Consider the following 72,089-nt stretch of genomic DNA (forward strand, 5'->3'; position numbering starts at 1 on the left):
GCAATCACTTTGGTGGGGTGAACGTTGGTGCTAACGGGTCTTCTTCTACTTCTTGATCTATGAGGGGTGAAGAATAATGTGTTAGATAGGTTAATGATCACGATGATGCTGTTGTTGTTGATGATGTTACTACCAGTTAATTAATTAGTGGTTTAATTTCCTTTTTTTAAATATTGTTGATGAGATGATGATGATCAAGCACCTTAATGGGAGAGAATGATATATCCAGAAGGGAATTTATTTTGCTTTCTAAGCTTTTAATGATTTTATTCTGAACTAGTTAGTGATGTATGTGTATGTTTATCTTTGGCGTGATCTTCGGGCTTTGTTTGGCTTTGTTTGTTTGAGTGGTGGTAGCACTGAACAGTGGACTTGACATGCAGAGTTCTGAGATTTTAGAAGATGGAAGCTAATTAAATTTTTGTGATTGCTCATTTTCTCCCCCGTAAGACATGGACAAAAAATGATAATAATGGTTTTTTCTCTGCATCTCGTGTTTGAGAGAAAGGGGCAGAAAGTGTTGCTGCCTACTGTGTTTATTAAATTATGGGAGGTGGTGAAATCCTTGAAATCCTGGTTCTGTTCTATTCCTATGGCGCTGTGCAGCTTTGTGCTGCTTTATTCACAAAACAATCATCTGATAGGTAACAGGCAAAAGAAAAAAAAAACATATTCTATTTGAGGGTTCATTAAAAGTTAAAACTGCTGTAAGCTTTTGATAATAATCGACGTATGTTTGGATAAGGGTATAGATTAATAGATCATGGGAAAATTCTCTATATTTAATAGTTGAAAAGAAACCTTAATTATGCTTGTAAGTACTTTATCTAAAACATGCAATCCTCGTGCAACACAACACAACGATGCTAGTTTCTTATCTTAAGATAATCTGGTGTGAAAGGGTGATTTAATTACTGTCTGTAGTGTTGTTTCTTATCTTAAGATAATCTGGTGTGAAAGGGTGTGAAAGGGTGATTTAATTACTGTCTGTAGTGTTGTTTAACCAAAAGATTTTGTTGGGTGGAAAATATTTTCTTTTAAAGCAAGTAGATCTGTCAGATTAAAAAAATAATATTTACTAAAATACTGAAAAAAATAATATTAAAGAGCGAGGAACTGAGGTGAAGAAGAAGTATTTTGTGTGTTCATGGGATGTTTATTTTTCATCTCTGAAGTTATTAGATTATTTGTATGTGGACCCACACTGGTTTGTTTTGGTTTTTGGTTAGTGATGAAATGAGTAATCTTGTTTTGGTGGGGTGGGATCCTTGAGGGGCTGCCCTTGGTTCTGCTAACCAGCGAGTCATGGGCTGGTTCTGGACCCCTTAATTGCCCCTTAAAAACAGGGGTGCCTGGTGCAAAGTATTAGGAGTTTTGTCAATTTTTTCAACTAAACACAATAGTTCTACACTGTAGCTTATTAGTTTCAGGTCCTTCGATCCTCACTCCTTCAACACGCCACGTTCTAATTCTCCTTCAACTCAATCTCTCTTTTTTCTTTTCGTAATTTCTGAGAATGTGTTCTAGTTTTGTGAAATATAAACCACGGAATCATATTTTATTTATGGAGGGAAGAGACAGAGGTGTACCTTACAGTTCATAAACAATGACACGAACCTGACTTAAATGGATTTCTTTAAGAGCACTCCACGACACAATATTTGTTTCAAGTCCTTTGGACAAAGGAATTTCTTCGGAAAAATGTAAACATTTTATTGACTTTTTAAAGGTGAAGTTTCCAAGTTTTTATTAAAGTTTACAATAAGAGTATCTTCCTCGCACCTTTTGTCGATTGAAGTTGAACGAAACTTAAGTAATATCTTCTTGTGAAAATGTAAGTGTGTTCTGGACATAATTTTTCTTTAACAAAATCACACTTCCTTAATTGTTAATGTAGTACAAACAAATGTCAAGAAGACTAATTAACTTGAAGATTTCTTGGTCTTAACTATCTTATTTGAGGACAATGTATTTTATTGCGTGTTGATTGTGATATCAATTTGTATGACTATTAGGACTTTCATCAGGAATATCTTTCTTCATTCAACACAACCACATTTGAGGAGTTATTTATTTTAGATCATTCACCAATCTTTCAGAAGATAAAAGAAATAGTAAATAATGTCTCGATATTCAGCTAAAGTGATGTATTCAAAATGTACATAATTACTAATTCCATTTTTCAAAAAAAGAAAAAAATGAAAGACATTGAAGTAGATTTGTTTCTTTGTACATGACAGTGTCCACAATCGAAATATTTTGTCCGTATTTCATACTTGCATGCAGCCTGCAAACATATTTACAAAGGTTTGTGAAAACGATATTCTGACTTTCTCTCTTGCAAGTTGGACATTTTGATCCTCCTCATCATCTTCCAATTTGAAAGAGCATCAGTACTGAGAATTGAAATGTGATTTTTTCTAATTCACAAATCTCGATTCTAAGCATAAAATTATTTTGTTACTACTGTGATTACACTTTTTTTAATTGTGTATAACTTATAATATTATTTGGTTAGTTTCTTTGGAGGTTGTATTAGATCACAATTGTTAACATTAAAATATTATTTTGAAGGAGGGAGACATCCCGTGACTGTGAGAAAAGAACAAAGGTGAAGAAGAGGAGAGAAGAGAGCCTGTGTGACAGGAAAAAATAAATAGAAATGGTCCCACAAAATTGATGATAAGAACTTATAATTAATTTTATCATGATTTGAGTTGTAAGCAATTATTAATGCGAAATTCGATACAAATAATTAATTAAATAAAAAAACATTTTGGAATATTTATATAAAAAGTAAATGTAAATTGTGAATGATCGTATAAGATTGAGTGTATGAATAAAAGTCCAAGAATCCTTATGCTCCTTGTCTTCATCCCTTGATTTAGAAACATTGGCACTTCCACCAAAGTCAATAAAACTATTAACATTCCCTTTGAACCAAACTTAAAAGCTGTCATTTGGTAGCACATTTTTTCTCTACAACAACAGTGGACTTCAATTTGTACATCTTGTCCAATATCAGCGTATTGAGACATCGTTGTCATAGGATAATTGTTTGATTTTGGTTTTGGTTGAGGATTAATTAAGAAGATAATATATGTTATAATAATGACACCTATGTGGTGCAATGCAGTTATCTGAATAATAACAATAATGCAGTGTTACTTAAGATGGGAGTTAACTTGTTTTGTGGTGAATAAAAAATAAATAAAAATAAAGGTGAGGTTATTAGGTTAACATAACACCCTGCACAGTGAGTTGATGGGGAACTTTCTGTCCCTACCTAAAACATTACACTGTGCCAACATGATGTGACCTTCTAGTTCCTCAAAAACATGATTAGATAGATGAACTTAGTTTTTTCTCTTCTTCTTCTTCTAACTTCTAAACTTTATCATTATATTAATTCTACTAAGCTACTTCTGTTACTACACTTTTATTCACTTATTCACCTTGCACGTGTTCCTACAGTAATTTCAAATTTGAAACATCTACATTAATGAGCCAATTAGGCTTAGTTAGGCACGAACCTGTCATCAATTGTGATTGGAGTAATTTAATTCACACATTAAAATATTGTCTCAGATACGTGCTATGTTTGCAGAGATGTGACGTTTGTTATACAGCCACCAATGACGACAAACAACTATACAGTAAAAGTCAAGCACAAATTCATGTCCAGTATTTAGAAAATGAAGATGTTCTTTTATTTTTATACTTCAAACTAAAATTATTTTACGTTATTAATTCCAAAATTATGTATATATTTGTAAGAGAAATCACTAAACACTAATAGTATCAGTTATGACATTCATTAACTGAGTTTTTCCATCACTATGAATAGTTTTTATTTGATTTTTTTTTATAAAAGTCGCTATTCTGTGTTTTTATTAACATTAAAATTTAAGGAATTTTTCAAAATTATTCTTGTTATGTGTCTTGATTAAATATTTTATTTTAACGTCATCGCTTGTTCTTTTTCTCTCTTTTTTTTTCTCCTACTGCGACAGTATTTCTATCGGACGCGACGTGGGTAAGTAACTCCGTACAGCTGCAATTCAACCATCAGTCTAATGTCGTGTCATATTTTTAATATCAAATTCCATATAATATTTAATTTTTAACTTCAATATGTACTCATTCATCTATTATTGTTGAATTACTTAAGCATGTTTAATTACAATGCCGCTGCAAAATTTATGACATTTTAAATAATATAATTTAAATTAAATTAAAAGACATTTTGTAAGAAAATTGGTTAATTAATTTTTTTAATTGAATAAATTAAATTAATTATTATTTTTATATATTAAACCACTTATTATAATAATTGATAATTAACTTATTGTGTAAATTTTAATAACTTAAGTTACGATAAAAGTATATACTTATATTCTTCAATAATTTATGTGGTTGTAATATATACCTGGGAGGCTAAAATTTAATCTTCAAAATAAAGCAAGGATTAAGGTGTAGAGAGTTTATTCGAGTGGATGTTACTATCTTGAGTTTAGCACATAAGCCTTTAATCTATTCATCATTTTGACATTAGATAAAGATGTTTCCTTTACTAATCTTAATTCCACTGATGAAGCAATCGTTTGAAACACTTCCGCGTTGAAGTTGTACCTAATGTTCCTTTTGGTTGATGAGAAAAGACAGCGCAAAATAAAAGATGAAAGCAGCAGCAATGCCCAATTTATTCATCACGAATCCAAAGTCTTTTAGTCAAATTCCCAATGACTTCGAAACCAACTTGTCACCATGGGGATTCGCTGAAATAACGTTTTTAGTGATTAGCTTGTTCATTAATTTCCCTAAACTTCAATTACCTTCGGATTTTTTTAGAATTTTAACTTCAAATGGGAAAACACCAAATCTTTGTGTTTAACTCATTTTTCATTAATCTATCTTAAACATATAATAGGCTATATTTATTTGTGACATTTAATCCTTATTTACAAAAGTTTGTTAAATAAGTTTTAGTACGTACAAAATATTGTGAAATTTTATTTGTGTCACCATTATTTTTTACTCAATATAATTTGATATTTTGTAAGCAAATTCATAAATATATAAAATAGAAAATAAATGAAGTGAACAAAAACATCATTTGAGCCGCAAGTGCAACAAGAAAGACTTTAACAATGCGGTGAAGAGAGCAGAAAAGAAAAAAATGATGAGAGCGATAACATTGCATAAATGTGACAATGAGAAGAATGAGGACTACAAATAGAAAAAAGAGGAGCGACAACAAATGAAGACCACAAGAGGAAGAAGCGAATGTAAGCAGTGTGAAAACAAATATAGGGAGGATACTGAGGATACTTCATCGTGAGCGATAATGTGGCAAAAAAGAGAGAAGAAGTGTAAAGAAGGAAATGAATGAAAGTGAAGTGAAGCATGAGAAGGAAAAATGAAGATTAAGATATTATATCACTTACAGTGACGGACCGATATAGAATTTCTTATATTTTATTATAAAAGTGTTACTATTTCATTCTCTATCCCAAATTTACATATAACACATAAAAAGTTTTATATTTTGTTACAAAATTTTTACCATATAAATTTTCTATATCGATTATAAATATAACTGATATAAAAATTCTTATTATATTTAAGAATTGTCATTACATCACTCATTATGAAAAAATAGATTATAATCGATTTGATAATTCGTTATAAAAGACTATTTTTGCACTGATGTTAACAAATTTTGACTGACTTTTGCTACTTACACCATTCTAACAACATGTGATTTAAGAAAAAATGTTAACATTAATTATTAAATATAATTGTAAATAATCAACAACAAAAAAACCATTTGGGAAGTAATTTCAACCTTTTTAATAATCCTGGAAGTGTTAATTTTTCTAGAGAACATACACGACTTATTATTTGTATGCTTTATGCATTTTTCTTCTTTTACTTTGAGATAATAAAAACCATATTCCCTAATATATATAATATGAAACTAACCAATCTCATTATCAAAGCATTCAATATTTTAATTACGTAAATAGAAACATTTATATAAACATCTTTTTACATCATAAATCACACATGATTTGTCCAGATAAAGTAACAGTATTAATGAGTATATATACAGTAAAAATGAAGAATCTCTCTGTTGTAATTTATTTATTTATTTAAAATGAAGATGTAAAGCAAGAAATAGGAGCAGTTATTGCAAACCAAATAATGGACCACACAATTATTTGCAGCATAAAGATTATGTAAGAAAGTTATTATGGTGGTCCATTATATTTTTGAAGCCTTATCTCTAACAATCCCCATCTTTAATATTCTTTCATATCATCACTTTTTACTTCCTAAACCTTTCTTACCACTTAACTAACATCCATGCAAATGTTTAGGATAACGATTACACACACTCTTCTTATTTCATTTTTCATACCTTCATCTTCATTATTGCACTTGTTAATGGAATAAAGCGCGATCAAAACAAAACAAAACAAAACCCTTGATGACAAAACCAATAAAAAGCTTTGGCCCAGGTTTAATGGTCATTATCAATATTTTCATTTTTCAAGAACATCGATTTAACCGACCACATCTTAAAGCAAAAGAGGCTGTTGCTAAGGAATTGTGACCTATGTTCGAAGCATTGATGTTATAGTGAAAGAATCTGTAAATAATTATTTTTTATTAAATCTGTAATGAAAAATGTTTCACACTTTTAGTTTGTATGTATAAACATCGTTTGTGACTTTCTAATCACAATGCTAAGAATATAATATTCAAATATGATGTTTTTGTAGATGATTCTTTTTAAAGGGAGAAGTCAAATAGTATAAGAACTAACAAGTTCGGGCACACTTTTCAAGCATATACTACCTTGATTGGTTGGTAAATTTAGTAGAGCTTTAAATTTAGTTTTTATAAAAAATTCTTTTGAAATTTTTTTCCTTTCAAAATTAAAACTACTCTTTTATTATAATATGAGTAAAATTTAATGTTAATTCTATACAATTTTAAGTTTTATCTCTTCAAAATTTGAAATAGTCACTTTGGAATTTAATGTTTCTTTTAAAATAGCATAATAATATTTATTGTAAACTTTAACAAAATAGAAGTGCCATGTGCTAATACTATATTTTAAACACTAGAACGTGTAGTACAACGACACTTGAACTTTTTCATTGACCAGGCAATTGAGTACTGTAGCATAATATTAAAATTTTAAAAATAATTATTCCTAATAGAAAAGAACCATTTTTTTTAAATATCGAAATTATAATTTACATAATTTATGAAATCAACAACACTTTTAAGTCTAAACAAATTATCAAAAATAAAAAATTAAACAGTTAATTAATTGGAATAAAAATATTATACTGGTAATTGAAATATAAAATAATGGTTTTTAAAATATTACAAATAATGTTGATAGAAAAATATTATTCTCGATAAACGAATAAAAAGGTCTATCTAGAATGAAAAACCTATATACTTACAACTTAGAACTTTAATATACAGGTAGGCATAGTTTTTGAAAAAAAGAATCATCTTTGATTTGGTTCAAAATATATATATATATATATATATATATATATATATATATATGGAGGACAAAAGTTTTCACATATATATTTTTTTGAATTTGTTATAATTTTGTTGATAAGTTCTCGTATTAATTGAGTACGAATATGCATATTTGTAGATACAATAATTAACTTTTTATATTGGATTTAAGAGTAAAATAACTATGAAGGTATTCATTCATCTTTATCTTCGTACCCATCTCATTTTCTATCATTTTTGGAATAAGTGTCCATTTTAAAGTACCAATGTACCTTTAATTTTTTAAGTAATATAAAATAATTGTATTATTTTTTCTTTGACCATTAGTTTCTTAACTTATTTTTGGGGTGTATATTTGATAATTCCTTATTCCTTTTTATAATTAGTTTATTTGCATCAAATTGTTATTTGATAATATTATTTGATATTTATGCAATTAAAATATCTTTCTCCATATTGAACATTGGAGAAAAAAATGTGTATTCTTTTCGTATTAAATATTTAGTAATATTTTTTAATGATTTTTATTTATTATAAACAATTTATTTAATTGATATTTGGAATACTAGAGAAACAGGTATAGAAGCATGTATACTTATTTTTAAAGGGAGATAAGAATAAAATAAAATTTTTATACCTGTTGAATATGAATTTAAATATTGAAATTTTACTTTAGAGATGAAAATGAAATATTTAAACTATATCTCTCTATTCCATTCTCATCTCTAACTATTTATAGTTTAGAAATACTAGAGTGGTAAGCTAAAAATCATTTTCTTAAGAAAAATATAATGTAAAATTCAATTAATTTAGATTAGGAGATATAATTTTAAAATAACTAGAGAATGAAAATATTATTTAAGAAATATCTTTTAGTAGACTACAATGTTTTTTTTTTTTCATTTATTCCAATTATTTTAATTTTTAAATATTTGTTTTAAAATTTCTTAGTTGATGAATCATATTAGTAAGGAGGGAGGAGTTAGGAAATTAAAATAGATGAGTCGAAATTTCGATTTGAGTAAACTCTTATTATTTTTTTTACATTTTATTTTATCGTTTTTCTTCCTTTCATATGAGTTTGTGATGGTTGTATACTCAATCTAATCAACTAACAAATACGAAAGTTTTAGTAATTTGAATAAGTAGAGATATTGGTCGTACATGTTGACGTTATAAAAGTTCTATCAAACTATTTAGGAGACCTTGAACATTGGAGTGACTTTTTTGCAAGTCAACTTATTCCCATATAAGATAAATTAATATTCCACATGTTAGGAATCCAAGTGTGAGTCTAAGTTCCACATTGACCAGAATTGAGAAAGTAGAGCACCATATAAGGATCAAGGCCCATAAACCCATTGCCTTAAGGTTTTGGGTTGAGAATGGTGTCAATGTCTTATGTGGTTGGGCTCAAGTAGAGCACCATATAAGGATCAAGGCCCATAAACCCATTGCCTTATACCTTAGTAGAGCACCATATAAGGATCAAGGCCCATAAACCCATTGCCTTAAGGTTTTGGGTTGAGAGTGGTGTCAATGTCTTATGTGGTTGGACTCAGGTCTCATTGGTGTTGTTCTCCCCGGTGAAACCTCATCTGTAAAACCTGACACCACATTTATTCAATTATGTTTAGTTTATATGTGTTGAATTGTGATAAATGTTATGGATTGAAGTTACCATTCATTTTGTATTAGAAATACATGGATTTGTGATTTATATGACGTTAGCTATCTTAACTTTAGTTGGGATTTATAATTAGTCAATTTTAACTTTAGTTAGTTTATTAGAATATTTGATAACTTTATATTCATTACTTAATATTCGATAACTTAGTTAGTAGCCATTTAATATTCATAGCTTAAGTTATAGTTTAAAATTTGAGTAAAAGAAATATAAAAAATATAGTTATCTTAAAACATTTATTTAAGTGCACAAATCCATTAAAAATAGATGTTTCCATAGTACGATGAATACTTTAAATTATATAAATTAAAGTATCTTTTTAGGCAAAAATGTGAGATTGAATCTTATATCAAATAAAATAGAAAATTTCAACCTTATATAAGAGACCAATGTCCTATTTGTCCTATTTATTCTAAATCAATACACTGTTTATCCTAAAACTTTAAGGTTATTAGATTTTTGAGTTTTTTCTTAAAAAATACACTATAATATTTTATTGTGTTTATTTTTTTAAATTAATAGTAATAAATATTGTCATGTATATACATAAGAAAAAAAAATGAAATAGTGATCGAAAATTCAATCACCAAATGACTAAAATCGATAATTAATGGAAATAATGACCAATTTAGTGACTAAAAAAATCGGTCACTAATATATTCGTCAATGACATAATAATCGAATTTGTGACTTAATTTGTGACTTAAGTAATTGAATTTGTGATCAAAATCAATAACCGAAGTTTTAACCGAAATCTATGATCGAATCTATAATCGAAATCAATGATTGTTTAATGACTAATTTTAAAATCGTGTTCCAGTCAATGATAGTTGTTGTTTTTTTCAATTTTCAATTCTTATTTTCCCTTTTGTATCGAACTTGATAATGTAGACAATTAAATAATATGTAGACAACCACTAAATAAAAATAGAAACATAATTATAGATAAACATATGAAAACAAATCCCATCATTTTTAAAAATTATAAGGCCAATAACTATATCCAAGTTTGTATCAAAGATCGAAGCACTACTTAAAAAAATCTTAAGCAAACTAACAATCAGTGTAGGTAGATGTTGTTCTTGAATGTCTTGTGGTTTATCGTTGTCCTCATGTTGATTTTGTTGCACAAGTAGGAACCTGGTTGCGAATGGAGATGTCGGGGATGTTCTTGTGCATAAAGTAGGAACCTGGATTCAATGCACTTATCATTACATATGTAAAACTAGAAAGAAAAAGTTCCTAATACTTAACTAATACTCATTACTTTTCAAATTATAGTTTTATTAGCTTATGAATTAATTCCTACCCACTTAGGAAAAACATAAACAAAATCCACAGGCTTGAAATTTGAAAACTATAAGTACCTCGTTACATAGCTTTTGGAGTTCTTTGGTGGATAAAACACATAATGACATATCTATGTTGGATAAAGCAAAGGGGTAAGAGCAGGTGGAAGAAGATGGAAGTGCAATGGGAGAAGATGTTTATTGAACGAGAAAAGCTAAAATCTGGATTTGAACATGCAAGCAGGTCATTATGCAAACCATTGCTAGCGACGAATGTTGGTATTATTGTTGAAGTCATTGTGCTTTGGAGACTCACGACAATGGAAGTTCTAGTGGCAGCCACACACGATGAACTTGAAGAAGCGAAGATCAGTGGGGTTGCTAGAGAGGGAATGCATGAACCGGCGAGCTCGGAAACCATGAATGGTAGCTTTCTACGTCTCTCTCTCCCTTACATTAACCGTTCCAGTTGATAATGTTCTGCATTGTTTAACTTTTCTTGTTATTACTATAAAAGTGTTCTAAGTCAGGAATTATAAATTTTAACTTCTTTCGTTGTCTAATAAATGAATTCAGGTGATGGAAGACGCTATTTCTTTTGTTTTCTAAGTGTTCATAAGAGTTTGGTTTTATTTTCTTTAGAATAACAAAAGAGGATAAGAAAATGATTGGATTGTATTTTTTTTTTTTTTTAACTTATCACATATCTATTTTTAAACTCGTAAAATAAGACAAACTAATGTGAAAATGACATAAGCATCACTCTGTATCCAAAAGGGATTAATGTCACACTTAAATTGGCTTTGAATTATGTTTAACAAAGAATGTATAGGAAAATAATAAAAGTATTCTTGCAGATAATTTAAACATATATTTTTATCATTTGTTTATCTACAACTATCTTCTACTATTTTAAAAGTATTTGAATGCCTCGCCTAAATGTAAGCAAATTATGCGAAATTTTTCAGAAATTTTATTCACGATTTGTTTTACATATTATGAATTAGTTAAATATTTTCGTGCCTTTTCAAGTTTTATAGACTGGTTTTTTTTTTTTTTAAATGTCACTGTAATCACTTTTTTTTGTTAGATTTATTTGTCAACTATTTTTAGTAAATATATAAAAATCCAGAAAAATAGGTGAATGTTAACAAAATTCATAAGTATTTGGTTATTGAAAAGTATAAATTTTAATCTTACTAAATTGCTCGACTGCATGTGTTTAACGAAAAATGAAAGGAAAAACTTCTGCGGAAGCCCAAACTCTCATTGGGCTTATTCGTCCTGTTCAAGTATGTGGGCCTTGTATAGTTTACCCATTTGGATCGACTCTCGTTAGATTCGTCCAACATAACAGTACCAGGCAGAACAGTAATAAATAAAAGAACAACATCGTTTATGCTTTAGTTAATCAATTATATTATTCTGAAAAGGTTTTTAAGATTTGACTTGATAAATTCCACCGTCTCACAATAAATATATTATTTAATTATTTGTCCTGACTATTATTTTCATCTAAATTAAAGAGTTATTTTATTTAAAAATTAATGTATTTCTTTCTATTCTTAATGTACAAACAAAGAAAAAGATAAGCTAATATACAAAAAGATTTAATCATTAAAGAATATAATCACTTAAATCATAATAATTAATCATCCTATTTCATACAAAGACCTAAAAATATGATTCAATTATCTGAATATATTCATTGATATTGGACCCTGGATAAGCTATGCACTTGTGGTGGCATTCAATACTCCATAGAACCATAGATAAAGAGTTTTACTCTACCACACACAAAGTTAGTCCATTAACGCCTTTTGCCAAGGTAAATCCACTAGACTGGGACCTCATACTCCTCTCACCACATACCCTATCATTATTTATTTGAGAATTAGATAGTTATTAGAGTGTCAAGATAATTTCCAATTGAATCCCTACATCAATGAATACACTATAACAAATCATTATTAATCCTCTTTGAATTAGCGCCAACCAATCTTAACTCAACCTATAAACAATTTCAATTACATCTCTTATATCAATAATTTACTAGGCAATAATCCACATTTACCACACAACACCAAAGTTTTAGCATTGAAAATTACTACTAGATTCTCATGTATTCGCTCATCAAAATCATCCATTCACTAGACGAAAAGTACACAAGTGTCCAATCGCGCAGTGATCAAATGGCTCGCTTAGCAAATAAATCACCAAAACTCACAGAGATAAATTCTACTAAAATTTGCTCAGCGACTACAATGTTGGCAAAAGTAGAAGACAAGTTTAATGTTAAAGCAAGATTTTGATGATGTCAAAGAAACTCAAAAGCTATTTTGAAAGACAATCCGAAGACAAGTGTTTTATGTTTAACGTAATCTTGTAATTGTTATAACGTGTTTAAAATAGCTTAGAATCAACAACAAGTTCATAATTTCTTTGATCCTTTTATTTTTGTGAAAACTATTGTGATAATCGATTATCACATAGGATAATCGATTATCTTAAGTTGAGTTCATTTTTTCAAAAACCCACTAGAATAATCGATTATCTCCCTGAATAATCGATTATCATTGTTAGGTTTGCAAAGAGGGGGTATCACTGGGGAGATACAATACCAATGAGATCTGAGCCTAACCAGATAAGACACTGACACCACTCTCAACCCAAAACCTTAAGGCAATGGGTTTATGGGTCTTGATTCTTATATAGTGCGCAATGGGTTTATGGGTCTTGATTCTTATATAGTGCTCTACTTTCTCATTTCTGGTCAATGTGGACACACTGGGGAGAACAAACACCAATGAGATCTGGGTCTAACCACATAAGACACTGACACCACTCTCAAGGGCGAGTCCCTTCAACCACATTGGTACACTCCCCCTCAAGCGAAAGCTGCCCAACCACGAGTACCATCGGCTCTGATACACTTGTTAGGTTTTACAGAAGGGGTTTCATTGGGGAGAACAACACCAATGAGATCTGAGCCTAACCACATAAGACACTGACACTACTCTCAACCCAAAACCTTAAGGCAATGGGTTTATGGGTCTTGATTCTTATATAGTGCTCTACTTTCTCATTTCTGGTCAATGTGGGACTTAGAATCACACTTGGATTCCTAACAATCATAAGTGATAATTGATTATCCCTAGTAGTTTGAACATGATTGTTCAATTTTTAACCTAATTTTTAAAAATCCTATTTAAAGAATTGCAGTGCCACTTCGAAACTTACCTCTTTGAGAGCTAGAGTCTTAGTGTTGTGTTTGTAAGAAGTTCTCTGAGTGTTCTTATAAGTGCTTTGAAAAGCCTAGTATGAGTGGAGCGATAACTTTTCCTAAAAGGGTTTCTAGGAGATTGAGTGTTGATGTTGTTGTTAGGAAAGTTAGGTCAAGTTCTTTATGTGATTCAAAAGAAATTTACTTTCATCTCTTGTGTATTCAAGAGAGGTGTTTTCTTTTCCCTATTCTTTTGTCATCTGATTGTAATATAATATTTTTAGTGCTTAAGTTACTCTCTTTGTTTAAAGAGATTAACAATTGGACATAAGATCTTTTGATCTGAACTAGTATAAACGTTTGTGTTAAATCTTCTTTCCTATTTCTTTATTTTATTTGTTGTTGCATTTAAAGGAACTAAGGTTTAAATTAAACGGTAAAATTTTGGAAAATTTTTTAAAGTATTAATTTTAATATTAAAATTAATTCACTCCCTCTTGGTTTTTGTCCAAACGCTAATTATTCTGCTGCAAATTTTTAACATACAAAGTCAGTAAGCTCCCTGACTTTATATTCGCTCAACGAGCATTCTCATTCTGCTACTACAAAGTCAATAAGCTCTATGAATTGGGATTCGCTCAACGAGCACATTCTCGCTCAATGAGTCTGCATAATTTTGCTGAATCTGATTCTGTATAATTATGGCATTTTCGTCTAGTATAAGCAGTCTAATAATCATTCTAATTGTCAAAAACATGCCAAAATCAAGTTCATCACAATCACATTAAAGTTGTTATTTCTAATTTATTTTTAGTAAATATAAAATTAATAAATAGTATTAGTTATAAATTAGAGATAAATAAAGTATTGTACTTTGGTTTTAATACTACTAAATGAAAATTAATATATATATATATATATATATATATATATATATATATATAATACATACATAAAATTTAATCTAGACTTAAATGTTTTGTAGTTATCAATCATTATTGGAATATGTTTTTTCAATATACTTTTAACTTTTTCGTCTTTGGTAAACTTTTTGTTTGTTGGTTTTTGCCGAAAGCTTTAAATAACGAGTCAAACAATTAAATAAGGCGTTTTAGATAAAAGTATCAAGACTAAAAATAAAGTAAAAAATTTATTAGAGACCGAGGATTATAATAAATGGGACAAAAATGCATTTAATTCATTAATAAATATATACTATAATATCAAAGTTCTTTTTTCACTTTTTTTCTCCTTTTATCTTTATTCACTTTCCTTTACCTTTATAATTTAAAATAAAATCATAAGTTTTCATAAGAAAAATTGCTTTGAAAAGATAAAATGCGAGAACACAAATATAATGAGTATATTTTTTTATCTTATAATTGTGTTACAGGACAGAAATCGTGATTTCAATTCTCTTACAAATCTCAATATTTTTCCATTTTGTGAATAAGGACTGAGATATTTTTAATGTCTTATTCTTCAAGTTTGTTATCAGTTATTGTTTATAAAAAAAAAATGTGTAATCGAAGAACACAAATTTAGGTGTGTGATTTTATGATGGGATTGATGAAATAGGTTAATTAAAGTGCCTTATTATCACTCTCTTTGGTAACAACAATTTTGGTTATAAACATAGAAAGGGGTGGAAAGGGAATATACCATAAAATCAGTGTATGGTATATATATACGACGAGAACAAAATTTTGTGATTCATCAACTTTGCACAATTCTCATAAATAAAAACATCTTATTAACTTTGTCTTGACAAACATTAGTCACGAAACCATAACTACATGAAGCTAAAATCGAAAAGCATAACAACTAAAGCGAAAACAAGCACACATCACAAAGGGGTTTACATATATAATATCTGAGATAGAACACACACACACACACACACACATATATATATATATATATATATATATATATATATATATATATATATATATATATATATATATATATATATAGTGTTGAAGCTATCCATTTTCAGAAGCGCAGTTACAAGTAACATGTATATGAATCTCCCTCCGATGGAAATTCTTGTGGCAACCACATGCACCACAAATGAGAGCCCCCGCAGTTCCTTCTGCTCCACTCGGAAAAAACTCCATGCAACCGTCCACGGCAAATCCTCCGGCATTGATTGCGTGATTCCTCTGACACTCTCCGTGTTGCACGTTCCTCACAATCGTCACCGTGGTATTGGCCGGACATCGTCGAGGGGGCTGTCTTCTCAGAATCACTCTCCTCATGTTTTGCGATCCTTCGAATTCTCTACCTTCAAACAATGAAAAGTTCATGTAAAATTTGTCAGTGATAGAGAAAGTGACAGAGAAGGAAAGAAAGAGGGAAAGGGAGCAATAAAGACAGAGAAAGAGAGAAAGAGTACAACTTTGTTCTCTGATGGATATGAAGAGTTTAGCCCTAAAAGCTATATTTATAATGGAAGACATGGTGTAGATGTGAGTCATCTATTAATTGCACGTAACTGATAAGAGTGTTTAATTTTGTTTTCGAGGTGACATCAAATAAATTGTGGAGAAAAATTAGAGAAAGTTTTTAGTGTTTATTACCTTTAAAAGCATCCAATATTCTTTTCAGTTACTTATTATATTCACTTCATTTTCAATGTGTACTTATAATGATTAACCACATTTTACTTATTTTTTTTTACGCTGAAACAATAAAATTTATTTTTTTTAACATTTTTTTCTTATATTTAGTTCAATTTGGAGATTGATTCATGAATATAAAAAAGTACAGTGAAATGAACAAAACCTTTGAAAGTGAACTCAATATTTGGAGGGATTAATTTTTAGTTTGGGTTGAAAGTATTCCTAATTCACCAAACAAATCTAGACTGATCTCCGCCTCGGTTATTTGTTTTTGAGATTGTTTCGTAGAATATAAGAAACGGATTTTTTTTTTTATAATAATTAACTCATGAATATATGCGATATTAATCTCTTACAATTTATTAAGACTAACGTAGATTTTTTTTCTATTCACAATCTTTCAGACATTAATATTGTTTTGTGAGACTAGTTTTATTACTATAGTCATTGATTGCTTGCTTTTGATTGCTTATTGTTTATATTTCATTATTCAATTTCTCTAATGGTGTGTTTGGATGAGGCAATTGAAGAGGATGATTCATTTATTTGGAGAATTTGAAATTCTTTGTAATAAAATGTTTTGTTTGGATAGAGAAATTAAAAAGCATTTAAAATGCATGCATTTTTTTGAAGTATTTCAATTACCTAAATTGGAAGGAATTCAAATATCCTAAAAAACGGTGGAATTTGAAATTCTTTTCACTCAACCTCACAATATGGACTCAAACCCAAACGGACCCGACAAACCCGATAACCATGACAGGCTGGGTTGGTCAGACACTCTAAACGGATCAGACCGACCTAACAACACAAACAGGTCAAGTAAGCCCGACGACCCACACGGGTTTGGCGAGCTAGATGACCTAGAGGTGTCGGACGAGCCTGATGACCCAGACATGTCGGGCAGGTCCAACGACCCAACTGACCCGTTGACCCGACAAGTCTGACCGACCCGATGACCTAGACGGACCCGACCGATCTGACCACCCGGACGATACCGACCGACCCGACAACCTTGCCAGGGTAGGTCAGCCCAATGACACAAAGTTGTCGAGTGTGCCCAATGACATAAACATGTCTGACAACTCAGATGGGTCAATAGGCCCGACAACCCATATGGGTCGGTCGCTCCCGATGATCTAGTGGGTCCAAGTCAGGCCAACGATTTAGACGGGTTGTGTTCGGCTGGGTTGACGAACTTGATGGGCATGACCTACTCGTATGGGCCATCAGGCTAATCAGGCTTGTCTAGATCGTCGAGCCGATCTAACCTAGCCTGTTTGGGTTTTAGGGCCCAATTGAGTCGTCGGGTCAGCCCGACCCATCTAGGTCGTCGAGCCCGTTTCCAAATTTATCATGAACTCAAAAAGTATAATTAAATCTAAAATAAATATTTTTAAAATGAAATTTTATCTCACAAGAAATTCAATTATTTTATCCAAACAAGAAATTGAAATGTAAAGTATTTTAATTTCTTTATCCAAACAAGTTATTTAGAAAATAAAGGAAATTTAATTGCAAGCAATTCAAATACAATGCATTTCAATTTTTCAGAATTGTTGAAATGTTTCATCCAAACACAAGGTAAATGTTTGAATTTTTTAAGAAGTTCGTATGGGTCATGTTCCTTTTCATAATGCTGAAATTGGAAGATATAAAAGAAGGAAAAAGATGGTTTTTGTATATCTCAACTATAAAATACGGTCAAGATAACATAAGAACAAGTACTAAAAAATACCTTATGAAAATAAAATATCCATTGGCAATTATATTAATTGAAGGAATTGATGAATTAAATGAAGTTGTAGGTACATATTTAAATAAGGTTGTTTATAGCATTGTTATAAAAATAGAAAGTAAAGATTTTCTTAGTCTATTATTTCCACTGCTCATCATAATTGTCCACAAAAAAATGCAAATAGTATAGATATTCAGATTTTCCAGCTTATACCATTGCGACCATCATTTGTTGCAACAAATCTATCTAAGCACAACATCCACTTCTGAGTTATGTTTCTTCCTTTCCCATTTTCAATGTTGTCGTCTTTATCATTTCCTTATTTTCTAGAGTCTGAAGTGAAGGTTCTTTCTATGGTTTCTATACGTAAGTGTACACTAGCTTTTTTTATTTCCCAAAATAGTATTTCTCTAGCTGTATATAAATAAAGTGCATAATGATGTTAAAGCCTGATGAATTAACTTTTTGTATGTGTTTGCAGAGGTTTAAACATTCCAAATATTTTTATCTTGTATACCTTTTTGTTGATAAAAAGATAGGGTTTTTTTTTTAAAATGCTGTATTCTTTTGTGTATATAGGATTCTTAGTGTGTTAAAGAGAATTACTCATACGATACTGTAAGGTAATGTCACTTAGGTTTTACAAGTAGGTTGATGAAGATTTAGCTTCGCGCATATCCAATGAGACATGTAATGCATATACAAATTCCAAAACATTTTATCATTTCTGTAAAGAGGAAATTTGATCAATGTTAAAAATTAATATGAATGTTACTATTGAATATTTTTGTTATTAGATAGCTCTTTAAAAACTCAAGCATCCAAGCACCTGTAATAACTAATATCATCTATGAGTTCGTTTGTCACAAAGTTATGAGTAACATCTTTTTGTCCCGAAAAATAATATGTGTTCTAACATTTTATTTCTCAATTATATTTGAGAATTTTAAACCAAGTTGGCATTATTTTATTTATATTTCGTTTAAATAGAATATATTCGTAGAGAAGGAAAAATAAGTAAAATTATTTTAAAAACTTTATTTTATTTAAATGATAACAAAATAAAAAAGTTCAAAATATATACTTTTAAGTTATTTCGATTAATAACAAATATAATGAGCATCTTTTCAATTTTATTAGATAACATTAATTAAATAAATTTAAGTGTAACTACAAAATATAAAGTATAATAAATTCTGCAGTATTCTTCAATAATTTTTTAGGATACTCAAATTATTAATTATTAATAACACATAATTTAATAGTTTCAAAATATATATATATATATATATATATATATATATATATATATATATATATATATATAAAAGGATAGAACGTAAAAAATTATATTTCAATTCTTTTTACTTAAAAATATAACAATCTAACTATTATAATTCAATTATGATGCAGTTTATTTGATCTCTACTACAACAGAACAATAAATACCATAACATGTCTATATACTAAAAAAATGAACAAAGTTAATTCATAAATTATTTAAAAACATATTACACTGTTCGAATAAATTATAGTTGATTTCAAATTTAATTTACAATCACATACTTTTGGATAAATTACAACCGACTTAAAAGTAATTTGATCAACCTCTGAACTATTTTTACAAAAAGATGTATAAATAAAAGAAAGTAATAAGAAAATACAAACAGGAAGGAACAGGTAACTTCTAAATTTGATTGGGTTAGAGCGTGTGACTTTTAAAAAAAAAAGTTTTGTGTTTGAAAAAAAAAATGATAGAGTAAAATATTTCCACTAAGAGACTGTAAAATAGTAAATTTTATTCATAGTTTGGTTCTAAAGTTGTGGTATGATTTTGATTGTCCAGTAAAACAAATGTGGTGGTCCAGCAGGTCTAAAGTAAAACAGTTTATTCTTTTGTCTGTATCTGAAGTTGTTGACAAAAACATGCATCAATGGTAATAAATTGTTGTGTTTGCCAAACCATAAATTTAGCGTTTATTTGTGAGTTGTTTTGTCACAGTTTTTAATGCATGTGACGTGATAACTGAGCTGACGTAACAAACGCGCAGGAACACATTTCCTGAAAACCGGGATTAGGAAGGGTGGGGTAAAATCGGAATGTAAAGACATATTCAAAAGATTAATTATCTAAGCTCCAAAATCTTTATTCTAAACTAATCACTAATTCTATTTGGTTCAGTTACACTCAACCTCATTAACCATTGTGAAAACGCGTCATGGGAAATTGTGAAACGCATGGTGGTTATCAGTTTTTCACTCAATTGAAACATTTGTCTCTCTGGTTTGGTTTTTTCTCAAGGAATTTCTTTTTTATAGTTATAATTAAATTTAATAAGAAAAATGAGTCTAATTTGAGATTTTAAGTTATTGTTAATCATTTTTACTTTTAAATAGTCTTAGAAATTTATATCAATGAATACCGTCAAATAGCTATACATGAATGAAGTAATTTCCATTTTAAGATATTTTTGTAAAATTAAATTAGATTTAAAAGTTATTTTTTAATATAATAATAAAATATTACAAAATTTATTTTAATGGAATAATTAAAATTATCATACAATTGTTACTAGATCTTCTTCATGTTTTTTTTAAGTCAGAAAGTATATTGAAAATTTTATGTCGGTTAGATATATAATATATAAATTAATGCAAATCTTATTTTATTAAGTTATATTTTTTGTGAAATTGACTTAAAATTAAAATTTATTTTTTAAAAGAAATAATTAGTAGGAAATTTTGGATCCGTTGTATAACCTCCTATTGAGTTCTCTTGCCATATGATGTCTTTAATGTGAGAAATGAATTGATAATTTTACATAAACCAGACACATGACGTAATAACAACAATAATTATTATTATTGTAATTAGTAATAACAATAATATACAAATTATTACTTACTTTTATTTAAACTAATCATTTATTTCAACTTAATTTTTATCGGATTAATTTTATTTTAAGGTTAAATATGTTTTTGATATCTTAATTTTAAGTGAAAATTAAAATTAATATATCTTTAAAATTTTTGTCTAATTTAATTGTTAATATTTAGAAATATATGGATTTAATTCTTTTAACAAAATTTTGTTAAGTTTATTTGACTTTTCAAACGTGTTTCATAATATTTGAGTTAACAATGAAGTAAAAATGTGTCAAACGATGTACACAATTCAAATACTATTATGAAATGCACTTAAAATGTCATATAAACTTAACAAAATTTAGTTAAAAGAACTTAATTCACGCATTTTTAAGGATGAAAAACTAAATTGATAAAAGATTTTGAAAATAGACTAATTTTAATTTTCACTGAAAATTAAGGGACAAAAAACATATTTAATATTTTAACCTAACTTCTTCAATCTTGACTTTTTTTATGTTAAATAATAATTCATATTTTGTTTTAATATAATTTACATTAATTACACTTTATCTTAAAGGCTTAAATATATTTTTAATCCATAAACTTTGACGCGAAATTGAAATTTATTTTTGTCCCAAATTTGATACAGTTTGGTTTCAAACTTTAAAAATGAATAGATATAATTCTCCTATATAAAAATGTTAATTTTTTACCTATGATATTTCAGACTAATGTATATGCTCTTTAAAACATTTGACATGTTCCAACTCAAATGAATGTGTTTAACACACAAAACAAAATTAACACAGCTCATTTAGAAGGATTTTATTCATTCATTTTTTAAAATTTGAGATCAAAATGTATGAAAGTTTGAGACAAAAACAAATTTCAATTTCGCGTCAATCATCCAATTTTATCAATCAAAACATTTTTTTAATCTATCAAACTGTTAGGTTTTTTAAGGGTGTTTCAGTGGAGAGATACAACATCAAAGAGACTTGAGCCCAACCTCATAAGACATTGACACTACTCTTAACCCAAAGCTTTAAGGCAATGGATCTTCGTCCTTATATTGTATTTCACTTTCTCATTTATACCCTACCTGGGACTTAGACTCATTTAATACAAACCAATCACATCACTCATTATCTTTAATAAACTTTTATTTCATTTTCATTCATTTTCCACCATCTTTTCCTTAATGACCAACACTAATTCAATCTATCATGTTTTAATTAATTATACATTGTTTAATGAATTAAGTAAATTTTATTATATAAATGAAAGAAAACAAAATACAAGTATAAAATTAAAAAAAAAATTGTTTATGAAATATAGACACTAATTTTTTATATATATATAATACGAATTTTTATGCCCGCGGAAAGCTGTGGTTCGCATATTCAGCTCTAGAAGTGAATGCCAATATTCACACCTGGTTACAAAAACTTTTGTGCAAATCGAGAGGGCTGCAATATTTGGGAGTAATTTTGAGAAATAAAAATCAAAAGAGGAGTGTCACAATAAGCAGGGGAGTGCAAATAGCAATGACCCTGATAGTCCAACTCGGAATTTGACGGGAAAATGTGGAAGACTTTTCTATTGAGAGATATATCTTTTTCATGTAGATACGTGTATAACATTGCAATCTGTTAGACAAAGAAATATACGAAATCACATGTTATACTAAATGCACAATGCTCGGTCGGCACATGATTCCTTCTTTACGAAGATAGCTAAGCCTGTCAACTTGCAAATAAGCACAAGATTTAGTTGTTCTTTTCTCTTTTTCTTTTTCTTTTTACAGTAGTAACATTAATGCAAATACAATGTTATGTCTGAAAACATCTTTGGTGATGGTGGAATATATAAATTGTACTTTGTAGTTTGTGTACGTATTTAACACAGTTCTCTATCCTACAAGGTACGTTCTTATAATTATGTAAGAAAAAGTTTGTTCATATACCTTCCTTATTTTTTCTTTAAGAAGTTTTAGTTGGCAACATTAGGCAAAGGGGCCCAATATGGAGGAAATTGAACAGCTTTAATTTTCTTTAATTTCTCCCCTTTTCTAAGATGATTGCGTGTGATTTTTGGGACTACGAGGATAAAGACTCTTATTAGTGTTAGACAATTGTAAGAAAAAACATAATAGGAAGGTCTTGACCATGAAATACAAATTAAGAGAACTTACAGATTTCTTTCAAAAATATTATAATAAATTTATATTTTTTATTATTTATACATTATTCAACTTTTTTGTTTTAATATAATGTTAAAATTCAAAAGGAAAAGAAGAACAATCCAAACCGCCGGCATTATGCACACGTTTCAAGCAACATGACCATTTCTCTGGTTTTTTTCTCCCTGACGGTGTAGCGGTTCTGTATGTTCGTTTCCCTTTTCTTGTATCTTAAATATACTATTTATTTTTTTTCTCTTTTTCTAACACAAAAGTAATATATATCTTCAATAAATCATTTTTTTCATCTATTGGACCGAAGAAAATAATATGTTTCAAAAATTCTTACATCACTTATCACTTAGGATAAGTCAAAAAAGGAGTATTGCTAATTATATAATGGATTTTAAGTTTATAATATTTTTTTGTCTTAATCAAAAATACTTTAAGTTTTTATTTAATTTTTCTTATACTTTTATAGTAGAACGTCGTAAAGTTTGAGTTAAATTCTTGTTTTAAAGAATATGTACTTGAGGTCGAAGGATATGAAAAAATAGTCTATATGTGATACAAATTTTCATATACATTATTTTCTATTTGTCATTAGACAACAAATGTAATTTTTCTCTAGTTTTAGGATTTCCACGTCCTTTTTGTTTTCTGATATGTATAAAACATAAGTTGGAAAAAAAAAGAAAACTTAATTTACAAGCAAGATTAGAAATTGGTTTACAAATGAATATTAAATTATACCCAAATATGGAAATGTATAAAACATCTTTTATTAGAGATGTTTTAATGAATTTAATAGTTTCATTTTTCTATCATAATGAACTTTAAGTTTAATTCAATCTTACAAAATTAGTTTGTAAAATGAAGTTTTTATCCACTTATATGTTGTAAACTCATAATGGATGACACAATAAGTCTAACAAACAATAAACAAAAATAAATTTTATTATGATAGACTCAAAATCAGTACTCTGATACTATGTTAAGAACTGAACAACCTACAAAAATTGACTTGTAAGATGAGACTTACACCTACTTATATACTATAAATTTGTCTTGTCTCTAATTAATGTGAGATCTTCAACACTTCTTTATATATAAAATTAAATTTGTATTTGAACTATAATAGTTGTGCCTTAATGTTGGAATCGATTAGATTAGAAATAATATCAATTCACAAACTATAAGTGCATACAAATATCACCTTACAAGTTAATTTTGTTGGATTAAGATGGACTTAAATTTCATCTCTTCACGTGATATGAGAGTTATTAAATCATCTTATCTTCAGCACCTAAAAATCTTTTTGTGATAAATTATTTAGGTATTATATATTCTTTAAGCAAATAAAAAGTAAATATTGTTTGTTTCCGTTAATCTTATTTTTCTAATTGTTACACACTAACAACAAACGTCATGTGATAGGTAAATTTCTCTTATGATTTAAATTTCAAGTTACTTTATGCTTTTGTCTAAATACCCAAACACTTGAAGTTTTTGCCTTATTGTATGTCAATGTCATAATGAATTGGAAATCTATCACGATTTATAAATATATCACGATAAAAAATTTGACAAATAAGAGAATAATGACTGGACAATTATAGATATTGAAGTTCTAGTCTTAGTCACATTTTACTTCGAAATAAAAAATTGACATAAAAGGCGTTCATGATTTCCAACCATTTATAAAGCGTCATAAAACAAAATACATAAAAATTACAGCGTAGTTACTACACAAAAACCAACATAACTTTTTTGAGCCCTTGACCTAGGTGAAAGAACTTGCATAACTATGATGCATGAAATTTGACAACAAATGTGAACACTAATAAAAAAAATAAAAAAAACTAAACTACAAAATCTGTTCTATAAATCATGAAGAGATGAATGGCTGCAGCTAAAATACAGAGAACAAGCTAGATATACCAGAAATTATATTCTGCTAATTAAGATCTAAATTTTATCCAATACATGTTTTGAGTAATTTATTTAAATAGGTTATCTCTGTATTAAAAACCATAAATTTAAATAAATTTCTTTCACACTCCTCTTCACTATCTTTTGAACCATTTCGATTGTAAAATGATCTAAATTTATGACTTTCAGAACACTACAACTGACCCCACTCTAGAAGTATCCCTACTACCATCGTTTTAATTTTACGCAAGCTTCTAAAATTCTAGTCATTTAATAAGGTAATTAGGATTCAGTCAAGAAATCAATTAAGCATAACATTTGAGTTGGAAATGATGAAATATAGGTCAAATATGATAAATTTGTAATATGTTTTAAATACAATCGTGTATTTGAAGGAGTTTTATATGAACTTAGGCGATACATTCATTATTTGATAATTGTTGTTTTGAAAGATAAAGATGGTTTTTAATATTTTGTATCTTTTAATAGGTATTTGGACGGTTAATAATTATATTGAGTTAAATATACGTTAACCTTCTTTTTCACACTTTTTTATGTTTGTGTATGAGTACAGACACACATCTGAGGAGAGAAAACAAGCACACCCTATCTTTTAAAAGTCCATAATTGTTAATTAAGAAATTAACTATAATTGTACAATGTAATGTTTAAATTTAATTATAAGGCAATACAAATAGTATACATAGATTTTACACAACTAATCAAGATTAAAGTAATTTTAGTATATTAACATTTGAAGTTGGTATTTTAGAACCACCCATTTATTTAACTTCCAAAATGATTGATTCAATAGTTTTGTGGTGCATACTTGTAGATATAATTACTCCTCTATACAATTCAAAAGGCTCACGTTTTCTTCATACATTAATTACAGTACGTAGTTTTTGTAAATGAAGAACTTTCCCAATAACATTTATTGATTTTTTAACACACTGATAAGTTTAAATTATTTAAACAAATTAGCATACAAGTTTACCCAATAATAACTACGTTTTCTAAAAATGGAGAGATAAACTGGACTTCCTACATTCCATTCGTTTCAATAACTGGAACTTTAATTACTAACATGATTACCTAAGAACCATTAATTCAAAAAGTAAGATCTCGTGGCAAGATCCACTTTACATAAGATAAATAAGTTTTTTTTTTTCAGTAAGGCATCTAATACAGTATAATAATAATAATAATAATAATAATAATAATAATAATAATGTCAATAATCAAATATACACTATTTTAGCACCAAAGGCTTGAAAACAATCTCTGTGGAGCCAAAGCGAGATCGATGCTGGTGTTAACATGTGAATTAAAAAAATCAAGTTTTGAATGTCACAGAATGAAGCAATTTAGAAAAACTTGGCATCACCATAACCAAGTTTCTCTTGGCAAGAAGCCTCATCAAGAAGCCATTTCTCGAGCAAAGAGAAGGGCATTATTTCTGCACCAATATCAGGCTTCCTTTCTTCTTGCAAAACAGTGGCCTCGGGAGAAAACGACTGAGACAACTGATCAGAGTTTGAGGATTCCAAAGACTGATGAAACTCAAACAGGGATTCAAAATTCTCAGACAATTCAACACTGTTCGGTCCCTTTGCTCCACTGGAAGCAGTATCAGCACCTGCTGCGACTAAGTTGTTGAAGGAGTTCTGAGTCACAGATGAGTTTGTTCTTGAGGACTTTGGTGGGCTTTTCATCCAACCCTTCAACATGCGAGCTATGTTCTCAGCACTCGAAGCATAGCACAAAGATTGAGATGGTTTGGTGGAAGAGAAGGAACTGCTACTATCCGAAGGGTTTGAGTTTGATCCAGATAAACAATATGGTTTCTCAGGGGAAAGAGCTTCACTCAGAGCTCTCTTCGCCATTTGGATATCTGTTTGGAGCCTTCTTTCCCATTGGCCCCTAGGAATTTGCCTTGAGCCTGAAAACGCATCTCCCATGCTACCTTCACAACCTGTTTGCAACTTTTTCAACTTCTTTCTTAAATGGGTGTTCCAATAGTTCTTTATGTCATTATCTGTTCTCTGTGGAAGGTATGAAGCTATTGCAGCCCATCTGTAACATAGTCAATGTCATCTAGTTAAGTTAAGATTGTAGATCCAAAGAACTTCCCAAGTCAAAATTTAAAAATAAACAAATCTTCAAAACTCAATGTAAATTTTAATGTTTTCTACAACCAGAAGACTTCTTGGAATCAATTACCTGTTCCCTAAAAGATCTTGAAGGTGGATTATCATCTTCTCCTCTTGTTCTGTGAAGTTACCACGTTTGATTCCTGGCCGCAGGTAATTTGTCCATCTAAGTCTACAACTCTTACTGCATCTTGACAACCCTGAACAAAATCCCAAAAGTAAAACCAATTCAGATCTGAGTTAAGTAATTACACAAAACAATGAAAAAGTTGTATTTCAATCTAAAACTTTTGTAAATGATGATCTAAGAACTCCAACAGTACAGAAAATCATGAAACTGGGTGGAGGGGTAATTAACCTGTCTTGGTAGGAACTGTCCTCCAGTTGCCAGGACCATGGTCCTGTATATAAGACACCAAAATGATGTCTTCTTCAGGAGTCCAAGGCCCTTTCTTGACTCCTTCTTTGTCACAACAAGGTGGTCTTCCCATGTCTCCTTGCTGTCTCTCTCTTTTATTTCACAGCCTTTATACTTGTCTTTCTACTTTTCTATAGCCTCTTGAGCTCTAAAGGAAAATAGGTCGTTTTCCTTTGTTTCTCTATACTTGATAGGATCTAAAGCATGTGTCGAAGCCTAACCTTTGGGTGATGTACATTTATAGGTAAAATGAGAGAGGTTAAAGGTATGGTGAGGGTGTGTGAGAAGCTGACTTAAAACTAGTAAACGAGGAAGCCAAGTCAAAAGTTGACAGCAAGAGCATTAACTGAAGGAGTAAGGGGAAATTATTCAGTTCATAGCTGGGGCAATATCTCTATGTGGTGTAGCTCTCAAAACCGCGTGGCATTCAATGTAGCTGCACTGGGAAACCTCAATTATCTCAGCTTTAAAAGTCTATAAACCCCGGCACACATTAAATGTTAATATGAGATAAAGCTGACTTTTGCAAAACCTAATAAGCTATCACCATTTATGTCTTCTTCACTTCTTCCTCTCGTCTCAAAAACCACCCCTTTCTTCTTTTACTAACTTATCTCTAAACTTTTAAATTGCATTTATATTTCATATTTTCGACACTCACTGTAACCAACAAGAGATAATATATTATCCCTTTGCTTAAGTGGAAAAGTGAGTTGTACTTATGTTAGGGCAATGAACATTATACGCCGCTGGAGTACTTAATGGTGTTTCTAGATGATAAGTTGTACGTTTATTATCTTATTCCAGAAATTTAATGCATGTTTTGAAACATGTTCACAACCCACAAAATTATCTCAAAGGTGAAAATAATACAGCAACTAGGGTTAAAAGGTTAGATACAATAAAACCTTGTTTAAAACTTTAAATAGTTGGTATTTATTTAAAATAAATAAATAAAGCAAAATCTAGCTTGTTATTTATCATATACTTTTAAGTTCTATTACGTTCTTTAAATTATCACTTAATCTGTTAAATGTTGATTTCATTTTTACAAAGATTAGATAGATGTACGTTAACATATCTTTAAATATGATAATGGATAAATACTTGGATGAATAAAATTCTGTCTTTAATCAATTTTAAAATATGAAAATTAAATTCATTATTATCATATACATGAATGGGGAAGAAAATAACTCATTTAAAAAATATAGAAGTCAAGTATGACTTGTTTATATATGACTTTTATAATAATTTATTAAAAAATTTCTATTTTATAAAATGCACTGATTTTTTTTTTATTAAAAGGGCATATTTTTTTTTTCTATTTACAAGTTATACTTATTATAATAGTTCTTAATAATCAAAATCCAAATCCAGATAATTTTAATTAAAATAAATTTTCCTTCTTTTTAAAGTTAGACTTATATATCTGATTAAAAAAAAGTATGTATAACCCGACCTAATATATATAAGTTAAAGCATAAATCAATAAGAGATTATCCAAGTTATTCTACATCAAATAGTTTATTTCTCATGAAAACCCATATTAATTGTAAAATACGAAATGGTAAAACCACTATTACTTAATATTTGTAGAATCATTCACAATTAATATCGTGGTTTGAAAATGGGACCTCAAACAGGAAAGACACATGAGTTATTGAGAGGAGACAAATACGGATCTCTTCTTCAAAAGTCCAGATTCAAACATGTTGAGATTTTATCCACAGGGAAAATTCACTCAAAAGCCTGAAACTTCATTTATTACTGCTGTATATATTATATTATAATATATATATATATATTGATCAATCTGTTAGCTATAAGGTAACTTTTACAATACTGATAGAAACTAATTATAGTACAAACAGATGTATTAAGGTTGAAATTAAGAACACTGAAGTAGTCCTCATATATTAATGATGAATAAAGCCATCAGAAACTTGAAAGGGTCAAGATCTGTGTATTGTATATGCATGGATAGAGAATAGATTGACTTGATCATCATGATCTTGCATTCTGTAGTGGCATGATGCATGGATGAGGAGTGAAAAGAAGTATGGGTGATGATGAGTGATGGAAAGAAGCAAAGCCACCTCAAACTGTGTATACTTTGAAAAGATATTGATAATAAATTCCATAAATGAGAATTGAGAGACTTGGCACCCATACTAGGCCCACTTGCTTAGAATGTGCAACAGGTGCTCCTCATATGAGGCTACTGTGAGGGGTCAGAAAGCCTCCAAGTGTTTAACTTTCTAGAATCCTCCATTGCAACTTGGAACAAAACAAGCTGCAGCAGTTAGTTTTCATGGTTAACTTTTCAGCACGTATATATATTTTTTTTTCTGAGCTGATTTCAATACAATGAATGTCTAGAATAATAAAATCAGTGTTGATGACAGGGATAGAAGAATCAGTGCTGTTTAACTGTTGTTTTCAAGGTTAGTTAGGGCAACATTAATTGAAGGGTAAGACATGCATTAGCAGTAAGTGCTATTCAACCTGAGATCAATTATTAAAAGCTTCGACATTTCAACACAATATTACAATTACAGATAAGTTTAATATAAATAGTTAATGAGCATTAATATTTTATATTTAATAAGTGAGGGAGTATTATTTTGTGGTTCACCCAGATTAGACTTTTTGGAGTTGATCATCGCAGTACTGTGAGAAACATTAGTTCATGTTTCAATCCACTATAGAAAAAAATTCATAATTAGATAAAACAAATCTAAATAATTTTTTTATATGGAAAAAAATACTCCATGTTCAATGAGAAAAGTGGACCCTCTAATCTATTGTTATATTAAAAAAGTTATAGGAGATCGTGGGTAATAGTATTCATTAATTGGTTAGATTTGTTAGAATCTTTAGGTCACATATATAATATTATTTAAATTTGTTAGAATGATTTTTTTTTAATAGTTAAAGTAATATTATAATTTATATTTAGAATATCACATATTATTGTGCTTATATCATCATTCACATTATTTCCATAACAAACTCATGTACCTTTTTGGATTCTTTTTATCATTAATTAGATTATAAGTTAACTAAAGATTAATATATGATTGTGGTGTATATTTTGGATCCCCGTGGAAAGAAGTAAGTAATTAGCCACAATAATAATATATTATAAATTTTCTTCAAGATTGAGATTAAATTAAGTACTATAAAACATAATTAGGTTGAGTTTACCTACTACGACAAATTACACATTTAACATAGGGTAAAACATTTAGCATTAGTCAAGCCGATGCTAATATATATATATATATATATATATTTAATTTATTAAATCTGGCATTGATTTGTTTAACGACAATGAAAAAAAAAATCTTATTGTACAATAATATACCTCCATATTAAAAAATATGAATTTTAAAAAATTATAATGGATGAATAGATGAATGTGTATAAGGGAGATGAATGTGGATGAAAGAAATAACTATCAAGAACGAAGGCAAAGAGAAAAATGTGGATGAAGGAGAAGAGGAAAAGAATATGAATGAGGGAGATGAGGAAAAAAATATAGATAAATGTTTGTGGAAGAAGAACATTAGTGTAGATGAAAGAAATCAATGTGGAGAGAAGATATGAGTGTGAATGAAATATGAATGTCAAATGATTTATGAATGTGAATGAAGAGATGAGATTTATGTAGTAAGTGAGAGAAGAAAATTATAAATAAGGATATTTGTCATCTTTAAATCTTAGTCATTAGATTCGATATAATTTAAGGTTCATATTCAATATAAAAAATCCACACACATTGAAAATATATAACTTAACAATGATATGACCAACGCTAACTTAAATAAATATAAATATTAAAAACAAATAAGATTAATGTTTTATGGTAAATGGACGATAAATAAATAAAATATTAAAATTAAATAAGGTTAGTATCGATTAACTCGATTTATATTAATTTTATTTATTTGTTATATTTATTTTAATTGTTTTATAATTAATACTAACTTAAATAAATATAAATATTAAAAACAAGTTAAGTTAAGTTCGTAGCTAAATATTACTTATTTATTTTTAATATTTATTTTAACAAATATTATTAAATGATTAAATCGATGTTAGTCCAAATATTTATTTAAATAAAAAATTTAAAAAGGATTTTACGGTTTTTAGTTTTTTTAAATAATTATTTGTATCATATTAAAGTGTACTTAACAAACATTTATAGCGTTTCAATTTCATGAATAAAACCAATCCAATTTTTTATAAATTTATTAGGTTGGATTTAGTTCATTAAAAATTACTTCTTTCATCTCGGAATTGATGCAAGTTTAATTTTTTTTTAAGAAATAAATTGATTTAATATAAATTTAACTTTTGTAAGAAAAAAAAAATCAGACTACTTAGGTAAGTTTATACTATCGGCAAGCCAAATTTATTTCTAAAAACACTTCCCTTATAAGCAGGATGCAGGGAGGGAAACCATATAAACGTGATTTAAGGGTTAATTCCAACGTTAATTAGTATATTAACACATCTATTGCATTCCCTATAAATATATAAGATCGTAAAAGTTATTTTTCTAAGTTTAATTATGAACACATTTCCCTACGTCTCTAATTTTGTGATGCACCGATATTTTAATTTGGACCACATATTTGTGTTTGACACGTGTCCGTGTTCGATACTTTATAATACTTTATCGATATTTATAAGTGAGTAGTGAACTATCTAAATTATAAAGTTATAGTACGATACAAGAAAATCTTTGAATAATGACAAATTTTAGTGACAAAAAATAATTAGTCATTATATAATGACCAATTTAAGTACCACTTTAAAAACTAAAAATTATTTGCAACTAAAATGGTTAAAAAAAATTATAATTGGTCTCTAAATTGACAATTAAAATAATATTTATTATGAATTGGTTTTTAAATTAGTCACTAACATCAGCTACCAATATTTTGACTACTAAAATAATTGATCTCTACTCAGAAAATTTGTTTCTAACATATCTTTTGTTACTAGAATTGGTCATTGTTTGAAAGTTTTCTTATAGTGGTATTTTTACAATGACAATAATTTTTATTTTGTTATGTTGACAACTTTAGTATATAGTTTTAATTTGGATTCACACAATAACAATCATATATTTATTATGTTTTTAAGAATTATTGTACATTTTTCAATATTCATATATCGTGTATCTATCACGTATCGTATCCTATTATTTTTAAAACAAACGTATCGACGTGTCGGATACGTGTCGTATCCGATACATATATCGTATTCGTGCAGCATAGTTCTAATATCTTTAAATATATAATCTTTGGATTAAAAAAAACTTGATTACCAAAGTGGAGTCATTTTGTAATAAAAGGTTAATTAAGACAAAATGGATTTTATTCACACCCTAAGGTCTTTTCTTGGGAGGTTATAACTTATAAGTATATCAACGAGTAGATTCATGAATTTATAGAGAATTTATTACCAGCTATATCTAATGAAACTTATTTTCATAAAATAAATTTGAATCTATTCCTTTTGTCTGATGATATAATTCTATAGCAGCTTTAATATTTAGAAGACAAAATATGAGATAAGTTTGAACCAACCCCAACCAACACTCCAGTACAAATTAATTATTAAACTTGTTCATCACACCATGGATTTCTTGTACTCGCCATTGATTGAATATAAACTAAACCAGCAAGTAGGAACGCAGAGGAAGTTACAACAATACCATAAATGAAAAGAATTAAAGTACTTAAGAACTGTTTCATTATTTATTCCATTTTCATTATCAATAAAAGAAAAAAACAAAAGTAGGTTGTAATTCTCATGCTCAAATATTTCTAGAAACTGAATTTCTACGGATTTATAAAAAAAAAATAATTAACACAGGATGCAGGTCAAAATTCGGTTTCTTAAAAACTGGATTCTAACCTATTTTTAGAAGTATAGTATTTGTGTAAATATTATGCATATCTTGAGATAAAAATAAATAATGAATCTGTAGAAGAAAGAATTTTCCCTTTGTTAGTTTCATCCATATGAATGATGAAAGAAAATCCCAACACCGTAAAACAAATACATAATAAGAATGGTACAAGGAAATGAAAGAATTTCAATACTTAGAAACGAAAGTAGAGCCAGAACCTAAGGTTGAGTCCCAAAGGAATACAAATATGGTGAAACCTTGTGAAATGAGCATATGTTAGCATTGCAATTCGTTTTAATAGGAACAACTTACTACAATTAAGCATCCATATATCTAGTGCCTTCTAAAACCATTCATGTAAATAAGTTTGTTGACAATATAAAAAATATTCTGATCTTAAAGCGTATAGTTTATAAAATATCTGTAATCAAAATCAAATCAATTTTTTTTCTCTTTAAATTTTGGCTTAAATACTTTTTTGGTCCTCATTTTTGTAGTGTTTGTTGTGGATGGTCCTCATTTTGACAGAATATTTAAAATGATATTCATTTTTACCGAATGTTTAAAATGGTCCTCATTTTCGCAATTCATGTTTTATTTGGTCATTTTCTGTAACGTCGTTTAAATCATTAACGGAGCATTGTGTATAGGTGGCACGGTTTGTATTAGGGTGTGTTACGTGTACTGTACATATTGCTAATTAACGTTAGTTTTTCAATTTAGGAAAAATTTTGCAATTAGGAAAATTTCTTCATATTTAATTATTAACATCATTATTTCCCAAACTGCTGGGTGTGTGCTCCTAACAGCCTTCCACATGAGTATCTTTAAGCCTTTCACGTGAGTATCTTCAATTTTTGGTCAGATAATCTTTTTCTAAAATTTGCATACAGATGCCTCATGCAAAATATTAGCTGCAACTGCATTCCAATGATGAAATGACAAGTATTAGTTGTTCCATAATTGCAAAATTTCTCTTAAATTGAAAAATTAACGTTAATTAGTCATATGTACAGTACACGTAACACACCCTAATACAAACCGTGCCACATGTACAATGCTTCGTTAATGATTTAAACAGCGTTACAGAAAAGGACCAAATAAAACATGAATTGCGAAAATGAGGATCATTTTAAACATTCGGTCAAGATGAGGACCATTTAAAACATTCTGTCAAAATGAGGACCATCCGCAACAAACACTACGAAAATGATGACCAAAAAGGTATTTAAGACTTAAATTTTTTATCTACATTTTTTAACTAGTGAATCTAATTTGGATTTCATATTAAAAACAAATAACTAAAACAAAACTGAATTAAATTATTTATTATACTTTAGAGTTATTAAAAAACCGATATATATATATATATATATATATATATATATATATATATATATATATATATATATATATATATATATATATATATATATATATATTATAAATGTGTTGGTTAAAATTGTTTCAGTATTTGAGTATATTGTGCTTATGGTTTTCAAAGCACGACCTTGTAGATTTTAACCATAAATTATGTCATTTATTTATAAAGATTAGATAAAAGTCGAAATTATAAATTTAACAATAATTAAATAAATAACTACAACACGATTATTCATTTGACAATTTTATATTTTTTATAAAAATGCTTAACAATTTTATAACAACAAAACAAAATGCAAATACCAATAAAAATTGAATCACAATTATGCAATTGAACTATATTTAAATTCAACAAAATTGGTGTATAAGGTAAGATTTGCACTTCATTTATATATTATAAAATTGTCTTATCTCTATAGTTTGATTTAATTCAAATTTTATATTGAATTAAATTAAATCAAATTGAATTATATTTAATTTCTACAAAACTAATTTATAAGGTGAAATTTGTACTCCACTCATATATTTTTAGTTGATGTTAGACTTTCAATACGTACGATATAAATATAAATAATAGGAAAATCATGAAAATCTTGAGATGTTGAAATATGAAATGCAAAAATTGAATGTCACTGCAAGCTTCAAAAGGAAAAAAAGGGCGTTATTGTACAAAGTGTGGAGTTGTAAAAAAAAGTTACAAAATTACTAAAACCAGTGAGCTTTAAGATTTTTCTATTATATTTATTTTTATATTTACTGTTAATTAATGTTAAATGATATACTTTATAAAAAATTACTTAATTTAATTTTCATAAAATTTGATTATACATACACATAATTCAAAATTTTGAGGATCATTACACTCTAATCCTCAAGAAGTCTCGTACATAATAAAAATGTAATACAACTATCAATGTCAAATATATAACTCCATTATTAATGTGTGCGATGTTACTAAGAATTAAGATGGACATAGATTAAGTTATCCGTATATTTAGAATTTAACCAATTTTAAACTTAGATTAGGTCAGAATTTTTTTTAATCGAACCTAATTTCTTATAAGAAAATTATTTGATTAAAATAAGTTAAAATTAACTCACTCAAAAAGTATTTTAAGTTTAATATATATATATATATATATATATATATATATATATATATAATATAAGTAGTATTTTATCAGTATTATTATATTACGTAAAACTAATATTTTTATTTATAATTCTTAATTATTAAACATGTTGAAAAAATAATGATAAATTTATATTCTATTTAAAAAACCCTATTACAAAAATATATTTAAATAAAGAATTAATTATACTTACACACTTAATATATATATATATATATATATATATATATATATATATATATATATATATAAAACCTTTAGCACGAGTGATTTATTTTATCTTTATTTTCTTTTTACCTTTTAGCTTTCCTTCCTTTATTTCTTTTTATTTTTTCCTAATGTCTTCTTTAATTCTATTATCCGCGTATATTATTGTGCTTGATTGTCCGGCCTTCGCATCCTCTATGAAACTTTTCATCAATGCTCATCAAATTGACCATTTACTAAGTTGATCAAGTCGGTCATTTATTGATTAAGGAGGTCAGCCCGAACCTATCTATTTACTATCACGAGAGTTTTCTAATGGTTAATATTAAATATGATTAAGGAGGTCGGCCCGAACCTATCTATTTATTCAATCGACATTGGGCCTACCACTACAAAAGCCTCATAGTCTTAGCTTTTCAAAAGGTAAAACTATCATGATATATATCAATCTTGATCCAAGAGGCTTTAAGCTTATTGCCCAATTGACATTAGGCCTGACACCACACAACCCCTTATTCTTGGCATCATAGAAAGCAAGGCTAGATAATTTTAATTATTGACTCAAACAATATATCTCTTATTATAAACCCAAACAATGATGAGCCTAAAAAAAGGAACTACTAGGATGCATGACGACCTTATTATCACATTTTATAGTTTATATTGTTCGCAGCTCCAATAATATTAGACTATCACCAAAGTTCTTAAAAATTAATATTAAATTTGATAAAGAAGATAAATCCTAACTATATTTACCGACCCACTCAAGATTATGCCTATAGCCACAGTTATAATTATTAAGAGTTTACTTAGATAAATAATATTATAAAACTTTATTATAAACATATGTTTACACAAATGCACTTGTAGATCAAATTTGTATAAATTAAATCTATTTTTTAAAAATATTTACAAGAAAACAAATAAATATGTCAAATTCATGTTTTTTTAAGAAAAAGTCAAGGGGACATAAAATTACCAAAACTTAATTTGTGAGTATTTTACTCAACTTATAAATAAGCTTCATGTGAAGATATTTCATTCCATTGCTATGAAAAAAATTTAAAGATAACGAACATGAATGTTTTTCTGATAATGATGTCAACCATAAAATTCATGCTATTAAAGCAGGTGTCTAATCTCAACAATATATAACAGCAATAATGTTAACAAGTGGTGGCCTTTAACAGCAAGGTAGTCAATGTTTAACCATTATCAAGGTTTTTCTTAATTTTACTTATTAAAATAAGATTCTTCCGAAGGCAATGGTATTAATCACACGGCAGATCCAAACTTAAAAAAAAAAAAAAAACTACACAACATCAGAAGAGAGAAAAGCTTCAATTTTTTTTTTTTATCAAAATCTGATTATTGTGTGATAGTCTTTCAATTAAAAAACTTTGAAAAGCATTTTATTGTCATTGCGATTTTGAAAAATCCATGCAGCAGATTTGAAAACAACAAGAGAGTATGTTTATATTTTTTTATCAACAATCAAAAATTAAATAAATGTAATTAGATATTGGGTGTAGCCCTGGTACAAAATTTCAAATACAGGGTGTTATTTTGTTACATCTATATAACAGTCGAAAAAATTAAATTCAAAGTATCTAGTAGCATATTCCTTCATAAAGTTTACACTAATAATATAACATGCTCAAGATTCAAGATGTATATGTTTAATTACAATTTAGTAAAACATCGCATATTTATATTAAAGAGCTCTCATACATATATATATATATATATATATATATATATATATATATATATATATATATATATATATATATATATATATATATTAAATTAAATATATCTTCAATATCTTTGAAAATTAAATTTAATAAATTATCTTTGTAAATTAAATCTAGAATATAACCTTAATTAGTTTGTTTTTTATTAATCTGGTTTCTCAAATAGATGAATTTGATAGAGTAAAATAAGTACGGTAAACAATATAAAACAGTTGGCTTAATGAATGCTACAAATATGAGAGACTCATTATGGTATACATAGTAGCTCATGCAATATGCAAATTTCTATATTTGTGTTCTTACCTAAACCCTCATTTCTCAATTCATGTTGAGCAGTTCTTACCTAAACATGTCATTCATATTCAACCAATTCTTACTTTGTCTAGCATTTATATATTTGCATCCACCCGATTGCTGAACCCTAGCATTGATATACAATATATATTAATATATATTATGAATTAGATTTAATTTAGAATGTCTACTCCTTTATATATGCCCTTTATATATGGTTTAGTTATAGATAAAATATATATGGTTTAAATTATTGAAAAAAAAAACAATAATTTTTTATTCTTTATCTATCCATCACATACAGTTAGTTAGCAAGGTAATTTTGATAGAATGAACTCTTCACAATTAGCTAAATATAATTAGCTGCATCACGTGTCTACGAGTTTTTTTTATATTATATTCAAAAATATAAATTACAATTTTAACTTTGAAATTATTTATTTATAAGTTATCATCCTTTTAAACTGTTATTGTCTGAGTCGTTTTTTATCTATATATATTATATAAACATTAATATAATGTTCAAACCATATATATCGTCACTCGACCTACATATTGCTTAACTAGAGATAAAAAGATGGGGAAGACATGCTAACGTGAATTCTAACTAAAAAGATGACTTAGATAAAGATAAAAAAAAGATGGCTTACAGATAAAGAGATAAAAAGATTGTTTTCTTATTTATTTTATAATTTAGTAATTCAAAATTTAATTGTCTATTAATAATTGTTTTATGATTGAACTTTATCGTTAAATCTTATCTTATCATAAGGAGATGTAGATCGATTATGTTATGATGTTAATAACTACAATGATATTATTATGACAAATAGATGTGTATATGTAGTAGTTCGAAAATTAATTACAACAGTTGGTTGATGTTTGATGGAAATTTCAATAAGATAAGAGGTTTAAAAGCGTTTTTCTTCTTTTCATTATTTTCTTTTTTTATTATATTATTTTTTTCTTTGGTCATCAACATTGTTTTCTTTTTACATCCCAATATGCATTTGTATTTTCTAAACACAACTTCATTTTTGTGATATCAAATATGCTAAAAATTATCCAATCACATATTGTAAATAATCATTTGAAACAACTCATAAGTAACATCATAGCCTTTGTTCTCCTTCATCTTTTCTCTGAAATTTTACTATTGTACCTCCCTATGTAGTATGAAGCCAGCATTATTTTCTTAGTTTTTTATTTTCTCGCATGCATCGTTCCTTTGGCCATATATCAAAATAAGTCCCTTTTTTGGGCCGCCGGGCCCAGACCAGACAACATGTTGTTTTCAATTTTTAAAGCTTATGCACGAACAACGTTATTTTATTATTTTCTCTATTTGTAGCAAAATCTTATAGATGGAGAAAATAAGGGAAGGTAAAATATCTGATCTTAGATAAATTCGATAATTATTAGACATAATTCACTCGATGGAGCTATCTTGCTTCTTGGTTTTGAAAATCAAACTAAAATACTAGTTATAATTCTCCGTTGTATTATTATCGAATTTTCCATCTATGAATGATTTTAGTCATTTTTTACTCTGTATGTAAACGTTATCTTTGATTAGTTAAGTAGATTTTTTTTTAATTAGGAATAGAGATGCAGAATGATCGTTGTTTATCTCTAAAGAAAATATTATATATATAAATTTAGCCTTAACCACACTTTTTAAGATATTTTAGGATAAATTATCATGAGTCTTGTACGTAAATAACTTAATATTTGAATGAAGTGAATTTCAGCTATTCAATGTATAAAAAAGAGTCATAATTATATAATATTTCACCATTTAACTTAATCAGGAATTAGTTTTTAAACGTTATATCTTAAATACCAAATTAATAAAAATATATACAAATTCATTTTAAATATTCTAATTTATATAATAAAATACCTAACGTTCTTACACAAACAAACAAGGAAAATTAAAATAAAACATCAAAACACAAGGAGATAACTATATCTAAACATATATATAGACATTCTTAAAAGAAAAAGTTGAAATATGTTTTGTTGTTTCTTACTAAAAATTGAAATTGGTCGTTTTTTAAATTTTAAACCAATTTAGTTATTTATTTTTAAAAATGTGTTTCTTTTAACCAAATTTACAAATACTTAAATAGTATTTCTTCCATGGAAATAATTACATTCATATCAAACACATATCATGGCAACATCCCACAATAAATTATGACACATGTCCTAACTCTAGTCGACCTCACTCACATCAACGATAGATCATGGCTCATGCATTAACTCTACTTAACCACAAACTCTCATAAAATAGAAGATTATGACTAATATTATTATTTTACTTGGTCACACACCAACACATTTTTATTTCAAAATCTTAAAATCAATTAGTTCTACTTCTAAAAGCTTTAATTAGCACACAAGTTCACCTAATGAGACAAAGTTAGGAGTTTTACGAAAATAGATGAACATTCTTACTCTCAATGGATATATACTCACTCGATAAACACTTGACTCGTTCAATAAATACTTTCTTTCGAACTTTCTAAATTTTAAAATTTCAAATTTTGCTCATAAGAAATTCACTTGCTTAGAACTATATATCAGAAGCTCTCAACAAATTTCAACCCCGATATCATAATCCAGTCACCCCTTATACTTTGTAACTTGTTACTTATATTAATGGTGTAAATTTTGTTGTACTTGTGGTTTACTTTCATTATTTTTCTACTAATCATACTATTAGAATATGAGTGTATACAAAGTAATTAATTTCCTCTCAAACTTAGTTAATTTCATACTTAAAATAGCATTATCATAAATAGATCCTTAGATCATATGATTAATAAACCCCAGGTAAACTTCTCTTTTATTATTTAACATGCAAAAGGATTTAATTATATGTCTCTAACAACTCTCAAACTTTTTCTAGATATAGGTTATTAGGATAAAAATATTAAAACATTTAAAAAACAGAAAAATATTGCTTGTGAAAGATATTTTATAATTTTGTAGAGACTTTTTTTTTAATGTATATGATTTCAAAGTGTTTAAAACTTGAGTCAACAGAAATCATATTACGTGAATACACAAATTAGCCACTGATTATGAATTTTGGGATACTATATAAATTATATCCAGATATGATGTTTAATTTATACATAAGTTATTTTTGATCCTTATTAATTTAAACTTTGTGAAATTTTTTTATTCTGTAACATCCTTCTTAATTAAGTCCATAGTACCATAATACACCGTGTGTATATACACCAATTTGAAGTGTCTAACATCGTCACTCCTTTGTCAAGAGGTTAAATATATTTTTTGTTCTTCAAGTTTTAGTGAAAATTAGAATTAGTTTATTTTTAAACTTTTTTATTGATTTAGTTATTCATTTTTGAAATGTATGAATTTAGTTATTTTAACCAAATTTTATTAAGTTTATATGACATTTCAATCACATTTTATGACAATATTTGAGTTAACATTGAAGCGAAAATGTGTCGAATGATATAAATAATTCAAATACTACAATGAAATGCGTTTAAAACTTCGGATAAACTTAGCGAAATTTGGTTAGAATGACTAAATCTACGCATATCTAAAAATGAAAGACTAAATTAATTAAAAATTTTGAAGAAAAACTAATTCCAAATTTTACTAAAACTTAAGCAACCAAAAATATATTTAACCCTAATATTAATGTATATTGATAGTTCCCGTTTGTTTCTTTATTTATTTTTTCACTGTAATAGAATTTAAATTATGATTCTATATAATGTTATTTTTATTTTAAGAAGAAAGGGGGAAATTATAATGATTATATAAATAAATTATTTACTGTATAATTTTTATTACTTAACACGTCACATGTTAATAAAGAAGTTAATATATTTTAAATTTAAATTGAAATATAATATAAATATATTCAGATAGTTAGTAGATTACTAGAAAGTTCGGTGGAGTAAATAACATTAAATGACTTAGGTGTCTCAAAACCAACTTTGGTTTGTGTATAATTTAATAGTTTCTTATAATTTTTAAGAGTTTAAATATGTTTTTTTCTTTCAAATATGGTTATATTTTATTTTTTGGCTCTCTAATTTTTTAATTTTTTAATTTTGATCCTTATTAATTAGTATCTCTAAAATAATTAAATTTTATTATGTTTCCCTTATTAATAGTAGATTATGTCTATTTAGTGTCCGTCCAATAATTTTTTAAAGCACTAATTTAAAATGAAAAATGTTATAAGAAATTAAAAGTATTTTCATATAACATCTTAAAATAAATTTTCATATAAGAAAAAACAATTGTTATCCGTGCATATTTAACAAAATTAAATATAGAAGTTAATATGTTTTTAGTCCCAAATCTTTTTAAAATTATTAATTTGGTTTTTTTTATTCGTCTCAATTTGAACTCTATTTTTATAAATTTAATGTAGTTAGACCATATCCATTAGTACTGGCAACATTAAATAGGTGTCACGTGTTAGTTTGTGTTTTTTTTTAAATTTAAAAAATTAAAATATAGCTACTTGATAAATTGATATCGTGTCATATAGTGGCGGATCTTGAACAATAATTTTGGGGAAGCCAAAATTTATATATTTAATTATTGTCAATAACTCAATAGAAGTCGATACATATTTTAGTATAATTATAACTATAAAAGAAATCACACATATATAAAAAGATTGTCTTTGGTTCCTTCAAATTTTTTAGCTCATCAATAATTGAATCAAATCTAAAATTTTCAACTATTTCTTTTTTAATGTAAATATGAACATGTTCTAAATAATTAATATGAAACTTCACACCTGTAATTTCTTTAACCTTAAAAAAGGTTTACTCTAATTCGGGATACATAAAGAAGTTGAACTTGTCTAACGTTCATAGTCATATCTTTCTTTTTATCACTTTTAAAAATAAATATATTACTTTATTTTTCATCAATATACATATTTTTTTAAGTTTAAGATTAAAAAACAATTTATCATAATTTCATTACAAAATAAAAAATTAAGAGCTAGTAAAGGAAAAATCTATATTAATCAAGTTATAATTAAAATACAATTATAAAAAACATATAATACAATATTTTCTCTCCCATATTCATAAAGATTGAATATAAGGTCCATGAGATAAAAAATAATACTAACTATTAAACAAATATTTTAGTATCAAGTGAGACGAGAGAATTACATTTTTTTTCTTCATGAATAAAAGAGAACAAATGAGAAATAAAAAAAAAACAAATAATGAGTTTGTATCTAACTTTGTTTCATAGGACAAAAAGAAAATATGTGAGAGCATGAGATGAATATAATTTATGAAAAACTAAAAATATAATAAAAACAAATATATTAATAAATATTTGTATTTTTTATTACATTTAATTTTACTATTTATCAACATTGAATGTTATGCTTTATAAAACATATAACAAAATACTTAATTTAACTTCTACCAATTTTAATATATATTACATATAATTTCAAAATTAAAAAAATTACCCATATATATAATATAAAAAAAATTGAAATTTTTGGGGAGGCCATGGCCACCCCCAGCTCCCAATAAGCTCCGTCCCTGGTGTCACATGACAGTGACAGTGTGATGTGGTTGAGACAGTGTTATATGTCATTATCACGCTAGGTGTCAATATCTCAATCTGAATCTAATCATGTATTTTTATTTATCTCAATTTAGTCAAATATTGTAAAAATTTAGCAATTTTATCCCTCTCCAAATTAAAACTATATTTCATTATTATTTTTATGGTATACAAATATTTTTATTAAAATTAATATTTTTATTAAATATTTTTAACAATGTTAAATTTATTTTAATTTATATTTTACATTAGCTTTATTTTAAATTGTTTTAATTTGTTAATATAAAGTAATGTTAATAGAAAATAAAAATAAAAAGTAATTTCAACTAAAAAATATGTTAAATTTGTTTATCAATTTCATTTCATAAAATAATATAAATTTATCAATTTTTTCAACTCTTTTAAAATTTATATTTTACATTGAATTTTATTTGTATTGATGTTTTATATTTTATTTCATCATATTTTTTTATTTGATTTTATATTTTTTAAATGTGTAAAATTCAATAATTTATATTCAAATTATTTAGTTGGTTTAAAAATAAGAATTATATAAATTCAAATGTAAAATTTAAAATAATTTTAAGTAAGTTTATAAAGTTGTTAGTACCGTAATAATCAAATTGGTCTGATTGCATCAAATTTCAAAAAATAACGATCAAATTAAGATGCTTGAAAAAAAAAATTAAAGTGATATTTTCCAACAAAAAATAGAAAGAACGACATAATTTAACCATAAATATAAGATATCTAGACCTAAATATACATTTATCAACAAAGATCTACATAGATCCCTAGGACAAGTATTTTATCTCTATTAGATTTTGTGGTGCTGTCATTTGCTGAGCATTAAAGATACATTATGATAGTACTTTAAAAATCTTTTTAATATATTTTAAAATTTCAAAATTAGTAATCACCAAAATATTTTGAAAGCACGTAAAGAAAAATTACATGAAAGTCCAACAAATAAACAAAATTTAGATAAAACACCTAAAAAAACATAAATTAATTACCAAACAAAATATTTGATATCAATTCATTTTTCATTTTACAATCACAACATACTCGAAGTTTTATATAATTTTTAACAACAAATATTTCAATATTCTGATTATGTCTAGATGTTTAAACTGAGTACACGAGACTTACATTTGTTTCATCTATGTTTGACCATTTGGTTGCACCTCAATTCCAATTCCTAAAATGGCATCCTCGATCCATACAGAACATTTCTTGAAAATCCCTTCAAAACCTATGAATACTCTTACTCATAAATAAAAGAAAATACCCGATTTAATTTTTATCACAATGACCTTGAAATATTAAAATTATGTGTACAATAACCTTTATTTAAATTGTTGTTATTATAGTTGTGGTGCTGTTTGTTGTCAGAATGGTCTAAGTCAATCACGAAGACAAATTTAGGACTATGATATTATTGATCATCCATTTTTTAGGTTATTATTAGGGATATATATATATATATATATATATATATATATATATATATATATATATATATATATATATATATATATATATACGCAAAATCTCAAAATATTGAAATTGTGTGTACAATGAACTTTACTTAAATTGTTATTGTTATGAAGTGTAGTGTTGTTGTAAGAACGGTCTAAGCCCGTCATCAAGACAAATCTAGAACTTTAATATTATTGATACATCTCATTTTTAAAGTATTATTAACAAATATATATATATATTATACATAAATTCAACCATATAAAAAGTTGACACAAGTTTTAATCTAATATTTCAAAATATTAAATTTATGATTGTTTTTTCTTATATGATATTTAATTTTATAATTTCTATTTAATATGAGTCTTACAATCACTTAGATTATACTTACATTATATCAAATCAAAGACCCTCTTTGATAATTGTTATTTCATATTATGAGGTTAATCACTCTAATATCACAATTATCATAATCTACTTTAACATTCTACACCAATCATCTTTCATTTCAAACCACAGTTTTAAACCTTAAATATCATCAAAGACTATATATATATATATATATATATATATATATATATATATATATATATATATATATATATATATATAAAAGCTTATTAAATATCATAGCCATTTAATTCCAAGTTATGTCTCACAAGTGAGGTGTTTTTACTTGAGTATCATTCTTCCAAGTGGAGAGATAATTGTTTCAAACTTGGTAGTGTTGCTTAACTGAAAAAAGTTATTCATTTGAGCAACTTCTCCTCTCTACTGGTCTATCGTGGATTTATCACGAACTAAACAGTTTCCAACCACATAAAATTCTTCAAAAGAAAATCATCTACAAAGAAGAACGTGGATTCATCCTTCGGCAAAAAAATATTATTAATTTCTATGTATATACACTTTCTCTAAAACCCGTGATCATGTCTCCTCTGTCATCACCTTCTCTGTCTTTTCTTTTTCATGACACAAGGTTTCGACATTCCCAGGCTCCGTTTGAAGCTAAATTATCATTGGAACACACGTGAAATATATCCTTATTTTTTTTAATAAGAATAATATTTTATTTTAAGGAATTAAAATTTAATATTTATATAAATTTTAATTTTATGTATTTATTTGAGTATATATTATTTATATTTAATGTTTAGTTTATCATTCCAATTAAAATAATATTAAAGAATTAGTATAAATTTTAGATTTACACAGAAAATAATATAAATTTTAGTCGAATAGGTGTGAAAAGCTGACCAATTTACGTATTGATTATGATAAGAGTCGGAAAAGAAATTGGTACCTTGTTGAAGTTTGTGTGTAGCTAATTTGTATTGTTATTGGGTTTGAACCGACCAAAGTCGTCATTTCTTCGTAACAACGATTCTATGCGTGAAACCAAAGTCACGCACGAAACACGGTTTCAAGAGAAACAGTTTGTGCATCAATAATATTATTACGCAAGTATTTCATCAATGTTATAATCACTTCATTCAGAGAATAAAGAAAAACAAATATATCAATTTTCATGGCATGGTTAGAGAACTTGTGATAGTTTGGTTCAAATCTTGGTTTTGATTTGAGTTTTTTCTTTATAAAAGAAAATCTTTCACAGTATTTGTAGGACATTTAAAATCAAGCAATAGTGGTGAGTTTGTTTTGGATAAATCAACAATAGTGTGGTACATTGGATTTGAAGGTATGAATTATGTTTATGCTTTCCAATTCGTTATCTCTAATTAGGATTTTAATTGGTCAGATTTAATATTTTATCATTTTAAATTAAATATGGCCATAATTTTAACAACGTCATTGTTATGGAGTTTAAATTTTGACTTAAAAAAATAGATGTGGAATTAAATTGAATTGAATTTAGTCTGGAAGGATTTACCAATTATATATGAAAGGATTTAAATTAGACGAATAACAATTATTTATTTATTTAAAAATTTATTTCTCTAAATTTCTTTAAAGTTATAAATATATTCATCATTTACTAGATTTCATTTTACATTTAGAAAATAATCAAATTTAGGTTGATATTGACTTTTTTTTATCAGAAAAAGTTTTTTTTTTCCTCTAAAAGATACATCTTTATGTAATTTTGTAACATAAATTGGATTTGTGATTTCATGTGATTTAATAATATTAATGAGAAATGTAATGTTAATTGGGACAAAAATTTAGCTTACATCGATGGAAAAAGTTCCAAAATTAATTGTAAGCAATACTTGCACAAAAATAAATCATATTCATCTTACTCTAAATAATTGTAATTGAAGTTACCTTATAACACTTTCATTAAACACTAATTGAAAAAAAAAGCATTGTCAATATCAATTAATTTTTTATGAACTGTAATAAAAATAACATTAATTAAGTTTGACTAAAAAATTATTGATATTGATATTTTTAAATTATTAATAATTATTTTCTGTTTTAATATTTTTTAATTTGATAATAAATAATTTTTTTATCTAAATAAGAAATTTCAAGTTCAATAAATTTAAATTGTCTCACCTAAATAAAATATTTGAAAAACAATTTGAAATGAGATTAATCTAAATTCAATATATTTAAAGGTATGAAATTATATATAAATGTCTATAACTTCCAAAACATAATGTTCAATGAAGGTCTTTAATTCTAATTACACAAAAACAAGTGTTTTTCAACTAAAATAATTTATCCATAATTTCATATACATACATGTTAAAAGAAAAAAAAATCATAACAAAAATTTGATCTAGTCAAATTGTCCTATATTATACATCTTATAATATGTGTCCTATCATAAACAAAAAACTTCATAAATCGAACATAAAGATAGGAATTTTATAGTATAAATAAAGCATTATAAACGAAAAATAAATAAATTTATTTAATATTACATATAATATAACGTTAATAATTTTTAATTAATAAATATTTATTATTCATTTAACTTACAATGTATCTTTCAAACTTCTGAAATATGTCCCTGTATTAATAATCACCGAAAAAGATTTAAATATTTATTTTTAACTTTATACATAGAAATATAGTTAATTTAAATATTACTTAAAATAAATTTTAATACAATTATTTTATGAGAAAATTATAATATATTTCATAATACATAAAAAAAGATAACACGATGAAAATAAAGGAAAAGGTTAATTTTCACTATTATAATAACATACCTTTCTCTTTTTCACTTTCTATGTTTTCTTGCCAACTGCATTCATTTATGTGCCTCCCCCGATTGCATAAAGTTTTATATTACACAATCATTTTCAATATCATCTATCAGTTTCATATTTTAATATGAGAATGGGTTTAAGTTTAATCTAACCCACGTTTTGATTAAGCAGAAAAGCTCAAAAAAAATAATTTATCACAGTTTGGAATGAACAAATAATCAAATAATTAAATCACAGACACGATAAGAAGGATATAAATTCTACTAAGTGGTCCAATTTATATATTTTGTAATCAACACTCGAATACGAAACAGGTTTAATGAAAATAATAAAAAAACTGAAAATAATTGCAAAATTAGTCAAACCCTTATTTAATATATTAAAGAACAATAAAAACGGATTAATTACTTTCTAATTAATTAGCATTAATGGCTGCGATCCTCTCTCTATATATGATCTTTAAAGTTTGAGGCAAATAAATAATTTTTTTAATTATAACAAAAATATTATACATTGGTAATGGTAAGTCAGTAATTAGGTCTAATTTTGTGGGTAAATAAATAAGGAAGTGAGAATTGTGCAATTCTATAACCAACGTCGACCATAGGGTCGTATTTTCTTAGCCACATTTCTTTGACTTCTCTCCCATCAATTCAAGTTTACACGGACAATAATAAAAGTGGTTAGAATTATCATACCTTATAAATGTCAAAAACCATTTTGTATTCACAAACGTAACACTCAAGATATTAGAAGTAAAAAACACATTAAGTGACATTTAATATCAATTGAATTTAATTAAAATACCAACCCTATCCTTCAATTATATTTAGTATGTATTTAAAATAGATACATAAAATCTTTAAAATGTATATGACAAACACTCAAGTTATTTTTATTAAATATCTATACAAAAATTTCTATAATGCATATAAGTTAAAACGGTATAAAATAAATCCGTACATTCTCTTACCTATTAAATATATTTATCTAGATATAATTTTAATTTGGTACAGTAAAAATAATGAAATTATTATTTTATTATGACCTAACACCCGTTAATTGTTTGTTACTTAAAGAATGTTAGCTTATTATCTGTTAATATATAATATCTTTAAAAGATATTTTAACTTTAGGAATAAAAAATACTCATTTACCTTCAATAACATTAAGAATTAAGATATTGATTTTATTTGTTTTTAAAGATGGAAAAAAAAAGTTGTAGGTAAATAAGAGAAAATTTTCTCTTTTTCACGTAAACAAAATACTTTGAAATTTAAAAAAGATGAAAAAGAAAATATTACGGAAATCAAAATAAAAATTTATACTAAATATATACATTAGCATTATAGTACTGACAAGAACATATGTTAACATTGGAAACTACAGAGTAAGACCTCAAATGGTAGTATATATTGTTTGGTTTTTTCATTTCTGAAACTGCAGTGGAATGAGGCGTAAACTTTCAATTTAACCCAACCTTTGAATTCTCTTCTGATCCAAACCAAATCATAAAGAAGTAGAAACAGACCCAGAATCATGGTAACAACGGTAGCACAGAACCAGAATCCTTGGTTCTAAGCAACCCAACTAAAACACAAGTCGCTGACATGTTCTTTTCTCTCCACATCTTCTTCTTTTTTTCTCTTCCGAATAATTAGGTAACACTTCACCCTCTGCTGAATCGGATTCGCATGTGAAAAACATATTCCAGAGTTTGTACGTACATCTTTATCCCTGCGGGTGTAAAGTCTCATTCCTGTGCAAATTTTCAAAGTTAAAATCAGAGTTGCATGACTCTCCCCTGTTTTCATTTCCTCTGTTTTGCTTCAAAAGGAATGAACACGTTTGATGAATGAATTCACCTCTCAATGAGATTTGCGTGAAAAGCCCACTTCCACTTATGTGATTATGGATTCTATGAAAGGTTTTCTTCACCGGAAATGGATCCTTTTGCGGAGTATTTTCGGAAATTTCTCTCTAGGCTTTTGAATACTCTGTTTTGGGTCTTCACCAAAGTCTTCATGAGGTAATGAATTCTCAATTTTAGAATGTGAATTTTACCAACGGTTCAATAATTGATATACCAATTAGCCATTTCATTTAATCTCTCTCTCTCTCTCTCTCTCTCTCTCTCTCTCTTTTCTCTTTACTTTTTTTTTTTTTTTGGTTTCAGATACTATTGTTCTGATTCTTCTAGAGCAATGAAACCGGCTTATTCTTCTCAGTTTTCATGTGACAATGAGCAAGCTGAGTCAATTCATTCAGAGTCTGAAAATTTTGGGTCTCTGGCTGATGCTCTCTCACGTGAAAATGATCAAAATTATTCCGATGGTTGCCAGGGAGGAACAAAGTCCAGTGAAAAACGTTGTTCTGAAACTCTTCGTGACAGTGAGAATTTTGGGTCCGAAGAAGATGAAACGACAAAGTTGGTTTTCAAATTTGAATATCAAAAGTGGAATTGCAATTATGATGAAGAATTTAGAGGAGGGTATGATGAAAGTAGTGATTTTGTGAAGGGGGATGACGCTGTTTCTGCCAGCACCACCAATAAGTATGAGTTCATGTCAGGCAAGAGTTTCAGTCACTTGTTGGATGAACCTCAGGCCGCAAATTTCACTGTCAAAGAATGCTTTGTTCATTCAAACGAAGCCTTTAAATTGGAAAAGCAAGTTAGATATGATTTTGGATTGTTGTCAGGGAGGAATTTTATGCCAGAAAATTGTGAAGAAGGAGGGGTTAGAGAAGAAAATCTTGATAATTTCACAGAAAAGAAGCTCAAAGCTGAGGAGTCTATAGAGCATCCTGACGAGCCAATTGTTCGCAATTTTGTTTCGGAAGATGATTTTATTTGTTCAAGTCCCAATTCAGATTCTATTAACAGTTCTTTGGGGGAGGGGTTTTTGTCAGACACAGATTTTGGAAACACTTTGGAGTTTGAGACAGTGGAAAGCAATGCAGACGAAAATGCAGTTTTAACAGAAGAGGATTTGGACTTAGGGGATGAGAAACGCTATGAGAATTTGGATGTTGGATATGAGCCTGATGATTTCACTGAAGAGGATGAAGATATAATGGATGAGCTAGGAAAGTTGGAAGAAGAATGCAGGCTAGAGAAGTCTTCAGGAAAAAGTTTTGAAGATAAAAATATCAATTCCAAGCTTCAACAATCTATGAAACCTCATTCACAAACTTTAACAACTATTGATCTTGAGGATTCCAACCGGTTTGACACACTGTGGGAACATCAAGATTTGATTGAACAGTTGAAGATGGAACTGAAGAAGGTCAGGGCCACTGGTCTGCCAACCATCCTTGAGGATTCTGAGTCTCCAAGGATAATGGAAGACTTGAAGCCATGGAAAATTGATGAAAAATTACAGCATGGTAGCACCACAAACGACCTTCCAAAATTCTACAGGAGTTATAGAGAACGAATGCGAAAATTCGACATCTTGAATTACCAGAAGATGTATGCTATAGGTCAGTATTTTCTGCATCGGTTACCTGAACTTTGATTTTCTTTTCTTTTTTCTTAAATTGCTCTTTACTTTTTTGTTCAAAGTTAGTGTGCTTAGTGGATGAACAATTTCATTTAATTAAGATAGTCATCAAGACCTACCTCATCTAAATCATTAAAGTAGATGTAAGTACCCATTCAATCTGGTTAGCTGGGCACTAGAAAATCATGAATTACCCAAATATAGTTGAGTGAATAACTACACTAAGCTCTATTAAGTATTCAACAATTTCAGATTCGAATAAAGCTACCACCTCCTTTACATTTAACTAGATGATCACATCTACAAGATTCATAAACATTAAATATACAATTACTATTTTTCTGCCTAACAAATGGACATTTTCTTATTGTGGATAACTTTTTCCTAATTTCCAAAAGAAACCAGTCCCTACAATGATCTAGCACTGACAGTAATGCTCCACCCAATGTTTCTATGGCCTTTTGTTTCTTATCTCTTTCTGTAAACAATCCTTACTGTGCAAGACTAGTTAGGAAAGCATTCTCAGGGAAAGTTTAAAGTTATGTTATACTTTTATAATCTTCATTACCCTTTGCATCACGCTTAACATAGAAGATTCCAATCATGGTCACAGCACATTCCTTAAGTTTTCTTGGAAATTGTAGGTGTTTTGCAGTCAAAGGACCCACTCCAATCATTTTCAACCCGCAAAAACCCTTCACCAGCATTCACAAACATTCTTCCATTTCGCCTTTGTAGACGAAAACAAATAGAAGCTGACCCAATGAAGAACTTCGTAAGAGAATTATACAGTGACTTGGAAATGGTTTATGTAGGCCAGTTGTGTCTTTCTTGGGAATTCCTTCAGTGGGAATACGAGAAGGCCTTGAAGCTATGGGAATCTGACCAATACGGGTTACTGAGATTCAACGAAGTAGCAGGGGAGTTTCAACAATTCCAAGTGCTTCTCCAAAGGTTTATAGAGAATGAACCTTTCCTCCATGGTCCACGGGTTGAAAACTATGCCAGGAATCGTTGTGCAATGCGCAATCTTCTTCAAGTTCCAGTAATAAGAGGTGATTTTTCCTTTTTTTAAACTAGAATGTGAATTCCGTTAGTGTCTTTATTCAAAATGGAATGTGGTGGTTACCTTTTTCATATCCACTTTCTTATGTGGGGGACCATATAAAGCTTCATACATGAGACAAAAAAGTTCCTCATGGTTTTAGAATCTTATTTGGATGCAGAAGACAGCGCCAAGGATAAAAGGAAATTCGGTAAAAGAGAGGAAGAAAAAGATGCAATCAGTAGTGACATGCTAGTGGAGATTTTGGAAGAATCCATCAGAACAATTTGGCGTTTTATAAGAGCTGATAAAGATGCATCCAGCTTGACTCTTAAAGGTGTAAAAGAAAGTCAAGTACAGCTTCAAGACCCATCAAATTCAGAGCTTTTGGTGGAGATTAGAACAGATCTTCAAAAGGTAAACTAACTAAAGCTTCAACAGTCACTTTCTTAATGTGAAATTCAGTCAAGTTTGTTCTTTAAAAAGTGCTGTGTTTGCATTTTTGCAGAAGGAGAAGAGATTGAGAGAGGTTTTGAGGAGTGGAAGCTGCATATTGAAGAAGTTCCAAAAGCATGAAGAGGATGAAGCAGATCAAGTGCTTTACTTTTTCTCTCAAGTGGACATGAAATTGGTTGTGAGAGTGTTGAACATGTCAAGGATAACGACAGATCAACTAGCATGGTGTCGTAGTAAATTAAACAAGATCACTTTTATAAACCGAAGGATACGTGTAGAACCATCATTTTTACTTTTCCCTACTTAATACTTTATTTATTTCGCATTTAGAATGTTATTATTTTGAAGGAGTAATGAATTTTTGCATATAACTTCAAACTATCTCAACAATCGAATTCTTCATGTGATGGTTTTCTAATAATTAACATATTATGTTATATATAATCCCGCATTCAATTTTTATTTGGTTAAAATACTCCGTTGGTCCTCGTTTTTGTTGCAGAATCTCAATTTGGTCATCGTATTTTTATTAGTCTCAATTAGGTCCTCATTTTTGTAAATTAGTATCAATTAGGTTCTTTCCGTTAATAGAAAACTAACACCGTTAAGTAGGTGTCACGTGTCAACTCCTCTTTTTTTGAATTTTTTTATTTTTATTTTGATTTTTTTTTAATTTTGAATTTTTTTTAAAAAAAAAAATTTAAATTTTTTTTTAAAAATATTTATGCCACAGGTCACTTATGTAATGTGCCACGTGTCAATCTAATATGGTGACACGTGTCAAATTAATGTATGAATCTCAATTTGGTCCTTATATTTATTAAATTGATTTGATTTGAGTCCCAATTTTTTTTAAAAATTTTCAATTTCGGGCACTCCAAATTTGGACCAAATTTTACTTTTATATAATATTATGATTATTTTTATTAAATATTTTAATAATATTAATTATATTTAATATTAAAATTTTAAATATATTTATTTTAATTTTTTATAAAATTATTTTAAAATTTTAAATTTGAATTTATAAAATTGTTACTTTTAAGCCAACTCTAAAATATTGTTGATATTGAATATTATACAAATATTTCGAATATAAATTTATTAATTTATATATTTATAATTTTAAAATAAAATTTAAATAAAGTTTAATGTAAAATATAAATTTAAATAAATTAAATGTTGTTAAAAATATGTAATAGAAATATCACTTGTAATAAAAGTACCATCATTACATTTATAAAAAAAATAAATTTGTTCTAAATTTGGAGCATATGAAATTAAAATTATTTAAAAAAAAAATGAGACTAAAATCAAATCAAATTAACAAATATGAGGACCAAATTGAGTTTCATACATTAATTTGACACGTGTCACCATATTAGATTGACACGTGGCACATTACAAAAGTGACACGTGGCATAAATATTTTTTAAAAAAAATTCAAAAAAATTCAAAAAAAAAATTCAAAAAATTCAAAAAAACGAGAAGCTGACACGTGGCACTTACTTAACGGTGTTAGTTCTCTAGTAACGGAAAAGACCTAATTGAGACTAATAAAAATACGATGACCAAATTGAAATTTTGCTATAAAAACGAGGACCAACGAAGTATTTTAACCTTTTTATTTTATTAAACTTGGATAAAATTACTTTATCATAATCAAGAGGGAATAAAGGGCATGTTTTATAATTTTTTTCCTATTTAATCCTCATGCTGTCTTTACATAAAATATTTTTGCTTTGATAAGATTTTTTAATACAGATTTACAAAAATATAGTTTGAATACTCTTGATTCGTATAAATTTAGATTTTCTAATCAATAAATAGTATGTAGACATTTATTTTCAAAATAAATAATATAAAGATATTTATATTCAAATGGTACCAACTTACACTAAATTTGGTGCATATTCTTTAATAATTCTCAAATGTACTGGATAAATAGTTTCTTATAGAATGTCTCTAAAGAACACCTATCCTTTTAGCCACGGACTATCTATCATAAGATTTATTTTTGCCATTTTGATACTGAAGAGACCAGGGTGTATATAAACTGTTATTATTTATGAACGTATTTAAATCAATTTTTATTAAAATTATAAAATCTTAATGTGATTTTGATGAATATTTTAAAAGAGTAATTCATTTATTTGAAGTAAAAGGATTTTTTTATGAAGAAATTAAAAGAAGATTAAAATTCAAGAATTTTAAGAAAATATTTCAAATAAATAAAGTAATACAATTTGAAATTCACTTAAAAAATAAAGAAATTGAAATTTCATATGCTGTGAAACTTTTCATTGGTCAGAATGAAAAGAGTCCATAGGTTCAAAAAGTTGTCTCATATCGACTTTAACCTCGGGCCAAGTCGTCTCGACATCTAGCCTAGGCCAACTCCGTTATACCTTATGCTCGAGTTTACTTTGTTTGGCTTAAGGCTCAACCTTTAACTCGAGCTTACTAAGCATGATCTTTCAGTCTGCACCGATTCTTTTTGACCTTTGTCTCAGTCAGCATGGTCGACTCATCTTGATTTTTTGCCAAAGTCAACTTGTCTCGACTTTTTGTTAGGTTCGACTCTTTTTAACCTTTGACTCTCAACCTCTAGTTAAGGCCAATTAGTCTCGACTTTTAGCATAAGTCAACTCTGCTAAACCTTATCCTTGTGTTGACTTTGCTCGGCCTGAGGTTCAACCTTTAACTGTGGCTTACTCGACATGATCTTCGGTCGACACCGATTCTTTTTTACCTTTGTCCTAGTCAGCTTCATCTCGATGGTCGACTCATCTTGATTTTTGGTCAAGGTCAACTTGTCTCAACTTTTTGTTAGATCTGACTCTTCTTGACCTTTTAACTGATGTCGATTAGTTTCAACCTCTAGCTAGGGCTAACTAGTCCTCACCTTTGATGAGGATCGACTAGTCTCGACCTTTGGCTAGTACTGACTCGATTAGACATTATGCTCGAGTTTATTCGGCTCGAGCTTCCACCCTAGTCGATTTGGCTCGACTCTTTGACTTATACTGACTTCACTCAACCTTTGACACTGAATGTTTACTCAATTTCGTCCGAGACAAACGATGAGAAGAGTCAACCATGGTTGAGAGCTTACACAAGTTAGTTTGAATCAAATGTCGAGATGAGTTAACTCATACTGAAAGTCAATATATTACCCATAACTTCTCTAAATTACATCCTTATCTTTAATATAATCCATAGATAATTTAAATTTATCATTTTATTATGAAGTAAAATAAAATAAAATAAGAAATTTAGAACTATTATATTAATATTAAAGAAATATTATATTTATTGATTTCTACCAGAGAAATTACACATCTACCTTAGCAACACACATGAAATTAATTTGAAAAATCATATTTTCTTATTCTTACAAATATAATTTAATTTATATTTTAAAATTTGAATATCGAAGAAAGCTCTGAAGATGTTCTTAGAAATAATATTACGTGTTGGGCCAAACATTTTCTTCCAATCATATAAGTCCATTTATTTCAATCATTTTAAGCCCACTTATGGATGAAGAGGTCTGGGCTTAGGACAACAAGTAGGGTTTGGAGAGAAGCCTCTATTTATAAAACATCTCTGCAATGTTACCCTAGTTTGTGTCATCTAGGTTTAACACCCATTACCCACAAAAATGGTGCAGAGGCTCACTTATCGCAAGCGCCACAGCTATGCTACCAAATCAAATCAGCACCGGGTTGTTAAGACCCCTGGTATGTGCCCTCTATAATTATCTTCTCTTTGCGTTCTTTATCCATATATGTATTTTGTTTTTATCTCGATTGTGTGTTCCTTAATTTGTTGTCAAAATAATGTTTTGCTATTGATATTTAGTATTTTAACAAATGGGTATGCATCAGGTGGTAAATTGGTCTACCAGAGCACTAAGAAGAGGGCTAGTGGACCCAAGTGTCCTGTCACTGGGAAGAGGATCCAAGGGGTATGTAGTGTGTGCTATTTATGTTTTTTTCGTATGCTCTTTGAAGAGTAAGAAACTCTAATTCATTGCGAAGAACTTGCTTGGAAAATGATACATAGAGAGATCTCATGCTTTGTATGCTGTGTGTAAACATGTTGACGTTGTGTCCTGATACATAGGTTTAACGGAATTTTTTTTGGGTGTTTCTTTATTTTCTTTTATTCCATTTGGTGGGTGCCTAATTGTTTATAAAATTGTGCATTTTTGGTCCCGGTATGTGTCCACATGTGTATGAATTGGTTATCGGGTAATGAGGGATTGGTTGTGGGAATGAGATTGAGCTGTTTTTAATGATTTATATTAGTTATCTTATTGAAATTAGTTGTTTATTGGTGTCAAGAGAATGGGAGCTTTAATTTTCTTTTGCTTTTTGAGTTTTTTGGCGACATTAATTCTTTAATAACTAAATTCAGCTAATGAAAACATTGCCACACTAGTTTATTACTTCTAGGTGGCCTTAATTTCATTATTTCTTCTCAAATTTCATGTCCCTTTCCTTGATGTTCTTGTGTTCTAACCTACACTTTATACCCATCATGTGCCAATATGTTGTTTTCATGTTTATTTGTTATTATGTCGTAGTTCTTTCCCTCTTTCTTTTTGACTTTGGATTGTGTTTGAAAGAGCTTGTTTTGGCTTTCACAAATGGTTTACAACATTCCCAAGCTTTTAAATACGCTGTTTCTGGATTATTCTAGTAAGTTTCACAATCAATCTTTTGAATAAGGCCATTTAAATGATTTAATATGACCATGAATAGCTTAGTACATTTAATCTTATGGAGGGTTGATCTTCTGTTATATTCATAAACCTGTTTATAGTTTATTCCAATAAGCTTATAAGCAATTTGTACACAATTTTTTGGTAAAGAATTTTTTATAATGAGAGAAGATTGAGTTGAATTGTCTCGTATACATTGTAAGCTGTGTTCAGAAGTAATACCAGGAGCTTATCAGAATCAACTGAAAATACTGAAAACTGTGTTTGAACTTTTTGGTAAATTATACTTTTTTTTGTTAATGTCAAGTTCCAGTAAACTGTTACACTAACTTCGTTATTTGAGAAGTGCTTACTCAACCAGATTATCCTTATGCAATGAAAGTGTATAATTACGTTGTTTATATTGTCTCCTAATTTCATAATCCTGAATTATATGCAGATCCCCCACTTGAGACCTGCTGAATACAAGAGGTCTAGATTGTCTAGGAATCGCCGAACAGTTAACCGGGCCTATGGAGGTGTTTTATCTGGTGGAGCTGTTAGAGAAAGGTACATTGCTTAGAGGATTGTTGGATATATTTTTCATTCTTTTTTTGTTGAGTTAAATTTAACAGCTTTTTAAACTTGTTATAGGATTATTCGGGCTTTCCTTGTTGAAGAACAGAAAATTGTGAAAAAGGTATTGAAGATCCAGAAGGCAAAAGAAAAGCAGGCAGCTAAGAGTTAAGCTGATGAGTGATTACAAATCTTGTCGTTAAGAATTGTGCTAAAGAATTTTGACTTTGAATGGTGTTAATCGTGAACGTGGAACTTGATTTGAAATTGATTTTATGATTCTTGTTTTTTTTGGTAGCTTAAATCAATGATATGAAATCTGAGTTGGTACTTGACAGGTTATTGGGGATTCGATATATAATTTGACGGTAGGATTAGATGTAATGAAGAGAAAGATTGAGACCAATTTTTGGTGTAATTTAAGATTAACTTCAAATATTTTGAGCAGGGAATAATCATGTGTTCGAAAATTAAATTCGATGGAGTTTTTAAAAATTTTGATTGAATGATCTAATTCACTCTAGAATGTGTTGGATATTTTAATCCTTCCATGAACGTATAGGATAAAATTGAGTTTTACATATAAAAATTCAATTCTAATATATGTTTAGTGGGTAAAATAATGGATTTATCTAAATCTTCTTTAACTGGGTTTTTTAATATCTAGATGGGCAGAAGTAATAGTTTTTTAAAGAACATAATTTTAAAGAAAATTGCTCACATTTGGCTACACGTATTTAATGTTATAAGTTTCATGCAATATAAGTAATCATTAATAGTATTCATTTTTATGTTATTGTTTTGGTGTGGATTAAGTTTGATTTTAAATTATAAATTTAGTATTCAATTTAAATTATAAATTTAATATTCAAATCTATCATTTTTATTGTTTAATTTGATTTATACATAGGGAGATAAGAAATTCATATTAATTTGGTTTGAAGTGATATTACGCAAATTGATGATTATTTCCAATTAATATAATTATACATCGAAGTGTAATTTATTAGCCATTCATTGTAATTTAAAAAGGTTTGGGTATATTTTGACCCACACTTCAATCATATCTGGATGAAACTAGGTGCAGTCACAGTGATTATCACAATTTCAAAATAGTATACCGGATAAAAAAACAAAAACAATATTTAAAACAATAAATAAAAAAATGACGATGAAGGTAGTCGATATTTCATCTTACCTGATAACGGTGTCATCAGCATTATATAATACATTTATTTTTTCTAAAATAACTTTTTGTTCACTTTTATAATAGATAATATTTTTCCTTCTTTTTATCTTCGATAGAATTCTTATTTATACCGTGATTTTGTTTATTTATATGTGAAGTGATATTAGTCAGAATGATGCACGGATATGATACGTGTATCGGATATAACACGTATCCGATACGTCAATATATTTATTTTGAAAATTTTCATCATACAAGTACCACTGTAGATGTTAGCGATCAATTTATAAACCAATTATTTTGGTAGTCAAAATTTTGGTAACTAATGTTAGTGACCAATTTAGAAATCAATTTATAATAAAAATTATTTTAATTATCAATATAGAGACTAATTATAACTTTTTGAAACTACTTTAGTTATCAATAATTTTTAGTTTTTAAATTGATACTTAAATTGGTCACTATACATTGACTAATTATTTTTGTTACTAAAATTAATCATTATTAAAAGATTTTCTTGTATTGTACTACATATTTGTAAATTAGATATTTCACTGATAAGTATCGATAAAGTATCTTAAAGTATCAGATACGGATATGTGATCCAGATTGAAGTATCGGTGCATCATAGGTCACAAGTTTTGTAGGAGTGATACATGTTTTATTTTTCTTTTGCTATATAGAAAATTGACAAATTTTGCTTTTGTTTTTCATTTTGGTTCTCTATTAAAAAAATTATTTCTTTTTTGATCTCTATTATTTTACTCATTCAAGTGATTAATTATCCATTTCAGTGACTAATCAAAGACTATCATAAGAGTTCTGGCTTAAAGCATAAAAGTTCTATCCGAATAAATTTGTTATCAGACATCTTTTGTTCTTATTTTGAGTTTTTAAATACGTGTGATGTGTTTTTGTGGTTATAGTTACATATAGATTAAGAGAGTCTAAGATAATTTTTTATCTTTTTGTAGTTATTGGAACAGAATATTTGTGAGAGTTGAGTCTTTAAATGACATCAATAAATTTGTTTATACTAAAATAAAAATAAATATTTTATTGAAGATAAGACTATAAAATAAAGTAAATTAAGAACAAAAATAAAATATACAATTTTTTTAGACAACATTAAAAAAAACACATTACATTTGGTATGTAAAAAATGTTTCGTGTGAATATCGATAGTAGGGGTAATTAATTTCAATGATGGGAAAAAAATTACCAAAATACATAAAATTTAAAAAAAAAATTTGTCAAGAATGGGATTCGAACCCATGCCCTTTCGGACCAGTACCTGAAACTGGCGCCTTAGACCAACTCGGCCATCTTGACTTTATTGATAATAATTTTAATACAATTTTAATGTCACATATTTGGTTATTCAATTTTAGGTATAACACTTATTTACTTTTTTGTGTATGATAGACAAACATACATACTTAGATCTCAATTCTACATTTTATGATTGTTTGAACAAAAAAAAATATTTTTGACTTCATTTTCACAGAAAAAAAAAGAAGGAATGAGATTTAGAGATCATTATTGTAAAAAAATATAATGCAGGAACTCATCTCAAGTATAATCAGACAATATGCAAAATTATTTTTTGAGTGTATCGTTTAACATAAAAAATCTCAGTGCACAGTTAAAATTTTTTTTATTCATAACAAGTGGTTCTATTAATTACTTTTACGCTATAATACATTTTTTTTTTCGCTAAACATTACTTTTAGTTATTGCCGAAGAAACTAGTCAAAGTGTTTAATTTATTTGTATGTTCGTTGGGAATTCAGAGATCACTCGCATTGGGTGGCGGTAATTAAAATTTTGAACTTATTTGATATGAGCCTTGTTGAACTATGCATATTTTTTCTTGAAATTGGGCTTAAGGCCCAATTCATGTAACGATCACTTTTGTTCAAAGTGTAAAACCCATAGAGTATATGGATTAAGGTGAATACGTGTCACTTAGATACACAATTGCTAAAACACTAACAATTAATTATTTCTCAATCCGGTGCAAATTATTCTGCTAATTAGGATCAAGGTCGACTGTTAAATAGTTCTATAATCATATTTAAAAAAGATTGAGTATATTTTGCTCATATTTTAATGCCCCATTGCTTTTTATTAACAAAATGTTTTAAATAGAAACAATGGTGCGAGTGCATTAATACCAATAAACATTACATTTTCATGTAAAATTAATGAGTTATTTTATCTCTTAGCTACTTTCCAGCATATATTAGCATTCTATTTACATTGATAAATGAATTAATTAACTTTTATGTTAATACTATCACCTTTATTTTTTTCATCTGTTTACTTTAAGAGATAGCACAGACGGATTAAAAAACGTGAATATTTTTTATACAAAAAAACTTTCCTTAATGTGATTTATGTTAGTGTTTCTCTCTCATTTTTAACAAGTGTACAAGATATTAAAAAGTTACTTACAAAGAATGAAATAATAATAATAATAATAATAATAATAATAATAATAATAATAATAATACTATTAAATAACATTGTTAAGAGAATATAGTACGATTGATTAAACATAGTATATGTATTGTTATTTGTATATATGTTTAATTCGTACATATAAAAGATAACTTAAAAAGCACATGATGAAATGGAATAAAGTCTTCTCTTAAACCTGAGCTTATAAAAAAAAAAAAAACTTTGCTATCTTTGGTAATAAAAAATAGTATTTGATGTCCTTTGGTGATCAGTATTATTTGACCTAAAAAGTAAACTGCATGCAGAGCATGCAGGTTGCAGTTATGATCAAGTGTGTTGAGGATCTGAATCATAGCAACTTTAGAGTGAGTGGTGAACAATCTGAAACCAGGGTCAACCGAGACAATGATTTGTTATCCAAATGCACCCTTGGACATTCGAACCGAAAGTTTCAATCTCCTGAAGCATTGTTGAAGTTGTTGTTGTTGTTGTGGTATAGTAGTAGTAGGTGAGAGATACATGCATTAATTTGGCTTCAACAAAGTTTAGACAAATTTTAAGTAATTGTCGGAACCCCTTGCTCTTTTCTTAAAGAAGAAAAAAAGGACCTATAATTAGCACCCTGAATCATCAAAACTACTCTTTAGCGTGACAATATTCATTAATTACTATATCTCGTGGGTTTGAATTTGGATTAATATTGGAGAGTTTCTTCAACTTAAAGCAACCATGTTATTATGTCACGGAACTGCGCACGCATTGCTTTCAGAAATTGTGGTAAAACACTTTTAAATAAAGTACTTTAAAGATTTCCTATCTATCCTTCGGTCTTCGCTTGTTATCATGGATTTCAATTGGATCCTAACTTCCAACTTTTTGTCGGATTCAAACAGAATAGTAATTTGTCCTTTTTAACCGTAAACGGAGAGAAAGGAATCATGGGATTTCCTGACAGTTAAAGTTGGATATGCTACTTATATCATATACCTAGGTTTTCAAACCTTAACTATAGATGTTTTCTTTCGCATCAACTATAGATATGTAACTATGTTAAAAGATTCTTCTTTCACAAATAAAATAATACCACGTTTAGCGTATATGAACTTGGAGTATTGTTCACACGTACACATGTTGCTATTGTATGGATAAAAAACAAAAGTGTGACCTAATTATATCTCCCAAGCGTGATATATATATAGCAACAAAAGTTTAAGATTAAAAAAATCGAGCTAACATGGGGGAAACCAATCGATATTGTTGTTGTTTTAATAAAAATAAAAAAGAAAGATCAAGAAAATTTCTGGTATTTTTTTTATCAAAATTATTATTTAAAAAATATTTTTCAAATATTTTCAAAGTAAACTATTTACTAATTACCAACATTGGTTCACATAACTTGAATATCGGTGCTATCAAACTGAATATAAAATGAGAATATATACTCAGATTGTGTACACTCAGGGTTTCTGGACACTGTTAGTTATTGCTATCAATAATAAATAGTCTATATTCGAAAATCATGTTAAAGATATAAGTGAAATAATCTAAGACATCGATTTTTTTTTTTTTATCTTATTAGTTGGTATGGAGTGGCATCTCTTGTACATGTGTGATGCAACATGATGGTTTGCAATATCTATACTTATCACATGCATCCATTGAAATAGTTTTTATCTTGTTTTAAAATTAGCCTTTAATTATTACGTCAATAATAAAAAGACGCAAATTTATTGCATTAGGTCACACAATAAGTAAACATAAGGTTTAGAAAAATTAAATGTATAATTTGGTGGAATGGTAAGATGTATATAATTAACCTAAAAATGTTTAGCATAAGATAATTAATTAGGGTTTTATTAGGGAGCTAACCTGAAAGTTATTAAATAGTGTGACCTATCCTAGAGAGTTGTATCCTATGTTGTGTTCCCCAGATTTGTTGTTGTTGATAAAGTACCAGCGTCCCATCTTTCTTAATTCTTCCGACATCTGTGTCACCGTCACCACTACACTGCCTCAGTATAACAACCTAGCTCATCCACCATGATTGGGGCCTAGACGCTACTCCCTCATTAAATCAAGAATAGACATGTTCACAATTCCTCACCAAAAAAATAAACATGTTCATAACTTTTTATTTTAAATAACTTTTTTCTACTAAATAATCATGTCATCAAATTATTATAATTTTTTTCCTATTTAATGCTAAAAAGAAAATGAGGTATTTTTGTAGGTACAGAAAAATATGATCTGTCTATATAGGGAGAGAAATAATATTTTCTTTTTCATTTTCCATCCAATGAAACATATATGTTTTAGTATTTATACTATTACTGATGTTTTATAGTGTTAAATTTAGATGTGATCTTAGGTTGGATTAAGTGCACATTGTGATGTTCATATATGGGTGGATAAGATGTATTTGTTTGTGGAAAGAAGATAAGGGTATGGGAAAAAGAAACAAGGCTTAACTGAGAAAGTGATTCTAACAGAATGAAAATGACAAATGGTGGTGGTTTGGTTACAATACCAATAGCTGGACAAACAACCCAACATCCTAACCAATGACCGTTAGAGAATGCAGCTATATCCAACCTGTGATTATTTTGTTTCAAATATATAATTATTTTCTATTTTTGCATTATTCAGAATGTTTTCTTTTATATAATTACTTTTAATAGTACAAGAAAAAAATATAAGAACTATAATTTGAAATATCCAAGATGCTAAATTATAGCCAGTTCTGGATGAGGTGGGAGATGAGGAAAATGACTGAAAATATTTGAATGAAAAAAAGAGTAAAATTTTACCCATTGAATTATATATGTAATTTATCGGTTAAAAAAATAACAGGCTCGCATGTTGAGGGTTTGTTACGTTGTTTGTCCCTCCTTTAGAAAAAAAAAATAATAAAGAAAAAAATGTTTTTTTAATATAAGCCACAAAAAAGAAAAAAAGAAAAAAAATTATTGATTCATCATAGAAGCCACAAAATTTTATTATTTTAAAAGTTATATTTATTCTTGTAATTTCAAGAAGGAAGAGAAGGCATGGTGGGGGCAAGATAATTTCAATGAAGTATCAATTTCTCACTTTTTGATGTCTTTTCTCTTTTCTAATTGATTATTCATGAGCTTACTCCATCAAAAAAAATAAAATGATAGAAATATAGTTTTCTAATCCTTTCTAAACCTCAATAGTCTGCTATGAAGAGAGGGAAATTATTAATCGCTAATAAAGGATTAATCATTTTGTTATTTCTACTCTAGAAAACTTATAATAAACATTAAACAATTAAATAAAATTATTTAACATTTGTCTTATCCCTTCTTTATACGAAAGTGTGCTATTCAAACTTTTATGCTAAGCATGAACCCACAATAATTTTGTATTATAGTTTAAGTTAACGATAATTAGGGGAATGGAACAGTGAGTCTTTGACCTCTAACTACTTGTTTATGAAGTCTTTTATTTTATTTCTCTTTAGAAAAAAGTTTATATATTCGAAAATGGTTCTCCTTCCCTTATATGGATAAAGATAAGTATTCTGTGGATCACATACAACATAAATTAGTTTAGACTCTTTTCATACCAAATTATAATTAGGCAAATATTTTCTAAAAATGCCCATTTAGTTAGAAAGGTCTGAGTTTAAGTTCTTAAGAAACATTTTATTTTTACGCGAGAGAGTGAGCGTAGTTAATTTTTATATACAAAAGTTAATTTTTATAAATTCAAAAGTTTTTATATGGTATATTAATTATTACTTCGTTGAAAATCTTGGTAAGAGAAATTTTTTAAGTAATAAAATAGTAAATTTATTTATATCGAAATGGATTATGTCTTAAATAGATGGATAAATATTATTTCTAATCTATAAGAATTTGAGTATAAGATATACGAGTTTGAATTCTCTATAATCTTCTCTATTTAAATATACGGATAACTATTTATTTTAAAATTTTAAAATATATTATAATTATTTTTAAAATATTAAAACAATATATTTTTAGTTCTCAACAAATAACAACATAAAAAAACTTAGAAAAAAAATGACTCAAAATATAATTATCTTTTACTGCATACAAAACAAGAGTCAAAAGTCAAATAATTGGTGTATATAAGATCAATATAAATGAACACAATTATTGGAATTTAACTTTATTAAGTCTGTTAACATCAGTATTGTTTTCCTTTAATCAAGATTACGTTATCATCTATTCACGAGATTATTTGAGTTTTAATTCGTTAAGTGAAAAGCATAAACTTCTTAATTTTCCTATTAATCTCTTAAATTAATGTAATTAAGTTCTTGCTTTAAGAAAGAAAGAACCGGGATCAGTTCTCTATATCCTATTTTCAGGCATAAAACAATTGATTGTATTTTTTTTTAATTTTTAACTCAAAAGAATTTTTAAATTACAATTGAAATTATAAAATTATCTTAATTTCAAAATTAGGACAACATAAACATCGAGTGTAGAAGAGAATAATAATCATTAATTGAATAAAACTAAATATAACATTATTTGTGTATGAACCACAATTAGATTTATACAATATAGAATTTTGATTCCATTAGGAACATATTGACTCGATTTAAAGTTAAATTAGTAGCAGACTTTGAATAATATACATGATGAAAAAAAATAAATTATGGACGCTATTCTTCTTTTACATCTCTTAATAATGTTCAAAGAAAACATTTTCTATGTATAAATTAGGTTTTCTATAAATAAAAAATTAACTTATTTACAAATTAAAATAAAAGTTTAGAAAATTTATGTCAGAGAACTTTTATAAATTAATTTTTTTTCTTCTCTTAATTTTTATATGGGGAAGTTAATTCACGGTTCTTGGGAACTAGAATCATCGATGGCCATATAATCTGGTTCACTTGAAAAATGACACAAAATAGATAATTTTTTTTATAATAACACTGTCTATATTAATATATTATTTTGTTATATATAAAAATTCAATTAATACACAACATTGTGAGAAATAATATTTTTTATAATGTAAGCTAATAAAAATATGAGTGTTATCATAATTTGTAATAGACAGTTGTTCCTTTGAGTGAAGACTGCATTTGAGACACAATAATTGGGAAGAGGCAGACTAGAGAGTTATTTTGGAGGGAATTAGTGAAATGACGATTGATTATGACTTTAATATCTTAATTAAGAGGCTCTTAATGGTTAATGAAGAGGAAATTAGAATATATAAAGAAGAACAAAAGGGAAAGAAGAAGAAAGAGAAGATGATTTGACGGATTTGAGAGGAAAGGATGCATTGTGAGAAGAGAAGTAAGGGTGTGGTCTGGTGTGAGACTGAGGTCATCACATGCAATATTTCTGGAGCAGACGACATGACACGTGGCATGTCTTGATGTTGGAGTGGTTGTATGGTGAAAAGGAATTTGATGGTTTGATGGAGCATGGTCACGTGCATCGTCACTTTTGTGGGGCCTCCTTCTCCATCGTTCCCTTTCACTTCCTGCTTCTCCCTCTTTATCTCTACTCCACACTAATTTTGCGTTTTTTCTCACACTCAATTCCCTTTTTTTTTTCGGTTTAGTTAAACACGCTCACACCCCTAATCCTCCTACTTAATTTTGATGTCCTATATGATTTTTATTAATTAAGTTGATTCTTATAACACATAAGAATATTATTTTTTTTAAATTAAAAAATATAAAATTATTTTTAGGTTTTTTAATAAATAAATATAGTCGTATTAATGTTGGCTTACCTTAATATTAGACGACAATAAAATATGTTAAATCAATTTTAATGTGACACAAAAAATGTAAAATATTTTAAATTTTTTAATAAATAAATATTTGTGTTAATGATAGATAAATAGTAAAATGGTTAATAACTAATGTGGTTATTTACAATTTTTGACATATTTTTCTGTAATGAGTCAGTTCAGTCCGATCCAATTTTGACATATTACGACAGACCGAACAAAAATGGGTTAGATTGATCTGTTTTGCAACCTCCGGTGTTGGATTAGTGTCAACTTAATAAACATTCACTACAATAAATATTAAAAATAAAAAAAGTTAATGTAAACTTAGCCGACACTAGTTAAAACAAATTAGATTAGTATTTATATTTATTTAAGTTAGTGACCAGAATTCTTTATTTTGACAGAGTAATGTTATACTTTGTTGTTAGTTTGATTTGGAGAGGTACTCAGTGGAACTTCCATTCTTTTGTTGTCACTTTATGTTATTTTTCTTCTTTAATGGTTATTGAGGATGTACTAATTGGATTCTAGATGATACTCAGTGTGTTTTCTCAAAAAACTTGCAAATATGTTTTACTCTTCTAGTATGAAATGCGTGAATTGGAATAACTTGATTTGGTGGATGAGGTGTCACTAGCTGAAACTTTAATTTTTTGGAAGTTGTTGTATGGTCATTTACCTATTTAAAGCTTAAAAGAAATTAGTGGTTGTATGCTCTGTGTTCTTTGTGTGGTAATAATGTTGAATCATTTTCTCATTTATTTTTTCATTTTTCTATTGTTATACGGTTCTGGGCATGCTAGAAGGAAGGAAGTTTTTTCAGGATTTGCAGTTTTCTTCTTCGGATTTAGTTATTTAGATTATGAAGTTTCCTTATAGTCATTTTCTTAAAGTGAAAAAATGATTGTCATTACTGCATTTATTTGGATGATTTGGAGGATGAGAAATCATAACAGATTTCAGGATCCAATTGTGATTCCTTTTACTATTTTTCAAATTAAAGAATTAGTGGATATGACTGAAAATAAATTTAAGAAGCATACGAGAAATCATTGTGCCAATAAGTTGAATTTAAGTGTGTCGTAGAGAACAATATATAAGTGGTTTAATGCTTTAATTCCATGTATTTACTTAGATTTTTTTCATAATAACTATTGTTTGACTATGCTTCGCTAAGTGTAACTTTTAAGTGTGGTTCTCCATTCTTTGTATTCTTTTATTTTCTTTTTTTAATAAATTTTTATGGGATGACAAATGATTGATGACATTTGAGGTGTCAACGTATCAGAGATGTCAAAGTTCATAATAATACCTAATATGACCTTATTTAGAAACAAAGTTGACACTAAGTTATATATTATGAATCCGCTTGCATTTGTGACATTAAGTATGAACCTTAAATTATTTTTAACCTAAAGACCCATATTTAAAGATGACAAATATGTTCACTCAATTTTCTTAAGTCACTTTTTATATAAATCTATTCACATCCATCTATCTCCTTCATTGACATTCATAAATCTATTCGCACTCCTTCCCTTCATCCACGCTCATCTCCTTCACTCACATTCATCTTCCTCATCTACTATTTTTCTTTTTCACCTCATGCATCCACATTTTTCTACTCATCTCTTTCGTCCACGTTTATTTCCTTCATTCACTATATATTTTTTATTTTATTCGTTTATTTTTATTAAACATGAAAGCATTTCATAATTTTATTTAAGTTCTTTTTATTAACACCGATCAAACCAAACCAACGTAAATTAAACTACTATTTAAAATGGATTTTATTTATTAGATAAAAAAAATTATAACAAAAACGAATTAGTCTTGATTTGACCAACGAAAAAGTGTTTTATAAAGATTAACTAAAAATTAGTGATAAAGCATAGTTGGCTTTAAAAGTTCTACTCTAATAAATTAGCATCCCTAATTTTACACCCGCATGTCCATTTGACCAAATCCAACATAAATAAATTGGGATTTACTATAATAAGTCTTAAGAATATAATTTATAAGAATGCTATTTTTTTTCTTCATAATTTATCAAGAAAATAAAATAAATCTTTTATGTGAAACACCACTTTTGTGTGGTCATTGTTTCATAAAAAAAATAATTAAACATATTATTTATTAAAATGATGATTCAATACTGATATTGTCAAGACTCGTACATCCTTCTTAAAGAAAAAATAAAAATGATAAAGAAAATTCATAAGAGAATATTTCATTAGAAGTAAATCATTATTATTATATTTTATATTTTAATAAGTAATTAGTTATGTTTAATTATAATTTCACACTTATGGTTAATTTTTTTAACCAGTACAACAACATCCATTCATTTAAGAAGATTAGGAAAATCATAATTGCAAGATCTGATTATTAAGCACATGTCAACCAAAGTTTCTATTGACATAGACCCCAAAGAGGCTCCAAAGCACAATCTTTTGATGGTTGTCAACTATTTAGGATTTTATCACAATTGAAAATACATTTTAGTACATGATCGGGATTATATGAAGAATTAGACAAAAATATGATCTAATAAGATATTTTGGTAGGTCCATATTGAATGCAAATTAATTTTATTCTATTCAATTTATTTTGTACATAAATTTTGAGTTTGAGAGTTCAAACTCAATAGGAGAAAAATATTTTCACACGTGACTATAAAATAGAGACGATCGATTGAGGTAAGTTTGACTGACGATATAATACCTTCTCTCAAAATATAAGACCACTAATTAATTTGATAATTTTTATTGCCACATTTATTTTAGTGTAATTAATAAACGTTGATACTTTTTTCTATTACTAGATAGAGTTTCTGTGAGATGCAAGGAAAATATTATATTCAAGAATTTTTTTAGTATAATAATATTGTTTATGAAGATGATAATGAAATAGTTTTACTTGAATATGAATATTACTAATAGCATATACGTTCTAGATAAGATATGTCGATAGAAAATTTATAGAAATTGTATACTTGTAATCATAACAAAATCTACTATCGATTTCACAAAAGAAAAATAATAATTCAATTTTCTACTAACAAAGCATATGCAAAAACATTTATGAAACTAACTTAGAGTTAACTTTTTTCAAAAAATTGTATTCACTACGAGATATGAAAGTTGTGTATCATCCAAGTGAAATAATCGAAATGGGTTGACAGCATTTCCTCGAGATAAAGTGGAAAATTAAAAAACGTAAAAATTAATATCGTGTGCTAATATTATTTAATATTTTTTTATTTAAATTTGTTTTTAAAAAATATTTCAGATATATGTTTCTGTTTTAAAAATTAGTTATTATTTTATATTAATATTGAGAGCGTGTAAATATTTTATATAATTGATATTTTCTTACATTTTACTTTATATATAAAGTATATCAATGAAATACAACAATTATATAAGATATATTAATAAAATATAATAACAAGTTCGTTCATACAATATATTTCATGTATGCTTCATATATTTTATATCTTTCATATTTCTAAAAGTCTTAAAAAATCATTATATCACTTCTTCTATAAACTTTATAAAATGACAAATCTAAGGTAGGGAAATGACCAAACGTAAGTAGAAGAGAGAAAAATCATAGATTATATTCTATTTAATCTACATGTCTATAGATAAAGCCAAACATTTTCATTAACAATTTTTCTTTTTCATCTTTATATAAATATCTCCACACTTATATTTTTTATTCATGGTCATCTCTTTCATACAAACTAAAATTTTGATG

At 27.5% G+C, this 72,089-nt stretch overlaps 3 protein-coding genes, 1 non-coding gene and 1 pseudogene across 7 annotated transcripts in view; 3 read left to right on the forward strand and 2 right to left on the reverse strand.

The window, feature by feature from the left end:
* LOC114183233 (zinc-finger homeodomain protein 8 pseudogene) overlaps window positions 1-253 on the forward strand; it is a 1,504-nt pseudogene extending 1,251 nt beyond the window's left edge. The window contains exon 1 of the transcript XR_014995426.1: window positions 1-253. This exon is cut by the window's left edge and continues 1,251 nt beyond it. The product of XR_014995426.1 is annotated as a zinc-finger homeodomain protein 8 pseudogene (transcript).
* A 26,034-nt stretch (window positions 254-26,287) lies between these two features.
* LOC114184185 (myb-related protein 306-like) lies at window positions 26,288-27,909 on the reverse strand. Its single transcript, XM_028071456.2, has 3 exons — window positions 27,606-27,909; window positions 27,318-27,447; window positions 26,288-27,170 (listed from the first exon to the last, which is right to left on the reverse strand). Exons 1-3 carry the CDS (start codon window positions 27,736-27,738, stop codon window positions 26,462-26,464), a joined length of 972 nt encoding a protein of 323 aa, XP_027927257.1. The 5' UTR covers window positions 27,739-27,909; the 3' UTR covers window positions 26,288-26,461.
* A 22,154-nt stretch (window positions 27,910-50,063) lies between these two features.
* LOC114185741 (uncharacterized) lies at window positions 50,064-54,058 on the forward strand. 3 transcript variants are annotated; one of them, XM_028073627.2, is made up of 5 exons: window positions 50,064-50,662; window positions 50,810-52,116; window positions 52,952-53,191; window positions 53,363-53,598; window positions 53,690-54,058. In XM_028073627.2, exons 1-5 carry the CDS (start codon window positions 50,577-50,579, stop codon window positions 53,942-53,944), a joined length of 2,124 nt encoding a protein of 707 aa, XP_027929428.1. In that variant the 5' UTR covers window positions 50,064-50,576; the 3' UTR covers window positions 53,945-54,058. The 3 variants fall into 3 exon arrangements, with proteins under 3 accessions (XP_027929428.1, XP_027929427.1, XP_085529019.1); XM_028073626.2 differs by having other exon boundaries at window positions 50,065-50,662; window positions 52,781-53,191; XM_085672893.1 differs by having other exon boundaries at window positions 50,065-50,294; window positions 52,781-53,191.
* Window positions 54,059-57,172: 3,114 nt separating this feature from the next.
* Window positions 57,173-59,251, forward strand: LOC114183765 (large ribosomal subunit protein eL34). The gene is made up of 4 exons (XM_028070893.2): window positions 57,173-57,380; window positions 57,528-57,607; window positions 58,806-58,915; window positions 59,000-59,251. Exons 1-4 carry the CDS (start codon window positions 57,302-57,304, stop codon window positions 59,091-59,093), a joined length of 363 nt encoding a protein of 120 aa, XP_027926694.1. The 5' UTR covers window positions 57,173-57,301; the 3' UTR covers window positions 59,094-59,251.
* A 2,110-nt stretch (window positions 59,252-61,361) lies between these two features.
* On the reverse strand, window positions 61,362-61,442 carry TRNAL-CAG (transfer RNA leucine (anticodon CAG)). The gene has a single exon. It is a non-coding gene; the product is annotated as a tRNA-Leu (tRNA).
* Between the last annotated feature and the right edge of the window lie 10,647 nt (window positions 61,443-72,089).

Source organism: Vigna unguiculata, chromosome 5, assembly GCF_037176805.1.
Source record: "Vigna unguiculata cultivar grain cowpea cultivar isolate G323 ecotype 2 chromosome 5, ASM3717680v1, whole genome shotgun sequence".
Classification (NCBI taxonomy): Eukaryota; Viridiplantae; Streptophyta; class Magnoliopsida; order Fabales; family Fabaceae; genus Vigna; species Vigna unguiculata.

Bases quoted from the DNA above. Each gene is read 5' to 3' on its own strand.
- LOC114183765 (XM_028070893.2), top strand. From the start codon at position 57,302: ATGGTGCAGAGGCTCACTTATCGCAAGCGCCACAGCTATGCTACCAAA. The intron at 57,381-57,527 runs GTATGTGCCCTC...GGTATGCATCAG, and splicing joins CCGGGTTGTTAAGACCCCTG to GTGGTAAATTGGTCTACCAG. The intron at 58,916-58,999 runs GTACATTGCTTA...AACTTGTTATAG, and splicing joins GGTGGAGCTGTTAGAGAAAG to GATTATTCGGGCTTTCCTTG.
- LOC114184185 (XM_028071456.2), bottom strand. From the start codon at position 27,738: ATGGGAAGACCACCTTGTTGTGACAAAGAAGGAGTCAAGAAAGGGCCT. The intron at 27,448-27,605 runs GTTAATTACCCC...GATTTTGTTCAG, and splicing joins GACAGTTCCTACCAAGACAG to GGTTGTCAAGATGCAGTAAG. The intron at 27,171-27,317 runs GTAATTGATTCC...ACTATGTTACAG, and splicing joins CAAGATCTTTTAGGGAACAG to ATGGGCTGCAATAGCTTCAT.
- LOC114185741 (XM_028073626.2), top strand. From the start codon at position 50,577: ATGGATCCTTTTGCGGAGTATTTTCGGAAATTTCTCTCTAGGCTTTTG. The intron at 52,117-52,780 runs GTCAGTATTTTC...TGGAAATTGTAG, and splicing joins CCAGAAGATGTATGCTATAG to GTGTTTTGCAGTCAAAGGAC. The intron at 53,599-53,689 runs GTAAACTAACTA...GCATTTTTGCAG, and splicing joins TTAGAACAGATCTTCAAAAG to AAGGAGAAGAGATTGAGAGA.